The following is a 55,850-nucleotide window of genomic DNA, read 5'->3' as shown; positions in this document are numbered from 1 at the left end:
CAGGGGGGGCCGGCCGCACCGGGCGCAACATCTGGGGGTTAGGGTTAGGGGGCGCAAATCCACGGGTTAGGGGGCACAAATTACTTGCCTTGCCCCGGGTGCTGACAACCCACGCTAGGCCACTGGATGGAGGCAACAAGAGAGGCAAGGAGGCCACTTCTGGAGGAGGTGGGGACATAGGATGCTGCTGCCTGATGCACCGTCGGGCAATTGGGGCACCCAGCTCACTCCGGGGTTGCCACCTGTCCTCCATAATACAGGATTGTCCCGTATTTCAGTGTGAAATGCCACATCCTGCATTGATACAGTTTTGTCCTGGAAGGGGGCCACCCCTCTCCCCTCTCTGCCAAGTTAGGGATCCTCTCCGAATGCCTGTCTTTGAAAGGGTGTGTGAAAGGTCATGAATTTAAGATCTGGGTAGCAAAACAAGAGGCAGATTTGCAAATAGGTTGTGTGTGACAAATTCCAGAGGCGCCATCCTGCAATAGCTTGCAATGGATTGCTTTGAAGTCGCTTCAGCATCAGATTAAAAAACAGAGGCAGACTTGCAAATACAGAGGTACCTCGGGTTAAGAACTTAATTCGTTCTGGAGGTCTGTTCTTAACCTGAAACTGTTCTTAGCCTGAGGTACCACTTTAGCTAATGGGGCCTCCTGCTGCTGCCGCCCAATTTCTGTTCTTATCCTGAAGCAAAGTTCTTATCCCACGGTACTATTTCTAGGTTAGCAGAGTCTGTAACCTGCAGCTCCTGTAACCCGAGGTACCACTGTATGTGTGTGTGACAAATTCCAGAGGCGCCATCCTGCAATAGCATGTAATGGATTGCTTTGAAGTCACTTCAGCATCAGATTAAAAAATAAAAACACGTTTCCCCACCGCATCAACCTGTCCTGCATTTTGCCAGAACAAAGGTGGCAGCCCTACTGTACTCTACACAGACCCGGCAATGGTGTAGTGTGGTGCAGTCTGGTGGTTAAGAGCAGTGGACTCCTAATCTGGTGACCCGGGTTCATGTCTCCGCTCCTCCACATGGAGCTGCTGGGTGACCTTGGGCCAGTCATACTTCTCTAAAGTCTCTCAGCCCCACTCACCTCACAGAGTGTTTGTTGTGGGGGAGAAAGGGAAAGGAGAATGCTAGCCGCTTTGAGACTCCTGAAAGGGAGTGAAAGGCGGGATATCAAATCCAAACTCTTCTTCTTCTTCTTGTGCCCTCAATCTTTAGTTTAGTTGATTAGTCGTGTCCGACTCTTCGTGACCCCATGGACCAGAGCACGCCAGGCACTCCTGTCTTCCACTGGCTCCCGCAGTTTGGTCAAACTCATATTAGTAGCGTCAAGAACACTGTCCAACCATTTCGTCCTCTGTCGTCCCCTTCTCCTTGCGCCCTCCATCTTTCCCAACATCAGGGTCTTTTCCAGGGAGTCTTCTCTTCTCATGAGGTGGCCAAAGTATTGGAGCCTCAGCTTCAGGATCTGTCCTTCCAGTGAGCACTCAGGGCTGATTTCCTTCAGAATGGAGAGGTTGGATCTTCTTGCAGTCCATGGGACTCTCAAGAGTCTCCTCCAGCACCAGAATTCAAAAGCATCCATTCTTCGACGATCAGCCTTCTTTATGGTCCAGCTCTCACTTCCATACATCACTACTGGGAGAACCATAGCTTTAACTATACGGACCTTTGTTGGCAAGGTGATGTCTCTGCTTTTTAAGATGCTGTCTCGGTTTGCCATCGCCTTTCTCCCAAGGAGCAGGCGTCTTTTAATTTCGTGACTGCTGTCACCAAAGCGGGATATCAAATCCAATATCTTCTTCCTCTTCTCTTCTGCATGCAAAGCTTCTGTGCTGTGCCTTTCCAACAGGGCTCAGCATCAGGGCATCTGTCTTGCATACAGGAGGCGCCAGGCTAATACATATAACCATAGAATTGTAGCGTTGGAAGGGATCCGATGGTCATCTAGTCCAACCCCCTGCAATGCAAGAATCTCAGCTAAAGCACGCATGCCAGGTTGCCTTCCAAGCTCTGCTTAGAAACCTCCCACCACCTTGTAAGGGAAGTCCATTTTGCTATCCAGCAGCTGTTGCTGTCAGGTCTTCAGTTTTGCCAACGGGAGCGCGCATGCGTAAAACTCCCAAGGCTTGCAAAGTGGGGGCAGGTCCTGCCACTCAAGTCTTCTGATTGGGGCAAAGGAACCCAGCCCTGCTTCCTAGAGAGGCAGGAAGTATGATTCAAAAAGCGAGGGAGGCGGAGGAAGGAGAGAGAGAGGGAGATTGCTGAAGGGGCGGGACGCCATCCCTAACTCGGCCTGGATGGAGAGAAAGGAGCTTGGAGCAGGCAAAGGAGAAAGGGGTGCGCAAGGAGGAAGGCGCACGGGGGGGGGGGGAGGGAGGGTTTGCTTTTGGAGGAGGGTTCAAAGGAGCCCCACCCCCAGCTTCCCTACTTAGGAACCCCCTGATGGAGCAGCGTGGGAAGAGGCGCATCCGTGCAACCCACTTGCAATGCGCGCAGTGCTCCTCTGCGCAAGATCCACCGCGATCCAGTATCAGCGCCGTAGTCCTAGGCTATGGAGAAGGGAGTGGGGGGTTGGGGCGGGGAAGACGCCCTTTCTTGGGGGAGAGGGGGAAACGCGAGGGGAAAAACTCCCTTTCTCCGCCCAGTAGGTGCATGCAGGTAGTTTGCAGACTTCTTCTTAAATATCTCATGGGCTGTCACATGGAAGAGGGAACCAGCTTGTTTTCTCCTGCACCGGGAGGGTGGGACCAGAACCAATGGCTTCAGGTTGCGTGAAAGGAGAATCCGACTGAACATTTGGGAAAACTTTCCGACAGCAAGAGCCGTTTGACAGTACAGCGGACGCTCGGGTTGCGAACGTGATCCGTGCGGGAGTCACGTTCACAACCCGCAGCATTCGCAACCCGCAGACGCGGGTCGCTATTCGGCGGTTCTGCGCATGCACAAAGGGCGATTTGGTACAGTGGTGCCCCGCAAGACGAACGCCTCGCAAGACGGAAAACCCGCTAGACGAAAGGGTTTTCCGTTTTGGAGGCGCTTCGCAAAACGAATTTCCCTATGGGCTTCCTTCGCAAGACGGAAATGTCTTGCGAGTTCCTGCGGGGTTTTTTCCCTTTTCCCCTCCTTTTTCTAAGCCGCTTATCAGCTGATCCGCTAATCCACTAAAAGCCGCTAATAGCGCTAAGCCGCTAAACCGTCAACGGGCTTGCTTCGCAAGACGAAAAAACCGCTAGACAAAGAGACTCGCGGAACGGATTAATTTCGTCTTGCGAGGCACCACTGTATTTCTGCATGTGCACAAGCGCCAGAACCCAGAAGTAACCCATTCCGGTACTTCTGGGTTCGGCGCGGCGCGCAGTCCGAAAATGCATAGCCTGAAGCATCTGTAACCCCAAGGTATGACTGTAGAATAGACTCCTTCTGTAGGTGGTGGACTCTCCTTCCTTGGAGGTTTTTAACCAGAGGTTGGATGGCCGTACCTGTCATGCATGCTTTAGCTGAGATTCCTGCATTGCAGCGGGTTGGGCTAGATGACCTTTGGGTCCCTTCCAACTCTAAGATTCTATGATTCTCCAGCTGCAAAGTGGTCACCCAGCTGCCTTGTTTTCAGTGCAGGGTCTTCCAACCCACCCCGTTTCGCTCAGGGGACATAGCCTTGGAGGGGAGGTTATATGGCGAGAGGTGGGGCTGGGATTTGCTGAACTGTTCTTTACGAAGCCGACTCAGAATCCAAAACCCAGTCACATGGGTGATCTGGGTTCTTTGTTCGTTGAATTCATTTCTTACCTTTTTCTCCAAGGAACTGAAGGCAACCTATGTGGTTCTCTCCTTCCCAGTGCAGGTGCCAGGCTGTTTTGCGCCCTGGGCAATGCTAACTATCAAAGCAGTTTACCTACGGGACCACCTCTCCTGGTATGCCCCGCGGAGGACCTTAAGGTCCACAAATGAGAACATTTTGGAGGTCGCAAGATGGTTAGACTTGTCTCAACTAGGGCCAGGGCCTTTTCAGTACTGGCCCCAACTTGGTGGGACGCTCTGACACAAGAGACTAGGGCCCTGTGGGAATTGACATCTTTCCGCAGGGCCTGCAAGACAGAGCTGTTCCACCTGGCCTTCGGTTTGGACTCAGTCTGACCCTTATGTTTTCCCTCCCCTTATGGTTTTGATCTAGGGGCTATACTTTTAAAATGAGGCTGCATTTTAAATTGCATTTTAACCTGTATTTTAAATTGGTGGTTGTTGTTTTTCCTGTTATGTTTTTCCTGTAATTTTACTGATGTTAGTTGCCCTGAGCCCGGCTCTGGTCAGGGAGGGCGGGGTATAAATAAAATTTATTATTATTATTATTATTATTATTATTAGTTATAATACGATAAACAAACAAACAAATAAACAAATGAAAAGAGACCACCAGCTGAGTACTGAGGGAACTCAGTTCACAGTTCACTCAGTTCTCAGTTCACAGATCATATATACATAGATCAGTGTTTTCCAGACTTGGGTCTCCAGCTGGGACTACAATTCCCATTATCCCTAACCACTGGTCTTCCTAGCTAGGGATGATGGGAGTTGTAGTCAAAAAAAACAGCTGGAGACCCAAGTTTGGGAAACACTGACGTAGCGGGGGGGACAAAAGTATGAAGGATGGAATCCTCCTCACTCCCTGTCTCTTTTTTGCAGGCATTTGCAAGCTGCGCCCTATTTTAAAGGACATCTTCACAACAGCTCCAGGTGTCCCAGGAGGGGTCCAGTTTAGGCCTCTTCTTTCATCTCCTCCTGGCAGCACAATGGCCTCCGAGACACCGTCTGTAGAAGGAGCAGAAAGAGCTGCCAGGCAGCCTTCCCAGGTAAGGAAAGGATTTTTTGGGCAGCTTGGATTGAGTCTCTGTGGGCTTGAGTGGGGAGGGGCTCTGAAAGAATATGTCTTTTTAAACTAATAATAAAAAATCTTTATTGAAAGTTCATAAAGTACATAATTATATGTGCACTGAACATAGTGAGACGTAAACAAAAAGAGAAACAGAACCGGTGCAGAGGGATAAATAAAGGGGGGAGGGCGGAACCCAAAACTGCATACTTTGCAAGGTAGTTATTGTACTTCACCAGATCAATTGCAAGAATGGATTCCAAATACCATCAAATTTTGTCCATGGCAAGTCTGCATTTATATGCAAGTTGTTTGTATGTTGCGAGTCTGTATAAGTCTTCAATCCAATCGTAGATGGAAGCCGCATTTTTATTTTCCCAATTCATCAGTACAGTGATACCTCGGGTTAAGAACTTAATTCGTTCCAGAGGTCTGTTCTTAACCTGAAACTGTTCTTAAACTGAGGTACCACTTCAGCTAATGGGGCCTCCCGCTGCTGCCGTGTCGCCAGAGCACAATTTCTGTTCTCATCCTGAAGCAAAGTTCTTAACCCGAGGTACTATTTCTGGGTTAGTGGAGTCTGTAACCTGAAGCGTCTGTAACCTGAGGCACCAGTCTTTTTGCTGTGGTAAGGGCATTGAGAGTCCACTCGTATTGTCCTTTTGTAAGCTTCCATGTGCTGGGTATATAATTATATATACTATAATACACACACACACACACACACACACACACACACACACTATAATAATGCCTTGTTGTCTCCATGGGAGCCAGTGTGGTGTAGTGGTTAAGAGCGGTAGACTCGTAATCTGGTGAACCGGGTTCGCGTCCCCGCTCCTCCACCTGCAGCTGCTGGGTGACCTTGGGCCAGTCACACTTCTCTGAAGTCTCTCAGCCCCACTCACCTCACAGAGGGTTTGTTGTGGGGGAGGAAGGGAAAGGAGAATGTTAGCTGCTTTGAGACTCCTTAAAGGGAGTGAAAGGCGGGATATCACATCCAAACTCCTCCTCCTCCTCCTCTTCTTCTTCTTCTTCGTCTTCTTCTTCTTCTTCGTCTTCTTCTTCTTCTTCTTCTTCTCCACCACCACCACCACCTCCACGTTTGGCCTTATATCAGAACATCCTGACAGATGGGGGCCAAGGGCCCATCTAATCCTGCACTCTGTTCCCACAGAGGCCACCCAGATTCCTGTGGGAAGCCCTCCAAGTGAGACCTGAGTCCAATAGCCCTCTCCCCTCTTGTGATTCCCCGCAGGTATAACTGCTTCAAATTTTGGAAGCCGACGATAGCTGTCCTGGCTAATAGCCACTGATAGCTTTTTCCTCTCTGTGAATTTGTCAAGTCCTCTTTTCGAGCCACCCATCTTGGTGGCCATCACTGAAAGATCTCAAAGGGACAGCATCCAACCACTGTGTTACCCTTGCCTATCAGGAGGATGGTGCATGGTGAACCTGTTACCGTATTTTTTCTACTTCCAGGGCCTGATGACCTTCCGGGCTCTCTTGACCTTTGAGGAGGTGGCTGTGTTTTTCACGGAAGAGGAGTGGGCCCTTCTGGATCCCAGCCAAAGGGCTTTGCACAGGGAAGTCATGGAGGACAATTATGAGACGGTGGCCTCGCTTGGTAAGGACACTTTTCTTTCTTATAACAATAACAATAATTTATTGGCTGGTTTCCAATAATAGGGAACCAGGCGGAGGGCCTTCTCGGTAGTGGCACCCACCCTGTGGAACGCCCTCCCACCAGATGTCAAAGAGAAAAATAACTACCAAACTTTTAGAAGACATCTGAAGGCAGCCCTGTTTAGGGAAGTTTTTAATGTTTAATAGGTTATTGTATTTTGGTGTTCTGTTGGAAGCCGCCCAGAGTGGCTGGGGTATAAATAATAAATTATTATTATTATTATTATTCCACAGCATCATTCAAAAGTGATCTTGCTGGGACACAGGACACAGACATGTTCTATTCACTTCATGCAGGAGTCACAAAATCAAAATAATACCTTTTGTTAGCTTTTAAAAGGCTCGACTTTGAATTGCTGGGTATTATGTGACCAAACCTAAGCCACCTTCTCTGATTCCTTGACAGAGTCAGACCTCAATTCCTGTTGGAAAGGAGAAGATCTGTTGGGAAGAAAAAGAGAGACATCATCAGGTAGGAATTAACTTTGTTTGGAAGCCATCTTCATAATTTACTCACCTGTCTGCTACTTTGAAAGCAGTTTCCAAACCTTCATTTCAGGACCCTGGTGACATGTTTTGCATATAGATGATCTTAGATTTAATCCCTGGAATTTTGTGACTGCAGCTAAAGTCATTGGAATCATGGAGCAGCTAGTGATCTTCCCAGTTTGGCCTCTTTCCCAGCTTCCCTAGACTTCTGTCCTCCTCCTTATTCTTGTAGAAATGTATATACCACTGTTGTTACAAAGGAGAAGATACCATGCGCATCTAATTTTAATGACATCATGTGGTATATGGACCAGAAAGGAATAAGAGGTTGTGTGGGATTCTGGAATGCTCAAAAGGTGACCTTGATTTCAGCAGGTCAATCACAGGGGGCAATCACATAGATGCAAAAAATCTGAGAAACACCTAATTGGGCTCAGTCTGTGATTGTTTCTGCCTTGAAATTAAATGTGATTCTTCTTAAAAGCAAGGTACAATAAAATAAAGACATTGCTTTACAAATACTAATGGTATTAAAACAAATTTAAGGCAGCAAAGGACTATTATCAATAAACTTATTATTCCAGGGCATTGCAAAGAATACCCATGTTTTAGTGTCTTACCAGGTTGAATTATGTGTTGTTGGTGGTGTTTAGTCGTTTAGTTGTGTCCGACTCTTTGTGACCACATGGACCAGAGCACGCCAGGCACTCCTGTCTTCCACTGCCTCCCGCAGTTTGGTCAGACTCATGCTGGTAGCCTCAAGAACACTGTCCAACCATCTCGTTCTCTGTCATCCCCTTCTGCTTGTGCCCTCAATCTTTCCCAACTTCAGGGTCTTTTCCAGGGAGTCTTCTTTTCTCATGAGGGGGCCAAAGTCTTGGAGCCTCAGCTCAGGATCTGTCCTTCCAGTGAGCACTCCGGGCTGATTTCCTTAAGAATGGAGAGGTTTGAGCTTCTTGCAGTCCATGGGACTTTCAAGAGTCTCCTCCAGCACCATAATTCACAAGCATCAATTCTCGGGCGATCAGCCTTCTTTATGGTCCAGCTCTCACTTCCATACATCACTACTGGGAAAACCATAGCTTTAACTATATGGACCTTTGTTGGCAAGGTGATGTCTCTGCTTTTTAAGATGCTGTCTAGGTTTGTCATTGTGAATTATGTGTACCTGTCTATAATAAGCTAATATAATCATTGTTATTATTGACCAGATCTTATCAAACTATTAATACACAATAGGAGATGTACTTTCCCCCTGGTTCTTGGGAACAGTTTTTCTGTTTTGCTGATTTAAATAAAAGTATTAAATTTTTAAAGGATGAAAAAGAATAGAGATAAAACATGCTTTCCCCTTTCCTTCCGCACTCTGCAGATGATGTACAAAACAACGAGCTACATAGGAAACCACATATGGAGTCGTCGGCAGCAGCCAAGCCTGAAGTTGGAAAAGAGATGCTTGGAAATCACAAGGGACCCAGAATGCCTGAAAAAAGAACATACACTGTGATGAAATCATTTACCTGTATGGAGTGTGGAAAGAGCTTCAGTCTGAGCTGTAACCTTATTACACATCAGAAAACCCACGCAAGGGAGAAACCATTTAAATGCAGGGAGTGTGGAAAGTGCTTTAATAGGAGGAGCAGCCTTTGCAGACATTTGAGAACCCACACAGGAGAGAAACCATTTGAATGCATGGAGTGTGGAATGAAATTTAGAGCAAACAGTAACCTTACTGAACATCAAACGATCCACACAGGGGAGAAACGGTATCAGTGCATGGAATGTGGAATGAGATTTAGAGTGAGCAGTAATCTTACTACACATCAGAGGACTCACACCGGGGAGAAGCCGTTTAAATGCATGGAGTGCGGAAAAAGCTTTACACAGAGCAGTAAACTTACTGTACATCAAAGAAAACACTCAGGGGAGAAGCCATTTAAATGTGTGGAGTGCGGAAAGAGCTTTACACAGAGCGGTAGCCTTACTAAACATCAAAGAACCCACACACGGGAGAAAACGTTTGAATGCATAGAGTGCTGAGAGCACCTGAGTCTGAGTAGTCACCGTACTCATCATAAAAGAACTCGCAGAGGGGAGAAACCATTTCAATGCAGGGAGTGTGGAAAGAGCCTTAGAGTGAGTAGTAAGCTTACTTCACATCGAAGTACACCCACACGGGGGTGAAGCCATATAAATGCAAAGAGTGCAGAAAGACCTTTTGGCAGAGTAGTCGCCTCATTCATCATCAGAGAATCTACACCAGGGAGAAACTATTTAAATGCATGGAATGTGGAATCTGTTGGAGTAGTCAGCTTACTTATCAGAGAATCTACATGGAGGGGCCTCTGGGGAAAGCAGTAGCACTGGAGAAAATCTCTGATTAAGACCTTGAGGGATTCATTGCCTGTTGTGGTACACAGTCCTGAGATTCCTATGGAATTCTGTTATTCCAAGTAAAAGCAACAAGATGTTGGTTTGAAGAAATCCTGCTTACGGCTGCTTTGCATAGGCACACACCCAACACTCATTAAAGCCTCTTTAACAGCCTAGTCCCCTACACAATCCATAATCTAAACCATGGTTCTCAAGCTCCTGTCTTCAAGGGCTGTCCTGAGTGACTGAGAAACTGCTGAGCGTATTTCTGGACCATTTAATGATTGTTCTGAAGTTTAGCAATCATAAGGTACTGTTCTAGATGCTGTACAGTGGTACCTCGGGTTAAGAACTTAATTCGTTCTGGAGGTCTGTTCTTAACCTGAAACTGTTCTTAACCTGAGGTACCACTTTAGCTAATGGGGCCTCCCGCTGCTGCCGCCACGCCGCTGCTGCGCGATTTCTGTTCTCATCCTGAAGCAAAGTTCTTAACCCGAGGTACTATTTCTGGGTTAGCAGAGTCTGTAACCTGAAGTGTCTGTAACCTGAGGTACCACTGTACAAGGAATTCAAATTTCAAACCAACAAAATTCAGTGACAAAGCAATAAAGGTCCTATTAAAAAATCAATGTGGAGAATATTAAAAATACAATTAAAACACAATAGAAGTATTTGATATGATAGGTCCGCCACACATTCTGTGGTCCACAATCCTCAGTTTGGGAACCCCTGATCTATGCCTGGTTTTCACCTCAACTTACTATTGGACCTCATATTTCAGCACAGGAGCTTATAAGATTTGGAAGACTGGAAACAAGTTTCCAAGGATGAACTTTTTGAATGAACTTGGACTAGTTCATTCTTGATAAGGATGAACTGGAACTAGTGCTAGTTCCTTTTTTAAATGGGTTTTCCAAGCACTGGTCCCATAAATCCCATAGAAGCTGCTACCCTTAGCATAGTGGCTTGGAACAGGGAGGGGAAGTTCTGCTAGATTTCAAGGCCTGTCCCCCCCCCCTTTTTTTATTTATTTCTGGATTTCCTGCTCAAGATCTGTACATCCTCTTTTTCCTTGTTTATTGTGTGCTTTTTATGCTTTGTGCTTGCATACTACCTTAAGCTACCCAAAACATTGGGTCCTGATCCACAGGCTGCCTGCTTCATCAGATCCTTTCCGCAGTGATTTTGGTTTTCACATTCCATCTTGTTGGTTACCGTTTTGGCAGGCCTAGTTCCCCATTCTTACAGACGGCAGGGTGGCATTTTTATGTGTTAGTTGTAGCTCGCCTCTGTGGTTTTTTTTTGGGGGGTGGATAGGTGGGGGGCAGCTACATGTCATGTAAAAAAAAGGCCTACCATGTTACATAATAGCCATTGCTCATCAATGGAAAAGAAAGCAGTGGTTTTCTTTGGCTTGAACCTCTGTAGGGGAACGACCCAGCGGCTTTCCCAAGGTGAATTCTAGGGCTGGGCCAGGCTGGGCCACAGTGGGGCAAATTGTGAAGGGGGTACAAATATGGCTGCTTGGGATGTGACAATACATACTTCCTCAACTAGGGCCAGGGCCTTTTCAGTACTGGCCCCAACTTGGTGGAACACTCTGTCACAAGAGATGAGGGCCCTGCAGGACTTGGCATCTTTCCGCAGGGCTTGCAAGACAAAGCTGTTCCGTCTGGCCTTTGGTTTGGACTCAGTCTGACCCTTGTGTTTCCCTCCCCTTATGGTTTTGATCTGTGGGCTACTTTTAAAATGAGGCTACATTTTAAATTGCATTTTATCCTGTATTTTAAATTGGTTTTCCCCCCATTAATTTTACTGGTGTTAGCTGCCCTGAGCCCGGCTCTGACCAGGGAGGGCGGGGTATAACTAAATTATTATTATTATTATTATTATTATTATTATTATTATTATTATTATTATTTCCTGATTCAGAACTGAATTTTGGTAGCAAGCGAAATACAAGTGGATGCCTGGGGGAATAGAAGGAATGAGCCTGTAAGTTGGCAAAGCTTGCCACAAGTCAACAATATGATGCAGCAGCAGCAAAAAAAAGAAGCAGCAGCAGCAGCTAATATTCTTGTCTGTACTCTCAGAAGTATAGTGTCCAGATCAAGGGAAGCAATAGTACAGTTCTTCTCCTTGGTCATGAAGTTCTGTGTCCAGTTCTGGGCACCTGAGTTTAAGGAAATTGGCAAGCTGCGACATGTGCTGAGGTTTATCAAGATCATGAAGGTTCTGGAAATCTTTAAAGAGGAGAAGGGTGAGGAGAAATCTTGCAGCTCTTTTCGTTTAGTCCTCCAACTGGGCAAACGAAGCGAGCTCCGGCTCCTAGAGGGGCAGGAAGTCTGGTTCCTAGAGGGGCAGGAAGTTAAAATCAGCTTCCTAGAGAGGCCGGAAGTCTGGTTCCTAGAGAGGCAGGAAGTTTAAAATCTGCTTCCTAGAGAGGCAGGAAGTCTGGTTCCTAGAGAGGCAGGAAGTCTGGTTCCTAGAGAGGCAGGAAGTTTAAAATCTGCTTCCTAGAGAGGCAGGAAGTTTAAAATCTGCTTCCTAGAGAGGCAGGAAGTCTGGTTCCTAGAGAGGCAGGAAGTTTAAAATCTGCTTCCTAGAGAGGCAGGAAGTTAAAATCGGACACGACTAAAGAACAACAACAAAAACATGAGGAAAGCAAATTCTATTTACACAAATGCAAGCGCAAGTCGAGCTCTTCTTCAGGCCTGTGCTCACCTAACTCAGCTAAAATATGGTGGGCTGAGATAAAACCTTTGCTATGCAAGATAAAAGTAGAGTTGGAACGGACCCCAAGGGTCATCTAGCCCAACCCCCTTCAATGCGGGTCATATTATGACACTTTTCCTGTTTGGGAGACTGCTGGCTACCGCTTTTTGATTTATGTTATTTCCCCTTAGTGTTGTTTTAAAAAAACTCCCTAAGAGCGTGCTAAAAGCTCGCGTTTGTTTGTGCGTGAAGTCCTGCGAAGGGTTAATACACAGAGCTCTGCTTCCTAGAGGGGCAGGAAGTTGGGATCGGGAGGAAGGGGCGGGGCTTTACCCTTATTGCTTCCTCCGGGTTCCGGACGGCGGAAGGGAGCTGCTGGATCGGGCGCTACAGGTGAGAAGAGGTGTCAGGTAGGATGGAGGGAGGGAAGGGAAGGATTTGGAGCGGGGGGGTGGGAGCTGGAAGGAAGAGAAGGGACCCCACCCCACTTCCTTCCCATTCCTCCTCGGATCCTTCCTAAGGGGGCCTGGCCCAATTGGGAAGTCAGAAATCGCTCCCAATTGGGAGACTTGGGTCTCCAGCTGTTTCTTGGGTCTCCAGCTGTTTCTGGACTACAACTCGTATCACAAACTCCCATCATCCCTAGCTAGTAGGACTGGTGGCCAGGGATGATGGGAATTGTAGTCCAGAAACAGCTGGAGACCCAAGCTTGGGAATCACTGATCTACGTATATATGATGTGTGAATAATAGTAGTAGTAGTATATGATCTGTGAATGACAAATCCTACCAGTAGTAGTAGTAGAAATAATAATAATACAGTGGTACCTCGGGTTACAGATGCTTCAGTTTACAGATGCTTCAGGTTACAGACTCCGCTAACCAAGAAATAGCACCTCGGGTTAAGAACCTGGCTTCAGGATGAGAACAGAAATTGTGCTCTGGCGGCACGGCAGCAGCAGGAGGTCCCATTAGCTAAAGTGGTACCTCAGGTTAAGAACAGTTTCAGGTTAAGAACGGACCTCCAGAACGAATTAAGTTCTTAACCCGAGGTACCACTGTAATTTATTATTTATACCCTGCCCATCTGGCTGGGTTTCCTCAGCCACTCTGGGCAGTTCCCAACAGAATATTAAAAACCCAATAAAACATCAAACATTAAGCACTTCCTTAAACAAGGCTGCCTTCAGATGTCTTCTAAAAGTCAGGTGGTTTATTTCCTTGACATGTGATGGGAGGGCAGGTGGGCACCACCACCAAGAAGGCCCTCTGCCTGGTTCCCTGTAACTTCACTTTTCACAGTCAGGGAACCGCCAGAAGGCCCTCGGCGCTGGACCTCAGTGAGCTCAGTGGTCTCTTTTCATTTGCTTGCGTGTTTGTTTACTGTATTATAGCAGAGGCTGCAGATGCCCGACGTCCCTCTGATCTCCTGTTTCTCCCCTGCAGGCACTGGGTGACCCCGCTTGACGGCTGCAACATGCTTTAAAGTGCATTGGGGGAGCAGCTGTAACAGCCCTGGGGGTGGCCCCGTTCATCCTTCATGCCCTGAAGGCAGGGATATGGCCACAGGTTCACAGCCGGGATTGTCTCTTCCTCGGGGTGAAGTTGAAAGCGCTTCCTGGCAGCCACCTCAGGTATGGGGAAGAGAATCCAAGAGAGTGATGGGAGTTTCCTGGGTGCCTCTCTGTGTGTGGAGATGCAAGGGAGACTGAAAAAATATGCCTCTTTTTCCCTTCCCTTCCTTCCCCCTTCCCTCCCTTTCCCTTTCCTTTCCTTTTTTTTAACTTTTGGCCCAGCAAAAGTGGCTGTGATGGGGACGGATAGGTAAATGAAAGCATACATGCATCTATCACGTCTCCTTAGACGCTTGGAAAATGGTGGAATGAATTCTACCATACTCCTTTGTCCAGGGCCTGGTGACCTTTGAGGACGTAACTGTGTTTTTCGAGGCAGAGGAATGGGCTCTGCTGAATCCGCGCCAAAAAGCTTTGCATAGGGAAGTCATGGAAGAGAATTACGAGACTGTGGCCTCTCTAGGTAAGGCTGCTTATTTTTTCATTCAATAATAGATATCTGAGGAATGAATTTAGTAGCCCCCCCCTCCATACGTCCTTGTAATTGAGCCCTTTTCTGATGTTATTGAGCAGTTAAATGCAATTGCACTTTCTATTCCATTTGCTGCTTCAAAGGTTTGAGCTTGTATACTGCTCCGGATTTAGGGAATGCATGTCTCCTGGTAAAGGTAAAGTGACCCCTGACCATTAGGTCCAGTCGCGGCCAACTCTGGGGTTGCGGCGCCCATCTTGCTTTATTGGCCGAGGGAGCCGGCGTACAGCTTCCGGGTCATGTGGCCAGCATGACTAACGAACCAGCGCAGTGCACGGAAACACCATTTACCTTCCCGCCAGAGCGGTACCTGTTTATCTACTTGCACTTTGACATGCTTTCGAACTGCTAGGTTGGCAGGAGCAGGGACCGAGCAACGGGAGCTCACCCCGTCACAGGGATTCAAACCACTGACCTTCTGATCGGCAAGTCCTAGGCTCTGTGGTTTAACCCACAGCGCCACCTGCGTCCCACATGTCCCCTAGCTTCCTGTTAAAATCCTGCAGCTTTTCATTCTGCAACTGTTCTGGGCTTTTTGCTTACTCTCGCTTTTGTTGTGCTATAGGTGCAAAAGCATCTAAGCAAATGAACCCACTTCAATTAACTAGAAGGGAGTTTGAGCTTTTGGGCCACTCCAGCAGACGTCTGTGGATGCCTTATGACAAACATCTTCATTTTCCCCACCGGAATCCAACATCCCTGTGGTTTTTGTCCTGCGAATCAGCAAGCACAGCATGAGCACAAAAACCTAAACACTCAGCAATTGTTTTAGCAGTTTTTAATTTGTGTGGGTTTCGTTTGTTTTCACTGAGGAAGGGGAGATGTGGCTGGGATTATTATTATTATTATTATTATTATTATTATTATTATTATTATTTGTACCCTGACCCTGAGTTGCCCCAGCCACTCTGGGCTGCTTCCAGCATACACAGAAACATAATAAAACATTAAATATTAAAAACTTCCCAATACAGGACGGCCTTCAAATGTTTTCTAAAAGTTGTGTAGTTCTTTATCTCAACATCTGATGGGAGGGCGTTCCACACTGTGGGTGTGACTGCCAAAACGGCCCTCTGCCTGGTTCCCTAGAACCTCGCTTCTCGCAGGGAGGGAACTGCCAGAAGCCCTCAGTGCTCCATCTCAGTGTCTGGGCTGAATGATGGGGGTGGAGATGCTCCTTCAGGGATACATGGGCGCAAAGGAATAATAATAATAATAATAATAATAATAATAATAATAATAATAATTTATTTATACCCCGCCCATCTGGCTGGGCCTCCCCAACCACTCTGGGCGGCTTCCATAAAAACCAAAAATACAGTAAAATCACACGTTAAAAACTTCCCTGAACAGGGCTGCCTTAAGATGTCTTCTGAATGTCAGGTAGTTGTTTATTGCTTTGACATCTGCTGGAAGGGCATTCCACAGGGTGGGCGCCACTACCGAGAAGGCCCTCTGCCTGGTTCCCTGTAGCTTTGCTTCTCGCAATGAGGGAACCGCAAGAAGGCCCTCGGCGCTGGACCTCAGCGTCCGGGCAGAATGGTGGGGGTGGAGACGCTCCTTCAGGTATACTGGACCGAGGCCGTTTAGGGCTTTAAAGGTCAGCACCAACACTTTGAATTGTGCTCGGAAACATACTGGGAGCCAATGTAGGTCTTTCAAGACCGGTGTTATATGGTCTCGGCGGCCGCTCCCAGTCACCAGTCTAGCTGCCGCATTCTGGATTAGTTGTAGTTTCCGAGTCACCTTCAAAGGTAGCCCCACGTAGAGTGCATTGCAGTAGTCCAAGCGGGAGATAACCAGAGCATGCACCACTCTGGCGAGACAGTCCGCAGGCAGATAGGGTCTCAGCCTACATACCAGATGGAGCTGGTAAACAGCTGCCCTGGACACAGATTTGACCTGTGCCTCCATGGACAGCTGTGAGTCCAAAATGACTCCCAGGCTGCGCACCTGGTCCTTCAGGGGCACAGTTACGCCATTCAGGACCAGGGAATCCTCCACACCTGCCCGCCTCCTGTCCCCCAGAAACAGTACTTCTGTCTTGTCAGGATTCAGCCTCAATCTGTTAGCCGCCATCCATCCTCCAACCGCCTCCAGACACTCACACAGGACCTTCACTGCCCTCACTGGTTCTGATTTAAAAGAGAGGTAGAGCTGGGTATCATCTGCATACTGATGAACACCCAGCCCAAACCTCCTGATTATCTCTCCCAGTGGCTGCATGTAGATGTTGAAAAGCATGGGGGAGAGGACAGAACCCTGAGGCACCCCACAAGTGAGAGCCCAGGGATCTGAACACTCATCCCCCACCACCACTTTCTGAACACGGCCCAGGAGGAAGGAGCGGAACCACTGTAGGACAGTGCCCCCAGCTCCCAGCCCCTCAAGACGGTCCAATGCTGACCCTTAGAGCACACTCCTGTTCGTTCCTTTGCAAGCACAGCTTATGTTCACTGTATTTTTAAAATGTGAAAACAGCTAAAACAGCTGTGGAACTTCTCCAACTCTCCCTAGGAAATGGAATTGGAAGCATTCTGCACTTCAGTATGTTTCAGCAAAGACATACTTTTTTGAACATGGGAAGAGCAGTGGTTCAGGATAGGGGGAGGGATGATGTGGGAGGTAGAGCAAGCTGGGTAAGGGGCATATGGCACAGACAGTGACTGTATGGTGTGCCAGCAAAACAAGGGGTGTTTCGATTGTTTTGTCAGCCAGCCCTCAGGTCTGTGGCTGCTGTTGCTGAATACCAGGTTGGTTCTGAATATGACCTCCATCATCCTTGATCTGATTGTGGATGAGGAGGCCGATCTGGTCTACATCCCGGAGACCTGAGTGGGTGAGCTCGGTTTCCACTTGTTGCGGCACCTGGGCAAACATGAGGGTTGGGTCGGGGTAGTTGCTGCGGCCTATAGAAATTCCATCTCACTCTCCAGGCTCTCTGTCTGGTTGGCTGGCTTTGGAACAGCTGGATATTTTGTGGTGAGTAAGTAGAATCGGACGTAATTGGTCCTGTGTGTTTCCTTCAAAGTATCGGACCTCAATTCCTGTTGGGAAGAAGGAGAAGATCCACTTATCCGGCGTCCTAGAGAAGAGGAGATATCAATCGGTAAGTGCTTAGCTGTCTAGAGCCAGTGTGGTGTAGTGGTTAAGAGCGGTATGTTGCGTTCGCAAAGTAAAGGAAGGATTGAACTCTGATTAATAAGAATACACACAGAGGCTTGAACCATTAAGACTCTGGGAAGGGTGCATGTGATAGTCTCTCTCTGAGTCTCCAGCCCCCCTTAGCCCAGGTCGTTTTATTCACAAAAGAACTTTTTACAGAGTGTTCGTAAGAACCAATCAGATTTCCTTTGAGCATTTCCACAAACCCACGTGGGGACAAGTTAAACTACTAAAACTAATTAAGCACAAATATGTCTGGGGTAAACAAAGAACAGAACTACTAAGAAGAGCATTCGGCAACCCTGGAGGTAATAAACAAGCAATATATATGATAAGAAGGATAGCCAGGAGGACAGTGGCCATTATCCCCTTAATGTGAGATCTGTTTCCTGGCCCTAAGATTAACATCCTAAAATAAATATATAAGAAACTACTTCAAAGAAACTTGCCCACTATCTTTATGGCCCAGGATGCCTGCCTGGCAAAGCAAGAAGCAACTGGGCTGTGTACGTGACTTCTCAGGCAAGAGAGATGAACAGTAGAGAAATGGCCAGAGATGCAGAGGTGTAGATTGATCAAGAATCATATCAAAATAGTTTAAACCCAGTCAATGCACAGATGGCTTACTCTATACTTGTTATAATTCCTCATAGCAATCCCACCTGATCACTACATCTCTGGATATTTGCACTCCTACAGCGGTAGTCTCATAATCTGGTGAACTGGGTTCGCGTCTGTGCTCCTCCACCTGCAGCTGCTGGGTGACCTTGGGCCAGTCACACTTCTCTGAAGTCTCTCAGCCCCGCTCACCTCGCAGAGTGTTTGTTGTGGGGGAGGAAGGGAAAGGAGAATGTTAGCCGCTTTGAGACTCCTTCGGGTAGTGATAAAGCGGGATATCAAATCCAAACTCCCCTTCTTCTTCTTCTTCTTCTGGGGCTCCTCTTGGTCTCAGTATTGAAAGATTTTTGTTCAGTGACTTTCAAAGAGGGTCAAGTAAATTCAGGGAAAGTAAAGCTGTCCATGGCTTTTAGCCAAGACAGCTATACAGTGGTACCTCGGGTTACAGACACTTCAGGCTGCAGACGCTTCAGGTTACAGACTAACCTAGAAATAGTACCTTCGGTTAAGAACTTTGCTTCAGGATGAGAACAGAAATCGTGCTCCGGCGGCGCGGCAGCAGCAGGAGGCCCCATCAGCTAAAGTGGAGCTTCAGGTTAAGAACAGTTTCAGGTTAAGAACAGACCTCCAGAACAAATTAAGTTCTTAAGCCGAGGTACCACTGTATATCAAACATCTCTGAATTTGGGAAGAACAGCAGGAGAGGGCTCTTGCCTTTATGTCCTAGGGGGATCCCCATAAGGAGCAAGTTGGCCTATGTGGGGATACGGGACAAGACAAGCCTTTTGGCTTCATCCAGTAGAGTTCCAGTTATAAGATGGCCTCCTGGCTGAGGTTTCGCTTCCACCTTGCCTCGCATTAAAGTAGCTGCTTTGGCTTCTAGAACGCTGCTCAGCTGAGCTAAATGGGCAGTGAGTGGCAGATCCCAAGGACCAGATTCATTCCTCTGGGTCCGCACAACCATGTTCTGTCTGATCTTCTTGGTTTTGGGGAGGAGAACATAGTAGTTAGCAAACTTGGAATGGCTCCATCTTTTGTACTCGGAAGTAACTAGCCTGTTTCTGTTTCTATGGCAGACGTTCTGAAACCAGACCTCGTCTCTATGCCTGGAGAAAACCCAACAGGACAGGCTTCCGAGGAAGGGAAGAAATTGGCAGGTACTGATATTAACAATGTCAATGAAAGAAATTATAATGGGAACAAAATTATGTTGCAATATCTATGCTATTTAGGCTAAATCCAAAGCTTGCCAGTGAAATACACCCCATCTCTCTGTGTTAAGTAAAGCTGTGCACCAGATCCAGCCCAATGCTGATCCTGAACGAAATTGCATCAATTCGGGGAAATCTGGGCTTGAACCAGATTGGGTGGAGACAGCCAGAGATTGTCCAGAATCACTTTGGCCCACCTAGAGAGATCTGGTGCTGATAAATGGCAAGACAGTTAGGCGACAGGACGCAGTAGAGGTGACAGAAAATGAAAGACATGCAGTCTTAGTAGAAAATAAAACCTCTTAACTCACTCGGAATTCCTTTGCAGTAAACATATGTCGTCGTCTTCTTTGGCAGTCACTTGTAACCAAGTAAGATTGTCTTCCATAAACACAGTTTTAACAGTGAGTCCATAAGTGACTGTGGAGGCCAGTTCTGGATCTACATGTCCTTCCACATGTGGGGACATAGGTTTCTGGGCAGGAATTGATCATGGTGAGGCTTTGCCAAATGTGCCTTCCTCTTAGCACCTTTCTCCCTTTCGTCCTGAGTTTGTTGCTTCTTCAAAGTCCATGACACCTTTGGTAAAGGTTGTTCTCCAACTGGAGCGCTCGCAGGCCAGTGTTTCCCAGTTGTCAGTGTTTATCCTACTTTTTTTTAGCTTTACCTTGAGAGCCTTTAAACCTCTTTTGTTGACCACCAGCATTACGCTTTCCATTTTTAAGTTCGAAATAGAGTAGTTGCTTTGAAAGACGATGATCAGGCATCCACACAACATGACCAGTTCAACATAGTTGGTGTTGAAGAATCATTGCTTCAACACTGGGGATCTTTGCTTCTTCCAGTACACTGATATTAGTTCACCTGTCTTCCCAAGTGATGTGTAAAAATTTTTGCAGACACCGTTGATGGAATCTTTCGAAGAGTTGGAGATGGCATTTATAAGTGGTCCATGTTTCACAAGCATACTGGCGAACAACAGCAGATCTCTCCACATGTGCAAACAAATCCTTCTGCAGAAGCAGTTCCCATTGGATCACAAACAGCTTTAGAGAGCAGTGCTGGTTGGGAGAAGCCTCTTCTCTGCTCAAGGAAGGTGCGCTTCTTCTACCCATCAGTTGATAGGTAGCTGTGAGTGTAACTTGCTCTAGCAGAGGAAGAATCAGAAGTTTGCTTTAAGCTCACAGTTGTTCCTTTGAAGTATCACCCTTACCTGCCCCACACATGTTCTCAGGTATGATGCCAGGTGCAGGGTGACTGAGGAAGAGATCCTTAAACTGTTCTGCTGGACCAAAAGGGGCCAAGTTTGGTCCGTGGGCTGGAGGTTCCCCACCCCTGTCTTGCACTATAGGGTGTTCAGAAGTTAGGTAAAGGGACCCCTGACCATTAGGTCCAGTCATGGCCGACTCGGGTTGCGGCGCTCATCTCGCTTTATTGGCAGAGGGAGCCGGCGTACAGCTTCCGGTCATGTGGCCAGCAGGACTAAGCCACTTCTGCGAATCAGAGCAGCGCACAGAAACACCGTTTTCCTTCCCCCCGGAGCAGTACCTATTTATCTACTTGCACTTTGACGTGCTTTCGAACTGCTAGGTGGCAGGAGCAGGGACCGAGCAGTGTGACCTCACCCCGTTGCGGGGATTTGAACCGCCGACCTTCTGATCAGCAAGTCCTAGGCTCTGTGGTTTAACCCACAGCACCACCCGCGCCCCTTAGTTCCGAAGTTAACCACATTTAAATTTGGCATATACTGGGGAAATGGTCTGTGATTAGATCCTTTGTTTTTCTCTTGAGATTCAAACATGCTTCTCCTCTCTCCCCACCATCAGATGATGTGCAGAATAATGGGAATTCTAGGGAGCGATGGTCGCCAGAGATCATCAAGAGCGAAGTAACAGAAGAAATGACAGAAGAGACGCAGAACAATGGGAATTACAGGCAGCAATGGATTTTGCCATCGGGGATCGTCAAAACTGAAGGCGCAGAAGAGATGCAGAATAATGAGAATTATAAGCAGCAATGGATTTTGCCATCGGGGATTGTCAAAACTGAAGCAACGGAAGAGATGACAGAAGAAGTGCAGCACAAAGGGAATTATTGGGAGCAATGGACTTTGTCATCCGAGATCGTCAAGAGCGAAGCAATAGAAGAGATGACTGAGAATCTGATGGGAATAGAATGGCAAGAACAAAATAATTCCAAGTGTGGGAAGATGAAAGCGTTTGATGCTCAGAATCCTAACATCCAACCGACTCCAGTATGTGTGATAGTGTTTACATATAAATTAGAATTAAAAAGGAATTGCATAAACACACAGGGGAGGAACTATTTGAATACAGGGAGTGTGGAAAGAGCTTCAGACAGAATAACCACCTTAATTGAACTTTAAAGAACCCACACCAGAGAGAAGCCATTTAAATGCACTGAGTGTGGAATGAGCCTTTGCACACACTCTGCATATAAAGGGAGTAAAATTAAATGTAGGGACCGGAGTATTTTGGCATTGAATGAGTTTACGACTTCTATTGTTTGTGTAGAGAAAAATGTAAGCAGTGAGTTTTGATGGAAACATAGTTTCTGAAGTCAAAAGGATGCAAGATGACTGATGGCCATTCATAGCTGCCGTAATTGATGACAATTCAAACTTTAATAGCTGTATTGGAATGAAAAAGCCTTCCCACAATTCAAGCTAGGTAGCAAGTGACCGCCTCTGTGAGTTGTTATCAGGGACAGACCCAGGCATTCCGCACCTGGGCCAGCCGGTCGGAATAGGACTTCGGACAGGTAGTGTATCAAGATAGGGAAATGTCTAGAGAGCTCAGGTGGAACACGGGCAAACATGCAGTGCACACTTTCTAGTAATTGTCTGCAGCCTAATGTGGACGGGAGGCAAGCTTAGGGGAGACAAATATGAATGAGGTCTTATTGAGAAGTTATGGGCATTTCAGTTTGTGAATGAATGGGTTCCTGCAATGATTTGAGGAGAGCAGGTTTTAAGGTGTGAAGGTATGCAAGGGTATAGGAGATATCATAGAACCTAGCTGACCTTGCAGGTGGGAAAGCAAATACTGTATTGTCTTTTCGCTTTTGCAAGCTCCTTTTTGGGTGAAGACCAGGGTGGATTTTATTTAAATCAAATTGGTATAAATCACGATTTAAATCACTAGTCAATAAAATTTGATTTAAATCGTTTTTTTACAGAAAGACTCCTTGCTGGTATCATCCTAATACAGTGGTACCTCAGGTTAAGTACTCAATTTATTCTTGAGGTCTGTTCTTAACCTGAAACTGTTCTTAACCTGAAGCACCACTTTGGCTAATGGGGCCACCTGCTGCTGCCTCGCCGCCGGAGCACGATTTCTGTTCTCATCCTGAAGCAAAGTTCTTAACCTGAAACACTATTTCTGGGTTAGCGGAGTCTGTAACCTGAAGCGTATGTAACCCGAGGTACCACTGTATTGACAACCAGAGGAAGGTTTCATTTTTGGAATGATAAATTTTCAGAGTAGTTTTTTTACAGTTATATTGATTTGGTTATACTATTAGAAATACATAGACAGATAATTATGAAATCATGATGAGGTTTAATAAGTTAACTGTTTATATTTGGGCAATGCGAGTTTTTTTAGGAAAACCCAGCAATAAGGGAGAAGAGTCTAGCTGCTCTAATACTTGTATTATTAAATCTCAGAGGAAAAAAGTCAGGCCATCAACGTTTTCGAAGTGGAAGCTAGAAAATCCATGGCTGGAAATGTTTGCTGATGTTATGATATGCCTGGTCTGCAAAGAATTTGCACGGGCCGAGGATACGAGTTTCGTGAAAGGCTGCGCAACATTCAAGATTGAAACGGTGAGATTATATTTATATTCTGCACATACAATTTGCCAAATTTGTTAAATGTGACAGTTGTTTGGGTTTTTTAGTTAAATGGTCTGGGGAAACCAGCCATTAACAGCGGCAGATTTTAGTAGGGCATCATGAGAAGCAGCTGCTAATTTTTCCTTGTTATTATTAGGCTGCAAGTTACCGTATTTTTTGCTCTATAAGACTCACTTTTTCCCTCCTAAAAAGTAAGGGGAAATGTGTGTGCATCTTATGGAGCGAATGCAGGCTGCGCAGCTATCACAGAAGCCAGAACAGCAAGAGGGATCGCTGCTTTCGCTGCGCAGCGATCTCTCTTCTTGTTCTGGCTTCTGAGATTCAGAATATTTTTTTTCTTGTTTTCCTCCTCCAAAAATTAGGTGCGTCTGATGGTCTGGTGCATCTTATAGAGCGAAAAATACGGTACTTTTGCAGCTGAAACAAGACACGGACCTAAACATCTTTCATATGTCTTGTTTTGCTGCTTAGAGTTGCCACTGCTGCAACAAAAATGATGGAAACCTATAAAGAATTCTAGCCCGTGGTGGTTGCTACATCTGCACAGCTCCTCTGTTTTGTTGTTGTTGTTGTTGTTTGTTTTTTCCTGTGTGACATCATCTTTGCCAGACTCTGTGCCAATAGGCAAACAGCCTCCTGCTTATTCAGTGAAACAAAACGGATGAATGGCGTTGGGTGTTTTTGTTCTTTAGCTTTTTGTCCTTATAATCATGTCTGTTCTGGTTTTTAAAACAGCAAAACGTTCCAATCTGCAATTAAATAATGCCCTAAATTATTCCTTGAGCTCAGAGCTGGCAGAGGAGGAACTCACTGAGTCGGAGGCAGCTGTGGACCCCAAGACTGGTTGCCTGAATCCTGCAGAACCACAAATGCTGTAGATCAAGCCTTGCTTGCTATTGGAATCAAGTGCTTGTTACTAACATTCCTCCCACTACCATGAGCAGAGATAGGCTGCAGAAAGGCAATATTTCCCCCCAGATATATTTTATTAAATTTCCAGAAATGTCACATATGCATTCCAATGCATAATAGATTTTTCTTTTGTTTTGTCGACTTCCCATCCCGTTTTCCGTGGTGTTTTTTCTCTCTCCCCTTGCTGCACTTTGTCTTCTTTCTCTTATACTAAGGACACAAGTTGCGCTGTGGTCTAAACCACTGAGCCCCTTGGGCTTGCCAATTGGAAGGTCGGCGGTTTGAATCCCCGCGACAGGGTGAGCTCCCATTGCTCTGTCCCAGCTTCTGTCAACCCAGCAGTTTGAAAACATGCCAGTGCAAGCAGATAAATAGATACCGCTGTGTCGGAAGGTCAACAGCATTTCCATGCACTCTGGTTTCCGTCACGGTGTTCCTCTGTGCCAGAAGCAGTTTAGTCATGCTGCTTGCTTTCTCCTGCTCTGGAGGGTAGGACTCGAACCAATGTCTTCAAGTTGCAAGAAATGAGATTCCAACTAAACATCTGGAGAACCTTTCTTACAGTAAGAGCTGTTCAGTTGTGGAAGTTGTGGACTCTCCTTCCTTGGAGGTTTTAAAGTAGAGGTTGGATGGCCATCTGTCATGGATGCTTTAGTTGAGATTCCTGCATTGCAGGGGGTTGGACTAGATGACCACTGGGTCCCTTCCAATTCTATGATTCTATAATAACACATTTCATTTTTGTTACCTTTTCAGATAAAAAAACACGGTGCATCTGCTACTCACCAAAAAGCTTGCCGTGCTCAACTAGCCAGGTTGAATCCAATGTCCGCACCCCTGTCAGTCCCGACGGTGCAGGAATTAAGAACGATGGACAGCAATTTGCACAGTAACTTGGAGAAGCTGTTCAATACGGCATACTTCATCGTCAAGGAGAACTATTCGTTTGACGACTTCCCGGCGTTATGCGCACTGCAGAAGAAAAACGGCTTGATAGTGGGCGAGACGTACAGGAACGACAAAGCGGCCAAGCAGTTTGCTCATTACATCGCGGAAAGCCTTCGGCTGGAGCTCAAGTACAAACTGAGTAAAGCAAATTTCTTTGGGATTTTGGCCGACGGCTCAACAGATAGATCGAACACGGCTTCCGAGATTGTTTACTTTTATTATATAAATGAAGCTGAAGTGAAATGTAGTTACGGAGCCCTTAAGGAATGTCCTAGTGAGGATGCAGGGGACGTGAAGTCGACCATCGAGTCGGTTCTCGACGAATACATACCCGATTGGAAAAGCAAGCTGACGGCAATAAGTTTCAACGGGGCTAGCGTTGATACGGGCAACGCCTCTGGGGTTGCGAAATTGTTCCAGGACAGCTGTCCAGGTCTGGTGGCTGTGCACTGCGTCGCTCACCAGCTGGAGCTTGCGATAGGGGATGCCTTAAAGTCCGTCAAATTCGCTGGGCTTGCCGAGGACGTCGTGAAAGGTATATACACGTTTTACCACAGTAGTCCTAAAAGGGCAAAGGAGCTGAAAGAGATCGGCGAAGTCCTGAACGAGAAAGTGCTTCGCCACATGGGTATCAGCGGAATCAGGTGGCTGCAGTCGAAGAACTCTGCCGTGAAAGCCCTGGCCAACAATCTGCCCGTAGTTGTGGTGCACTTGCAGCAGATTGTGAGCGGATCCAGCACAAAGCCAGACAGGAAGGTGGAGGCCAAGCTGAAGGGGTACTTGAAGCGTTTGAAGTCGGAGCGGTTTGTCAGGTTTTTGTTTTTCATGGACGACGTTACGCACACGCTTACGAGGCTATCCGAGGTGTTTCGGAGGAAGTGTGTGTCCGTCAGCGACGTGAAAACCAGCTTGACGGCGACGAAAGAGAGGTTGCAGAGGATGGTGAAAGACAGCGGGCCTCAGCTGCAAAAGTTTGAAAGTGCCGCGCAGCTGGAAGGCAGCGTCTTAGTGTACAAAGACGTGGAAATCGTTAGTAGCGCAAGCGAAGTAGGCTGCTTCGAGGAAGATCGGCGGGTCTTGCTGAGTTCCATCGTGGAAGCGATCGACAAATGGTTTGACCGCATCGGAAACGACAGAGTTCTGCGAAACGTGGAGATATTTGACCCGTGCAACATACCCAAACCGGTCGGTGGAAGGGACACGTCTGCAAGTAGCCACGGAGAGAAAGAATTGAGTGAGCTCTTGCAAGCCTTGCCCAGCAACGTGAGAGTCGACAAGGAAGCCATCTTGGAGGAGTATCAGGAGTTCAAAGTGTGGGCTGGCAACAAGACAAGCATCACGTGTGAAGAAGCTTGGCAACGCCTTCAGGCAGAGTCAACGGCTTGTGCTTCGTATATGAATATATGCAAAGTTTTGAACTTTTTGCGGGTCCTCCCGCTTAGCACTGCCGAATGCGAGAGGGGGGTTAGCCAACTAAACCTAGTTAAAACGGACAGTCGGAAACGTCTGCTTGCGACGACCATTGATGACTTACTGATGATCAAGATGAATGGTCCAGACCTAGAGGTTTTCAATGCTGCAAATGCAGTTAATTTGTGGTGGAACGATGTTGCCAGGGGCCGCATCAGAAGACCCCACTTTAAAAACAAAGACTAGGGTGTTTTAAAAACCGAAGTATAGTCCCAATATTTTTATTGTATAAACAAACTGAAACAGGTAAGTGTGATTTATTCATTCGCCTTTTGTAGCAAGCTTTGCAGGTTTTTTTTAGTCCTTGTCACAGAACTCATAACAAATTTATAGTAATCTTGGCAAATAGTGTTACAGATTACTGTGATGATAGTGCCGCCTTCTTATAATTGGTTTATGGCTTTAGCATAAGTCAGGGCCGAATCTAGGCTTTTTGTCACCCGGGTCAAAGACCCAGTTTGGCCACTCGCCTCCCGGATGTGTGTTTGCGTACATACACATACAAACAAACAAACAAACACACAAACACATCAACACATTTATTCTTAAAGGGCATAAAAAGTAGGCAGTATATCATTTGAATACAAAGGAATCCTGAGAAGCATTATGACTGTATTGCCAAAGGGTCCATGAGCATCCCTTTCAGTAAAAGCAAATTGTTTGTCAAAAGTAGAACTTCCATGTGCAGCAATTGTCTATCTGAAGTCAGGTTTTGAATTGGATTTATTTGGTCACGGGATCATTAAAAGACTGCATTTCCATAAGATCAGCCAAGACCCTCTGGTTTCCTTTTAAAATACCCCCCCCCCCCCGCTTTGAGGCTTTTTGCCACCCACCCTTCTTATTGGTTCTGTGCAAACCCTTTCAATGAGTTTTGACGTGTGAATTTACTCCTGAGTAAGCTTCAACAAGATTCCTTCCCATTATTATTTTTTTGATTACTCGTTTTAGGAAATGATGGTTTTGTGGTCATTTTAGGTTCCATGTAAGGTGGGGGAAAATGCTTTTTGCGAGTCTAAAGTAGAAAGTGCCCTTCCGTGACAATCCTAATGCAACCAGACTGACCAGAGCTTGCCAGGGAACTGCCTCTGGCAGGAAAAATGCTCACACACCCCTTACTTTCCTGTGCGTAGATCATGCGTAGTCTGTAAAATGACTCAACCTTCACTATTTAAACACATTCAAAGTTCTGAAGGGGTCATAGAATTGTAGAATTGGAAGGGACCCCAAGGATAATCTAGTCCAAATGATTCACTTCCTCAGATTCTCGACCCTCCATTTCTTTTTCACACAGTAGCAAAAACCCACAGGGGATCCGATCTTCTGCTTCCCTAGGGAGAGCCACGCTGCTCCTTCAGATTTTCCAACTCTTCCTCTCCCTGTAATTGAGCCTGCTTCAGCTTCATGGGGAAAGGGGAAGGATGGAGCTCATGGCTGCTATTCACTTTTCCATCTTTCTCTCCGGCTGAAGCCCAGACATGCTAGGAGCCTCAGTGATGATAATAATAATAATAATTTATTATTTATACCCCGCCCATCTGGCTGGGTTCCCCCAGCCACTCTGGGCATCTCCCAACAGAATATTAAAAGCATGATAAAACATCAAACATTAAAAACGTCCCTAAACAGGGAATGCCAACCAAGTACAGTGGTACCTCAGGTTACATACGCTTCAGGTTACAGACTCCGCTAACCCAGAAATAGTGCTTCAGGTTAAGAACTTTGCTTCAGGATGAGAACAGAAATTGTGGTCCGGCGGCTCGGCAGCAGCGGGAGGCCCCATTAGCTAAAGTGGTGCTTCAGGTTAAGAACAGTTTCAAGTTAAGTACAGACCTCCGGAACGAATTAAGTACTTAACCCGAGGTACCACTGTACTGGAATAAAACTTCACTGTCATAACAGAATAATTTACACACTGTCAGAATGGAAGAATGCATTTGCCCATAAGAAAATCAAAATCTAACAGTGATGCTATGGCTCTGCACAAGGAATAAATAAAACACTGTTGTCAAATAAAGCAGTGCCACGTGCAAATCTAGCACAACATTTTATTTTATATCTGTACATATATACATACATGCTGGTATTTATAAATATTACTTATGCAAATTGCTTACGGTTGGCTACTATTGCCGAGGCTGAGCCCCATTTCTGTTTGTGGTGTCCAATTTGCAATTGCTATTAAAAATGTGGTATTAAAAATGTGTCCCTGGTGTGAATTGTGTTTCATTCAGAAAGAAAGAAAGAAAGAAAGAAAGAAAGAAAGATGACTGTAATTGATAAAATGTGCAACTGAATTGTTAAATGCATTTTAACATTGATGATATACACAATTCATTTTTTGATTTGTAATCTTGTAAAAGAAATGGCAGCTAGGCATTCGTTGTGGCAAACATCGTCTATGTTTAAGATGCCATTTGGCAACCAGCTTATATACTTAGAAGGTGTTTCTGTCTAACACTAATGACTTCCAAGTTCAATATACGTAAATCCTGAAACATTTTATAAAGCTTTGAACAGCTCAGGATCCGTGAGAGCTTTTCCCTGCTTCTCCTTGACACAAGTTGCTAGACATGTGTCATGCCAGTTCCGATTTCAAAAGGAGCTTTGAGAAAACTTCTTGCTACCTCTGGAATCCATGGGACGCGGGTGGCGCTGTGGGTTAAACCACAGAGCCTAGGGCTTACAGTGGTGCCTCGCAAGACGAAAAGAATCCGTTCCGCGAGTCTCTTCATCTTGCGGTTTTTTCGTCTTGAAAAGCAAGCCCATTAACGGATTAGCGCTATTAGAGGCTTAGCGGATCAGCTGATAAGCGGCTTAGCGGATCAGCTGATAAGCGGCTTAGCGGCTTGGGAAAAGGGGGGGGGGGAGGAAAAAAACCCCGCAGGAACTTGCAAGACATTTTCGTCTTGCGAAGCAAGCCCATAGGAAATTCGTTTTGCGAAGCACCTCCAAAACGGAAACCCCTTTCGTCTAGCGGGTTTTCCGTCTTGCTACTGTACTGATTGCTATTGTACTGATCAGAAGGTTGGTGGTTCGAATCCCCACGATGGGGAGAGCTCCCATTGCTCGGTCCCTGCTCCTGCCAAGTAGATAAACAGGTACTGCTCCAGTGGGAAGGTAAACAGCATTTCCGTGCGCTGCTCTGGTTCGCCAGAAGCGGCTTAGTCATGCTGGCCACATGACCTGGAAGCTGTACGCCTGTTCCCTCGGCCAGTTAAGCGAGATGAGCGCTGCAACCCCAGAGTCAGTCACGACTGGACCTAACGGTCATGGGTTCCTTTACCTTTACCTCTGGAATATTACAGAGACACTCTCTGCCTCCTCTCCCAATTGTTGGGGCATTTGATACCCTTGGTCCTTCGGTCAGGTGGTGCATGCATTTTAATCCACAGACATAACATCCTTTTCTCTCTCTCTCTCTCTTCCATAAGGCTAAAATCTCCATTTGGCAGCAGCTGTGGGGAGCGGGGTCCCCTAGCAGCTGACTCGGGATAGCATGGAAGGCTGGGGGACCCCAACCACACGGATTCCTCCTCTCCCAGCCACCATTACTTCCCATCAGATAAAAAATGGAAAAAGCAGGGGAGGGAGAAGGAAAGTCTCTTGCCTGGCACTTTTCAGTTCTGGACAAAGAGCAAAAGTGGGTCCCAGAAGGGAGAGAGCTTGGGAGGCCATCTGCCATGGATGCTTTAGCCGAGATTCCTGCAATGCAGGGGTTGGATTAGATAACCTTTGGAGGCCCTTCCAATTCTAAGAAAACCAAGCCTTGTGAGGAACGGTTGAAGGAGCTGGGTATGTTTAACCTGGAAAAGAGACAAAGGAGATATGTTGTTGTCGTTTAGTCATGTCCGACTCTTCGTGACCCCCTGGACCAGAGCACGCCAGGCACTCCTGTCTTCCACTGCCTCCCGCAGTTTGGTCAGACTCATGTTTGTAGCTTTGAGAACACCGTCCAACCATTTTGTCCTCTGTCGTCCCCTTCTCCTTGTGCCCTCCATCTTTCCCAACATCAAGGTCTTTTCCAGGGAGTCTTCTCTTCTCATGAGGTGGCCAAAGTATTGGAGCCTCAGCTTCAGGATCTGTCCTTCCAGTGAGCACTCAGGGCTGATTTCCTTCAGAATGGATAGGTTTGATCTCATAGGAGATAAGATATCCATCTTCAGATGTCTAAAGGGCTGTCACATCGAAGAGGGAACAAACTTGCTTTCTCCTCTGGAAGGTAGGACTCGAACCAATGGCTTCAGTTTACAAGGAAGGAGATTCCAACTAAACTTTCTGACGGTAAGAGCTTTTCAACAGTGAAACGGACTCCGTTGGAAGGTTGTGGACTCGCAGTTGAAGCACTTGCGGTTTGGTGGGAGGCTGCCCATCTCCCTCAGCAGTTTCAGGTGCTTCTCCTTCATGCTTCCGCTTGGCACTCGCCGCCTGTGCGTGCGCGGAGGAAGAGGCCGCTTCCCATGCTCGCTCACACTGGCCGGGGAATGAGGAGAGAGGCCGGGACCCGTCTTGCTCAGACACCATGAGGGAAGAGCAAGGGGAACAAGGCTTGGGCCTGTGCCACTGGGACATGCACGCAACCCCAACTGATGGATCAACGGAAGGAAGGGAGTGGGGAAAGGGGAGGGGAGCCTCATTGGCCCTTGGCGAGGATGAAGGGGCAGATGAACGCGGAACCCGTGTGGCACCTTTTCTCTGTAGAGAGGAGAAGAAGGAGGAGAGCAGCTCGGCACCTGACGACAAGCACGGGATTCTTTCCACGAGCGCTTCCTTCCCCGTTCTATCTCATTCTTCCTCGCTTGGCAGAGTGTGATGGCCTGGGAATCCGATTCAGAGGCTGAACTGGAGGAATCCCAGCCTGCACAGGAGTCCCCACCTCCAGGGCCGGCTGAACTGGGGCAGGGCCTTGGATCTGAAGCGCCTGCACCTGTGCCGGATCCTCAGGAGCAGGCACCAGGTGAATACACTCTAGCTCCAGAGGTGATTAAGGACACAGTGCCTACAGGTGCGCCTCTCCCGGCCCTGCCAGAGGAAGGAGAGTCTCCCCCTGGGCCCAGTAACTCCCCAGCCTCTCTTGAACTGCAGAGGCTTAGGGCAGAGAGGCGGAAGGAACTGGTTTCTCCCAGGAGGAGCGCTTACCTTAAGGCCAAGAGAGGCGGGTCTCCTGGGGGCCAGGACCGCCCCTGGCCTCAGAGAAGATAAAGGCCAGTCAGCCCGGGTCCCAGGTTGTGGGAGCAACGTCCTGCCGGACCCAGACCTGACCTTCCAGTGTTCCTGTCCCCGCCCGGCTTCCTGCTTCGGACCTCGCCCCACTCCTTGTGGACTGTTTCCAGGCTAGTGACCCAGGACCGGACTTTGACTACGCCAACGGTAACCTTCCCCCCGGGACCAGCACACAGAGCCTGCAGCAGAAGACCTGTCCAAGCACCACGGACTCTCCCAGCTGGACTCCAACTCTCCTCCCCAGACACTCAGGCTGGCACCCTTGAAACCGTGGCGCCCTGACGCGGCGCGCCACTTGCACCACTGGGTAGAGACGGGCCTGCATGGACTTCATTTCCTTGGAGGTTTTTAAGCAGAGGCTGGGTGGCCATCTGTCGGGGATGCTTTAGCTGGGATTCCTGCATTGCAGGGGGGTTGGACTAGATGACCCTCAGGGGTCCCGCCCAACTCTTAAGATTCCATGATTCTATGAAATCTCTGGCCAGGTGCGACCCCCACCACCCACCCCATTCCGCCAAAGCAGCCATAGCGGAGCAGCAGGGCCAAAGATGGGGGAGGTCATGGGCGTAGCCAGGATTTTTGGGGGGAGGGGGGTGTTGGAGGCAGCTTTGAGCTTTTTTTAAAGGAAACCCAAGCTTTTGATCCTTTTTTTTAAGGAAATCAACAGATAATTGAGGATTTTCTATCCTTTTCGTTTCATGGGTGGCAGTAGGCACAGTCTAGGCCTGAAAAGGCGGGGGGCGGAGGGGGGGGGGCGTCCTGCCGCACACTCCTCCGGAGGTTAAGGAACCGAGTTCTGGTTCCTAGAGAGGCCGGGAAGAAGTTAGGTATAAATATGGTTTAAATTTTGAAACTCTTTGGGAAGAAATTTAAGGACTATTTGCAGAAACAGTGTAAAATCAATGGATGTTAAAATGAAGTAGGAAGGAAACGAAGTGATTTTTAACAATAAGGTTAAAAAGGAATATGCAAAAAAAAATGATTTGATAATTAGATGAAAAATAGAATGATAGAATATGTTTAAGATAAAGAACTAAGATAAAACAAAGAGGGAAAAATTTGCTGAATTAATTATTTGAATTGGAATACAAAGGAGGGAGGTGTGAGGAAGTCATGAAAATAAGTAAATGAACTATAAGATAGAGAAAGAGGGATTTGTTTTTAACCTGTTTTTATTTTTCCTTTTTTTCCTGTATTTTGTACTTTTTTTGGTTTTTGGATTATGTAATTTTTTTTCTTTTTTTTTTTTATTTTTTTCTTGGAAATTTCAATAAATATTATTGAAGTGGTTCCTAGAGAGGCCGGAAGCTGCAATGCAACAGACGGGGGTGGGGGCTAGAGGGGCTCCTTCCTTCTTCCGGCAGGAGAAATGGTCCAGCGGAGAAGGAGGTTGCGGAAGAGGTGCGGCGAATGGGGTGAAATCTAAGGGCTGCCCTATTTTGGGGGGTGTATGAGGTTGGAGAGGGGGCGCAGGAGGAGGGTTTGCCTGGGGAGGCGAAGGGGGGGGGTAAATAGCAGACAAAGTTAATAGAATATGTGGAAATGGCAAGACTGACAAACAGAACAAGAGATCAGGATAAAAAAGAAGGGGGAAAATGTGGAATATTTAGAGGCACATTGTAAACCAGGCATGTCCAAAGTCCGCTTTGAGCGCCTAATCCGGCCCGCCGGTCGATTTAATCCGGCCCCCATGGCAGCATATGTCCTGCGCTAAAACCCTATTTTAAACTGTATTCTAACTTATATTTGCATCAACTTTTTTAAAAAAATGCTTTTACGGTATTTATATTTAGTGTTAGCCGCCCTGAGCCCGGACTTGGCTGGGGAGGGCGGGGTATAAATAAAATTATTATTATTATTATTATTATTATTATTATTATTATTATTGAAAAAGCTCAGCAACTTCAACTTTGGTCGGCCCTCATGTATGTTTACTTTATCAAATCAGGCCCTCTTTGAAAAATGTATGGGCGCCCCTGTTGTAAACCGATTTAGAAGTGAGCAGTGACAGAATAAATGAAACAATTGAGATATGAAGATGAGGAATATAGAGAGAAATGTAGTGGGAGAGGCAGTAATCAAATGCACCACCAGGGAAGAGGAGCCAAAGCCGGTTGCGTGTTTCTTTTATTTGAAATGTTATTATTGTTTCAAGTGTAAAATGGGAATTAAAAGGGGGGGGGCTGGGGAAGCAAGAACCTCTGGGAAGCTGTCCTCTCTCCTCCGAAGGGATCAAGCTACTTTCCCCCTTGCAGCGGGGGATTTGCAGGGAGAGGGTGGGGGAAGCCGCTTTGGCGCAGACAAAACAGACTTATAGGTCTGAGTGGGGTGGGAGGTGGGGTGTTGTGCTGCTATAATGCCCTAGAACCAGAGGCAGACCCTCCAAGGGTCCCTATTTTCCAGGGACGTCCCCTGATTTAGAGAAGCCCATCCCGGTTTCTGATTTGATCCCGCTTTTCCTTAGGACATTCCTGTTTCCATCGGAGAAATCTTGGAGGGGATGGAGTTATCCAACCTTTGAGCCACCTGAAGGCAATCCTATATAGGGAAGGGTTTTTTTTAATGTTTAATGTTTTATTATCATTTTATATATGTCGGAAGCTGCCCAGGGTGGCTGGGGCAACCCAGTAAGATGTGTAGGGTGTAAATAGTAAAATTATCATTTTGGAATGGGACATCCCTATTTTCATGGGAGAAATGTTGAAGGGTATGTGGAAGGGAGACACCTTTGGGAGAAAAATTGAGACATTCCAAACTCCCTCCCTCCCTGTCCCTTTCATGTTTACCAAATTCCTCCGACGTTCTTACCCATCCATTTACTTTAGTGACTCTTTGGGTATACGGCTTGTGTTTCCTTCTTATTCTAGGCTTTCTTGACCTTTACAGAAGCGGCTGTGGATTTTACGGAGGACAGGTGGCACTTGCAGGATCCCAGCTGAAGAGCTTTGCGCAGGGAAGTCATGGAGGAGAATTATAAGACAGTGGCCTCTCTAGGTAAGGATGCTTTTTCTCCTCGATTGTTTGTTCAGCATATTTTTGTTCTTTCTGCTATTCCCCCACCAACCCACATAGATCAAATCTATTCTTCCAAGTGCCATAGGAAAGCTGCAGAGAAAGCGCAGGATAGTGCTCACTCTGGAAATGATTTCTTTCAGCTTCTGCCTTCTGGAAGAAGCTACAGGGTTATAAAGACTAGGACTAGCCGCCTGAGAAACAGCTTCTACCCAAATACGATTTTGGTTTTAATCGCATTGTAAGGAGTCTGTATGGGAGTATATTATATTTAAAAATGGGGTATCAGAGTTTTTAGGGGGGCTAACCAAGTTGGGATAGCTGGGATAGCAGTCTTGTTGGGTTTTGAACGTCTTATGTAGATTTTTCCATTTCGTTGTTCTGTGACAATAAAGATTATCATATCGTATTGTATCGTAACCCACTGAATTTGCCCCTTTTGTTCTGCACCTCCCTCGATACTTTTCTGTGTGCTAGAAGACATCTGAAGGCAGCCCTGTTTGGGGAAGTTTTTAATGTTTGATGTTTTATCGTGTTTTTAATATTCTGTTGGGAATCCTCTTCCATTAGGATTCTCTGAATCCCTTGACTTTCTTCCACCCTTCCATGGTTACTATTGTGAGTCTTTTTTTTCTTCTGCTGCTTATCTTATTTTCTCTAATCTATTAAAAAAAGTAGTCATTCATTTTTGCATAGTTTTTTGTACATTACAAGCATTACTCAAATCCTGCCAAAGTTTTTAGTTGTTTACAGTGTTCTCTTAAGTACAGACAGAAAGAGGGAGAATCGGGGAGATGCCAAAATGCGGGGGGGGGGGGAGGTTAATGGGTTCAATCTGTGATGAGAACCTTTGATTTCCCCTTGAAATTCACCCATGATTTTCTTTCTCGTCTCTCCCTCAGATGATGGCCCAAGCAACGGGAACTATAGAGAAGCACCAGAAGCACCTGCAGCTGAAGCAGGAAAAGGGATGTTTGACAATCAAAGGGACCCCCCAAACCATGAACAAAACCAGTCAGAGAATGGGAGGAAGAAATCATTGACTATGCAGGGTTTTGATGGCCAAGAACCACTGATGCTACAGGAAGATCAAAGCAGGAAGGCATGTCCAGTATGTGGAAAAATACTTAGAGATAAATCAGATTTCAGTAGACATTACAGAATCCACACAGGGGGAAAACCATATAAATGCACAGAGTGTGGAAAAAGCTTCCGTTTGCTCAGCAACCTTCGTAAACATCAGAGAACTCACACGGGAGAGAAGCCATATAAATGCAAGGAGTGTGGAAAGTGCTTCCGTGACAGCAGCAGTCTTATTCCGCATGAAAGATCCCACACAGGGGAGAAGCCATTTAAATGCACAGTGTGTGGAAAGAGCTTTAGTGTGAGTAGTCACCTTACCGTACATCAGAGAACCCACACAGGAGAGAAACCATTCAAGTGCAAGGAGTGCGGAAAGAGTTTCAGTGACAGCAGCAGCCTTACTCCACATCAACGCACCCACACAGGGGAGAAGCCATTTCAGTGTGTGGAGTGTGGAAAGAGCTTCAGAGTGAATAGTCACCTTACTGTACATCAGAGAACCCATACAGGGGAGAAGCCATTTAAATGCAAGAAGTGTGGAAAGTGCTTCAGCGACAGCAGCAGCCTTGCTCCACATGAAAGAACACACACAGGGGAGAAGCCATTTCAGTGCATGGTGTGCGGAAAGAGCTTTACCGTGAGTAGTCGTCTTACCGCACATCAAAGAATACATACGGAATAAGCCATTTACGTGCAAGGAGTGTGGAAGGAGCTTCAGGCGCAATAGTAGCCTTAATGTACATCAAAGAATCCACACACCAGAGAAACAATTTAAGTGCGCGGAGTGTGGAAAGAGCTTTAATGAGCAATACGTTTCAAAGAACACAGCAGCAGAGAAATTAAATGTGGAAAGGTTTTTAATGTGAGTCGCAACTGGGAGGAAGACGTCCGATAAATACAGGAGGAAATGCATGTGAAAAAAATGTGATAATTAAAGGAAACATGCATCATACGATATCTTGTAAGGATTTGCAGTCTAACGTGGAAGCTTTGGGCATAGGAAAGCAAGTGAGATCTTACTAGGATGTTTTGGCATGAGGGGTTTGTAGATGGCAAAGAAGCACAGAGATAAGGTAAAGGTAAAGGAACCCCTAACCATTAGGTCCAGTCACGGACGACTCTGGGGTTGCGGCGCTCATCTCGCTTTATTGGCCGAGGGAGCCGGCGTACAGCTTCCGGGTCATGTGGCCAGCATGACTAAGCTGCTTCTGGCAAACCAGAGCAGCGCACGGAAACACCGTTTACTTTCCCGCTGGAACGTAAACGCTGTTTACTTTCCCTGTTTATCTACTTGCACTTTGATGTGCTTTCGAACTGCTAGTTTGGCAGGAGCAGGGACTGAGCAACAGGAGCTCACCCCTTCGCAGGGATTCGAACTGCCGACCTTCTGATCAGCAGATAGCAAAGTTGGGGGGCCATCTGTCGCGGATGCTTTAGTTGAGATTCTTGCATTGCTGGGAGGTTTGGATTAGATGACCCTTGGGTTCCCTTTCAAATACACAATTCTATGAAAGTTTCCTTCAATACCCTCCAGCTAGGCCTTTGGCCTGATCCAGTTTCATGGCTTTTATATTCTTTAAGCAGTTCCTGGTCTAAGCTTACTAAGGAGCTTTTGAAACGCTTTTGAAATGTCCCAAGTACACAACATCTAGTAGATCCTCTCATCTACATGACCCTAAGATATTTATTGGTCACTGTCTCTTCGAGCTCCTGCCGTCGGGACGGAGATACAGGACGATGAAGACATGAACGAGCCGTCTCAAGAACAGCTTCTTCTCCAGAGCGATCTCGGCCCTGAATGGGAAGCCTGGACTTTGAAAGTCATCTAATCTTCCTTGCTGTATTATACTGTATTGTTTTAATTAGTGTTCTTTATAGTTGTTCTGATTTTGTGTATGGAGTGCCCTACCTGGGTGGATGGAGCAGCCAAGTAATTTCGTTGTCCCCGAGGGGGGGCAATGACAATAAAGATATATTATTATTATTTATTATTTAATGGGGACTCCATGAAAAGCTAACCTTTCATCTGTATAGAGATTTTGTTCATAAATAAATAAATGAATTGCTTCACTTTATTTCGCTGTGTAATCATTGCATCCCGAGAGTTTTTATCTTAGAGTGTGTTTTCTGTATTTTTGTTTGTGGGTTTTCCTAATCCAAAAGCGCAATGCGGTCACTGGACTTCTGACGATTTATTTTAAATAACATATTCCAAACTGATTTCACTCTCTGGTTTTTATATTAGATACGGCCTTCACTTTCATTGGGTACCAGGAGCAGGGCAAGAGAAGAGTGAGAGTTGTGTTTTAGCAACAATCACAGAGCTGAACTGGCTTCCCCAGGCAGTTTGAGAAGCTTTTGGAAAGGCAGCAGTTCTGGGGGAAACCTACTGAAGAGCTTGAAGGAGTAAACTGCCTGTTCAAATACAGTCATACCTTGGTTTTCAAACAGCTTAGTTCTCGAAAGTTTTGGCTCCCGAACATCAAAAACCTGGAAGTGACTGTTCCGGTTTGTGCACTATTTTTGGAAGCCGAACGTCCGACAGGGCTTCCATGGCTTCCAGTTGTCTCGGAAGGAGTTGCAGGAGCTGTGTTTTGGTTTCTGAACGTTTTGGAAGTTGAACAGACTTTTGGAACGGATTCCTTTCAACTTCCAAGGTATAACTGTATATAGTTCTGGATCACAGTTCTCAAGGGCCTAATCCACTAGAATTATTCTCTGCTATTGACATCAGGCAAGCACATTCCCTGTACAGTGGTACCTCGGGTTACAGACGCTTCAGGTTACAGACTCTGCTAACCCAGAAATAGTACCGTGAGTTAAGAACTTTGCTTCAGGATGAGAACAGAAATTGTGCAGCAGTGGCGGCACGACAGCAGTGGGAGGCCCCATTAGCTAAAGTGGCACCTCAGGTTAAGAACAGTTTCAGGTTAAGAACGGACCTCCAGAACAAATTAAGTTCTTAACCCGAGGTACCACTGTACTCTTTTGTCAGTGCCTTCTTAAAACATACTTGTTTCAGCATGCCTATCCAAACACGTAGATACTGAAGTGTTTTAATCATTCTTATTACTCACATTGATTATTTTTAATCCTCCAAACCTTTTGCATTTCAGAAAGGATTTTTTTATTTTGATGCAGGGTGTCACCCACTCTCATATCAGGATCACTTGCAAATTACTTACCCCAACCCTCCCCCCGCTCCTCCAAACTGGGTTTGTGGGGCGAGCCCCTTTGCAATCCTCCCCCCCCCCCCCCAATAGCCTTTACATCTTGCCTTTCCTGTTCTGTTCTTTAAAAAACCCCTAGGAAGTTCTACAATATATAAGCTTCTGCCACTTTGCACATTGGGATACACTTTTGTTGGAAGTAGCAATGAAAGTCTATGGACAGAGAGGGGAAAAGCAGGGTAGATGCATAAGCTTTGGCGAAAGAGTTTTGGGCATCCCCCCACAAGAGGAAGAAGCTGGCATAGGTTTTATGCTGCAAGTCGCCCAGGGTGGGTGGGGAAACCAAGCCAGATGGGCAGGGTACTATTATTATTAATAATAATAATAATATATTATTTATTCCCCAGCCACTCTGGGTGGCTTTCAACAAAATATTAAAATACAGTAATGCATCAAACATTAAAAGCTTCCCTAAACAGGGCTGCCTTCAGATGTCTTCTAAAAGTCTGGTAGTTGTTGTTCTTGACATCTGGTGGGAGGGAGTTCCACAGGGCCGGCGCCACTACTGAGAAGGCCCTCTGCCTGGTTCCCTGTAACATTATTATTATTAATGCAACACTTTCCCTCAGTCCCTAGTGCTACAGAAGCCCAACAAGAAAAAGATTTTAGAGAGCCAGCAGCCCTCTGCAAGGCTCCGAATGTTTCTAGTCTTGAGAGGTCCATGTCACAAGGCTGGCATCTGCAAGCATCAGAATCTACACGGAGGAGATGGTCACTGTCAGGGTTTCAGGGACAGAGAGCGAGGGGGAGGGGTCCCAGGGCGACAAGGAAGAGGACGACGACGACCCGAGGTTGTCAGTGAGTCCGTCAAGTGAATCCGAGGATTCCCAAAAGGGAGCCCCCCTGGTCAGGCCAAGGGGCAGTAGAGAGGGAGGCAGTCAGAAGCAGGGGAACGAAGGGGGAATCCCCAGTGGGGGCTGGAGATCGGGACCGGCCTCTCCATCGGAACGGAGTGAAGGGGGTGGAGTTACCAGTGTGTCAGAAAGAGCAGAACAGGGAGCAGAGAGGGGAAGGAGTTCGGAGCAGAACGTCCTGCCGGAAGGGGAGGAGTGTAGTACCGAGAGTAGCGTAACGGTCGAAAGGAAGGTCAGAGGCAACGTACGCGCGCCAAGTTCAAATGTGGAGGCGCGCGGAAATGAGGAGAGCCCTGAGGAGGAGCCTGGTCCCAAAGCACGAAGGAGGGGGGAGCAGGCGTCAGAAGACTCAGCCTCGGGGGAGTCCCGGAGGGAGGGAGCACAGGGGGGCAGGAAGACCCTGCGGAAAAGGAAGGAGAGGAAAAGGTGGAGCAGTACAAGCCTCTTAAGCTGGTGCAGGGGCGGGACTGACTCAGAGGGGACTTCAAACATCTAAGGGTAACAGATCCGGAGCCACGGAGCTTGGATGTAACGACAACAATGTTCTTCAATAAAACCTTTTGTATATAACTTGGACTGGACTTTGGTCTCTTGTGAGCTGGGACCTCGGGTGGCTCTGACAGTCACCCTCTCAGCTGTTGAGAATGGAGGAATCCTCTAGATTTCCCTTCCGAAACTTCTCAGACCACAGAAGACTGGCGTTAGGGTTTCTGCTTCCTGGTTGGTGTTCCATAATAATCATTATTATTTATTATTTATACCCCGCCCATCTGGCTGGTTTTCCTCAGCCACTCTGGGGCAGCTTCCAACAGAATATTAAAATACAAGAACCCATTAAACATTAAAAGCTTCCCTAAAGAGGGCTGCCTACAGATGTCCTCTAAAAGTCTGGTAGTTGTTTTTCTCTTTGACATCTGATGGGAGGGCGTTCCACAGGGCGGGTGCCACTACCGAGAAGGCCCCCTTCCTGGTTCCCTGTAACTTGGCCTCTCGCAGTGAGGGAACCGCCAGAAGGCCCTCGGCGCTGGACCTCAGTGTCCAGGCAGAACGATGGAGGTGGAGATGCTCCTTCAGGTATACTGGACCGAGGCCGTTTAGGGCTTTAAAGGTCAGCACCAACGCTTTGAATTGTGCTTGGAAACGTATACTGGGAGCCAATGTAGGTCTTTCAAGGCATATTATTGCCTCCCTCCAGTGCCTGTCTTATGAGACCAGCTTTACCTGCCTTTCCACCCCCAAGAACCTGGTCACTGGGTGGGTTGTTTGAGTTCTTCAAGACTAACCCAAAAATGAGTTTGGAAAGTGGGTAGGGGCAGCAGGGTAGCCTTCAGTTTTGGTGGGGCGAGGGCAACACTTGACTTTGAATGTGGGGGATTCATTGTGATTTTGGACGATGTCCAGAATGAGCTTGCATCTCCCAATAAATGAATATTGTCTGCTGTCTAACAACTTAATCCAATCCAGACCAGTCCATTTCAGGGGGAACGAGACATCTGGTATGGCCCGCAGAGGACCTTAAGGTCCATGAATCATCCTAGTTTAGAGGTCTCGGGCCCTAAGGAAGTCAGATTATCCCCCACCAGGACCAGGGCCTTCTCAGTGATGGCTCCGACCTGGTGGAATGCTCTGTCCCACAAGGCCAGGGCCCTGCAGGATTTAACCTCCTTCCACAGGGCCTGCAAGACAGAGCTGTTCCGCCTGGCTTTCAACTTGTACTTAGCCCGATATTTTATTCACCTTCCTTCCCTCCCCCTCCCCTTTTTATGAAGATTACCCGCTAATTCTCCCCTGGTCTCCTCACTGGCACAAATGGGACTAATTTAGCCAGCTAGCCTTGGTGATCATCTAATGTTTATTGGATGGATTTCCCCCCTAAATCAATCTTTGAATTCTGAACTTATTCACGTTTTACACTGTATTTTATGCTGTTTTTTTGTTTGCATCAATTAAGTGTTTTAAATTTGTTGTTAGCCGCCCTGAGCCCGGTTTTCTGAACCGGGAAAGGTGGGTATAAATAAAAATTTATTATTAGTCATTATTATTCCCAGCCCGCAGCCCCCCACCTTTGCATCGAAAACATCTCATACCCCCAAGGAAGACTATTTGCCATGTGCAAATAGTGTAAGTCTTTTCAGACACAGCAGATGTGTCCCCTTTCACCTGACCCAGCAGGCTTTTCTGCTGAATTCACACAAAAAAAGGCACTTCTTTTGTCTTCCTCTGCCTCCCTTGCAACCCTTAGCCAAGAGATCTCCCTCCCTCCCCAATAATCAGAGCGCCTTTCTCAGTGCCACCCACGGGCATCGCTGAGACACTTCGGGTTCCCATTCGCAGGCGGCCAGCGCGAAGGAAACAGCTGCTGCTGCTCCTCGTTTGAATGGGAGCCGGAAGTGAAGGCGGCGCGGCGTCCTTCCCTTGTCCCTATGGTCCATTGTGAAGGTCCGCAGGGAGGTGGCCTCCTCGCGAGTTTACCTCCAGAAGAGGAGCTGGGCCAGCAGAGAGGGAAGAGCTCAGGGTGCAATGCAAGAAAGGTCGGGGAGAGCATGCTGGATCTTGCCTTCTTTGCATTGCACGACGCTCCTGCAAGGCAGGCCAGCGGGGATGTTCTGGGGAGGCGCGGCTCCGGGTGCAAAGCGGTTGAGGGGGGTGAAGGAGTGCAGATTTACACGCACCAGAGTTTTTTTGGGGGGGGGCGTGGGGCGCGTGGGAAGAGAGAAATCGGGGAATCTCCTTTTCCTGTCTCCTAGGCATGGTGGGAAATCCCAGGGATTGCTTTAATTAATTCAAAGATTTGTTGCATTTGTTGTTGTTGTTTAGTCGTTTAGTCATGTCCGACTCTTCGTGACCCCATGGACCAGAGCACGCCAGGCACTTCTGTCTTCCACTGCCTCCCGCAGTTTGGCCAGACTCATGCTGGTAGCTTTGAGAACACTGTCCAACCATCTCGTCCTCTGTCGTCCCCATCTCCTTGTGCCCTCCATCTTTCCCAACATCAGGGTCTTTTCTCTTCTCATGAGGTGGCCAAAGTATTGGAGCCTCAGGATCTGTCCTTCCAGTGAGCACTCAGGGCTGATTTCCTTCAGAATGGATGCCTTTGATCTTCTTGCAGTCCATGGGACTCTCAAGAGTCTCCTCCAGCACCAGAATTCAAAAGCATCCATTCTTCGGCGATCAGCCTTCTTTATGGTCCAGCTCTCACTTCCATACATCATTACTGGGAAAACCATAGCTTTAACTATACGGACCTTTGTTGACAAGGTGATGTCTCTGCTTTTTAAGATGCTGTCTAGGTTTGCCACCGCTTTTCTCCCAAGAAGCAGGCGTCTTAATTTCGTGACTGCTGTCACCATCTGCAGTGATCATGGAGCCCAAGAAAGTAAAACCTCTCACTGCCTCCATTTCTTCCCCTTCTATTTGCCAGGAGGTGATGGGACCAGTGGCCATGATCTTCGTTTTTTTGATGTTGCGCTTCAGACCATATTTTGCGCTCTCCTCTTTCACCCTCATTAAAAGGTTCTTTAATTCCTCCTCACTTTCTGCCATCAAGGTTGTGTCATCTGCATATCTGAGGTTGTTGCATTTATACCCCATCTTTTCCTCCAGGGAGTCTGCGTGGTTCTCGTTTAATTCCCCTGCACAACATCCCTGAGAGGTAGGCTAAGGCTGAGCCCTGGTTCACCCACTGAGCTTCATCATAGCTGGACGGGGATTCGAACCCGGGTCTCTCTGGTCCTAGTCTGATACTTTAACCACGGCACCACATTGAAATACATTTTAATGTATTTTTAATCTTTGTTGGAAGCCGCCCAGAGTGGCTGGGGAAACCCAGCCAGATGGGTGGGGTACAAATAATAAATTATTATTATTATTATTATTATTATTATTATTATTATTATTATTATTAGTGGAGTCGTAGAGTTGGAAGGGACCCCCAAGGATCATCTAGTCTGACCCTCCTCAACACAGGAATATATGTGATTGTTCCCAAACGAGGGTCCAACCTGCAGCCTTGGCGTTATTCGCTCTCTTCCAGGACCTGGTGACGTTTGAGGAGGTGGCTGTGTTTTTCACGGAGGAGGAATGGGCTCTGCTGGATCCGGGCCAAAGAGCTCTGCACAGGGAGGTCATGGAGGAGAATTATGAGACAGTGACTTCTCTGGGTAAGGATGCTCCCACCCCTCCCCCACCTCCACAGAGGCAGAGGACTTGCCGATCAGAAGGTCGGCGGTTCGAATCCCCGCGACGGGGTGAGCTCCCGTTGCTTGGTCCCTGCTCCTGCCAACCTGTCAGTTCGAAAGCACCTCAAAGTGCAAGTAGATAAATAGGAACTGCTCCGGCGGGAAGGTAAACGGCGTTTCCGTGCGCTGCTCTGGTTCGCCAGAGTGGCTGGGGAAACCCTCCCAGATGGGTGGGGTACAAATAATAACTTACAATTACTATTACTATTTTGTGATCAGAAGCATCTGTTTTTGTTTCCTCGAAAGAATCAGATGTTAGCTCCTGCTGGGAAGAAGGAGAGGACCCGTTTCCGCAGGATCCAAAAGAAGAAGAGACATCAGCAGGTAGGTGCCCAGCTTTTGGGAATAGAATAAATTGCCATTATCATTTCTGACAGATTAACCCAGGGGTTCCCAAATGTTTGGTGGGCTCTTGCTCCCTTGGGTTACATCAAACTCGTCCCCAGTGACCCCTACCCTAAGAAAAGCATTATTCAGAAAAGCGGCTTGCAATGCATTGTTTTGAATTTTATTGTGTTATTGGCTTCCTTCACATTTATTCAAAATCCAATTAAAACTACAGTCATAACTCATGTTACATCCCGTGGCGACCCAGAAGTACCCGAAAGGGTTATTTCCAGGTTTCGCCACTCGCGCATGCGCAGACGCGCAAAAATGATGTCATGCGCAGAAGCAGCGAATCGCAACCTGCACAGACATGCCCGCTGCAGGTTGTGTTCTTTTCATGTTGCGAACGGGCCTCTGGAACGGATCCCGTTTGCAACCAGAGGTACCACTGTACAGTATTCAGCTTAACTAATTCAACAAAGATTGATGGGTACCGACTTTTCGAAGCCTGATAGGCATTTAAACTTCCATTGTCCACCCCACCCCATTCCTCTGCCTGCCTCTTTGCGCCTCCCCAGGTAACCCTACCGCTGCACCACCACCAGGGGGCAGTAGTATCCCCGCTTTGGGAACCGCTGGGTTAACCTCTCAGGCTACGCCTTCTTCCGGTGGGCAGAAGAATAGGGTTAAGCAAACTGATGGAAGGTAAAGCTCTCACTACTAATCATGAGCACCAGCAGCTGAAATGGGCCATTGCCTTTACTTCCTCCTTGTGGGATTCCCATATGGATCCAGTTGGCCTTTGTAGGGATGTTGCAAAAGCAGAACAGATGGATTCATGAAAGAGAAAGCTCTCAGTGACTGCAAGAGGACAGCGCTTGAGGGCTGTTGCCTTATGTCTTTTGGGCTTCCTGGGGGATGCTGAATGAGACAGGCTTTTGGTGTGATCCAAAGGACTCTCCTCACAAAGAAAATCTCTTCTGATGGGAGACCACACGGTCAAATGTACCAAACACCAGCTTTCCTGTAACTTTAGGCTGCGGGTTCCCAAACTGCTCTTCCCACCTGCCAATTTTTTTTTTTAAAGATATTTATTAAAATTTTATATAATAGAACAAACATACAACATACAACAAAAGAAACAACAAAGGAAAAATACATCACAAAGAAACAGAAAAAGACTATAAAAACATTAAAAAATCCAATTTTTAACTTAATATCTTTATAACCCTCTTTCTTGACTTCCTCGCATCTCCCTTTTTTGTGTTCCCCTTTACACAATCGAGTTCAGCAAATTCTAACCCTCTTTCAGACCTCCTTTGTGGTTATATATTTCAAGCTATTATGTCTCCAATTTTTCTTCTCTTTTCAAAATCAATTTTTACCTATTCTTTATAACTTAATCCCTTGTGCCGTTTTGTTTAAGTTTGACATAATATTACTCTGGTCTTTTCCCCCTTTTCTTTTTAAAGATTTTTACATACTCCTTTTAACTATATCACTGATGCCATATTCTCTTTAAAGCCAACATCATTTTAACATTCAAACATTTTACAATGTTTCTGCAAATAGTCCTTAAACTTCTTCCAATCCTCTTCCACCGACTCTTCTCCCAGGTCTCAGATTCTGCCAGTCATTTCTGCCATCTCCATGTAGTCTATCCACCTGCCAAATTTTATCTCCTCTCCCCCCACACCACTGCCTCTGTCGCTGAGAGGCAATGAGCCCTATAAACGTTCCCCTTTAACAAGGCATTTGGCTGCTTAACATCCTGTATCCTTTTAAATTTGTTTGTGTGGGGGGGGGGGTATTGTTTTGTTTTGTTCTTGTTTTTATTTTTTATTTTTTCACCTTGTATTTTTATGCTGTGAACCGCCCTGAGATCTTCAGATGAAGGGTGGTATACAAATTAATAATAATAATAATAATAATAATAAGCCAGGTGACTCCTGCTGGATCCTATCATTCAGGTGGAGACCAATGCACTTTCCTTTGGGCTTCCTTTGGGAGGAGGCTATAGCAATGGGTAAACATGGAATATATTTTGTCCTCGGGAGCAACTAGCCTGTTTGTTTCTTTGAAAGAAATCCCCAAACCGGACTTGATGTCTTGGCTGAAAGAAGAAGACCCGATTAGGTGGGGCTCGGAGGAAGTGACGAGATGGGCAGGTACCGATTTTGTTTTATTTTTAGAAAATCTTTATTAATTTTCACATAGACAAATATACACGAGTTACATAACGTATAAAACAGAAAATGATGCAAATGAATAGAAATGATGAAATAAGAAAAGATAGAAAAACAAACATAAACAAATACAATATATTACACTTACATGCCAGATTAAAATATATAATTTCCAATAATTCTCATTATACTACTTATATTATCTGTATTCATTTCACAGATTCATATTATTTCATTTGTGTGTGTGTGTGTGTGTATAATCCACTATTATATTTTATGTAATTCTTGGTTACCAGTATCACTCTAAATCTGTAAGTATCTTATTGTTCGTACAGTATGTTTTAAAGTATTCTTTAAATATTTTCCATTCCCTATATACCTTCTGTTTTGACACTCCTCTAATTTTTCCAGTCAATTTTGCTAGTTGCAGGTATTCTATCATGAGAATTTGCCACTATGTAATCGGTAAGATTTCATTCTTCCCATTTCTTGCCACTATTATTCTGGCTGCCGTAATTGCGTACATAAACAATGGTCTTTTTTATTATTATTTCCATTGATAATATACCTAATAGAAAAAATTCTGGTCTTTTTAGAAATGTGAGTTTGAATAGTTTTTTTAAATTCACTATAAATGTTATTCCAAAATTCGTGGATAACTTCGCAGTTCCACCACATATGGTGGCAGGTACCAATTTTAAGAGATGTCTTGGGAAAGGTTATGATGTTAACAAAAACTGTGGGACAATATCTGGGCTTGTTAGAGTAAATCCGAATATTGGCAGTGGCAAAGGCTGCATACACCCCATAACTTGATTGAAGCACCTCCCAGCAAGAGTCCCTGTCTGTCTTGTGTTTACTGAGGTCCGGGTGGTGTTCCGATGGCTTCAGTGGGGTGAAGTTGCTCAGCCAATACTGGGACACAAATATCAACAGTCATTGATGCCGGGAATCCCAACAGAATCCCCTGATCACTTTCTCCGGTCAGGGAAACGTAGAGGGAGAAGAAGGTTTGTCTCAGTAGAGATTATTCTTGCTCCATCTTACAGAGACCCAGAAAGGCCAGAATATCGACTGCAAGGTTGTCGGGGAGGCGGGCACTGCCCAAGATGCCCTGCTGGCGAGACCGTCGACCTCCGCCAAACCGCTGCCGTGGCTTGGCTTTGAGTGCGCCTTTTGTTTCGTGTCGCAGAAGGGCAAAAACGTGACGGTGCAGTGCAAGTTCTGCTTGCCGAAAGTGAAAACGGTGAGCGCCGCCACAACCTCCACGTCCAACTTGAAACGGCATCTGCAGGTAGGTGCCCAATGGAGACACCTGAGGCTGAGGCTTAATGTCTGGTTGGCCACTGCCAGAAGAGGAGAGAGAGAGAGAGAGAGAGAATTAAATTTCTGTTTTACATTTAAAAATATTCACTTAAACAACCTTAAAAAATATCAATGACTTCCCTTCCTCTCTTTCCATGGTTCATTTTGCGCAGCATAGATCCCTGCATATTTTATATAAACTAAACCATTCCATGTTCCATTATTACATCCATCAAAACTTATTTACATTTTTGAATTTATCTTAATTCGGCCCACATTTTCAAATAAACACAATTTTCCTCCGTATATTCAACAAACATTTTCCAATCTTCTCTAAATGTATGTTCTTCTTGTTCTCTTATTCTGTATGTTAGGCCCGCAAGCTGTGCATATTCCATCAGTTTAAGTTGCCATTCTTCTTTAGTTGGGACTTTGCTCATTTTCCTTTTGGGGCTATAATAATAATAATTATAGTAGGTAACAGTAAATATTATCATTAGGACCCATGGAAGGGATGGGGGGAAGTCAGGAGATTCAGAACAATCTCCATATTCGGATTTTGAATTGCTGTTTGATGTACATTCATATTTTTTTTTAATCAAATTTAAAAAATTATAAAAATAATGTAATGCTCTTTTCTCTTCCAGAAGCAGCACCCAGAGCAGCTCAGAGTCCTCGAGGCTGCGAAACGGAAGAATACAAAGAAGCACGACTTCTCCGAGGCGGAAGACGCGAGCGGCTTGAGACCTCCCAAGATGCCGGCAACCCTGGAGAGATGGGGGTCCAGTAGGGAGCCTGTCAGCCAGAAACTGCTGGATAAGAAACTGCTGGATTTCATTGTGGAGGAGACGGTGCCCCTCCAGCTGGTGGACAAGCCGTCGTTCATCGAGTTTGCTCGCCTGGGCCTCGGCAAGGAGCTGTCCATCATGTCCTCCAAGACTCTGAAAGAGAGGCTGGAAAAGAAGGCCTACCACATGCGGGAGGAGGCGGCCATGAAAATGACACGGGTGCAGCATGTGGCGACCACTGCGGACTGCTGGACGCATGGAAGGAAGACCTACCTCGGGGTTACGGCCCACTGGATCAACCCGGAGACCCTAACTCGGGAGTGTTGCGCCCTGGCCTGCCGACGCCTGAAAGGACACCACGCCTACGACCTCGCCACGACTCTGCACAACATCCACGTGGAGTACAAAATCCACCACAAAGTGGTATGCACCACCACGGACAACGGCTGTAACCTGGTCAAAGCCTTCAGAGCTTTCTACACAGACAAGGAGGCGGTGGATGTCATGGACCAAGCAGACGAAGGAGACAACGACTGGCAGGAAGTGGATTTTGTGGATGTCTGTAACATTCTGGACACGGGTGAATACAGGGCCGCTGAAGAAGAAATGTGCTTGCCCCCACACCAAAGGTGCGCAAGCTACACGCTGAACTTGGTGGCCACCCAAGACATCGAGAGAGTCCTCAACGCTAAGAATTCTCCTCTGGGCGGTTTCAAGAAACACTTTTGCTCCTTGCTGGGGAAGTGTTCTAAGCTGTGGTCCAAACAAAAGCAGTCGGCAATTACCGCAGAGTACATCAAAGACCACTGCGGGGTCTTGCTCAGGGTCCCCAGTAAGACCAGGTGGAGTACCACCTACGATGCTCTGAAGCAGATAAGGGATCTATTGTCCACTGCACCGCAGAAGATGGATTCCATCCTGGACTTCTGCTCCTTGCAGAGGATCACAGCTCCCGAGGCCCAGGTGGTCCAAGAATATTGCGAGATCCTCGCTCCTGTGGCCCAGGCCCTTGATATCCTTCAAAAGGAAAATGGCATGTTTATGGGTTACCTGCTCCCCACTCTCTATGCTCTGGACCATAAGTTGGAGGTGCTGGAGAAGAAGCCTGCAAATTGCACCTACTGCCGTCCTCTGGTGAAGATTGTGCGGGAAGGGATAAGGAAAAGGTTTGAGCCGATTTGGAAGGACAGGAAGCTGTTGGTGGCTGCCTGCTTGCACCCGCGGTTCAAGGTGGACTGGTTGGATCTGTGCAACACTGAGATCGGCAAAAGCACCATGGAAGCTTTGCTGAGAGCCGAGATTCAGAGGGTGGTCACCGAGCAGGTCAAGAGCTCTTCGGAGAGGGAGTGCGCCGTCGACTGCGATGACGAGTTTTTCGGCATACAGTCCCGAAGCAAGAAGTCGGCATCGGACTCAGCCGAAGAGGAGGTCTCGCGGTACTTGAAGTTCCCCAACAGCGAGCTGTCTTCGCTGCATGCCTTCCCGCAGATTTTGAAAAGTTTCCTTGCCTACAACACGGGCCTGCCTTCCAGCGCCGCTGCTGAGCGCCTCTTTGGCGCAGGGGGGAACGTAATGACCGTGAAAAGACATTCTCTGGCGGATGACATGTTTGAGCACCTGGTGCTTCTAAAGCAGAACAAAGGCGTGGTTTGAGGATCTCGCTCGTGCCTAGGAAGATGGCACCGGATACCAGTTGAATTTTCATATGCTGCCAAGGGGGTCTCGCCGTTGTGCTGCAGGGGGGTGTGGTGAAAGAGGATTGGTGTTTCATTTGGGGTGGGGTTGCCCCAGGGCTTTTTTTCACCAGAACTCAATTCCAGCACCTCTCAGGTGGGCACCATTGTCATTACAGCTGTACCTTGGAAGTCGAACTTCCAAAATGTTTGAAAACTAAAGTGCGGTTTCCGATTGGCTGCAGGAAGCTCCTGCAGCCAATTGGAAGCCGCAGAAACCCCATCATTCAGCTTCCAAAAATAGTTTGCAAACTGGAACACTCACTTCCGGGTTTGCAGAATTCGGGAGCCAAAACGTTCAGGAACTAAGCTGTTCTAGAATTGCATTATACAGTCATGCCTTGGTTTTCAAACAGCTTAGTCAGAACAGGTAGTGATCCCAGAGTCCAGGGCAAAGACCTGCTAGCAATGTTACCAGCTGCCAGCGATGGCACCAGAAACGGGTCTCTTTGCCCACAAAGGGTGGGTGGTGCAGTAAAATTTGGGGCACAGCTTTATGTGAACATTTGACCCAGCACAGAAGAGTTGTTGAAGGTAAAGCGAAACGAGATAAATTGCTTCTGTTCATTAGTTTTGTTAATAACAATACCGGCTGTCCCCGATCTCCAGTATTCTGGCAATGTGGAGCAGCTAGCTCCACCGAATGGAAGGACACCAGTCGAACTCAACTTTTTTTAAAATTCTGTCATCTTCTACTCCTCAGCAGACATGTTTCCCCTCTCTCTGTTCTTTGTTGCTGTTGTAGTTATGTCAGTAATTGTTCTCTAGTGCTCAGCTGCCGTTTTCTACATGTAATTGTGAATATCAACTTTTCTTAAAAAAAAATACAGATGTGTCATTTACAATGAATATTTGAATACTTTTTCTTAGTATTTTCTTAGTTTCATAGATCAATTGACTGTACAATTTACTTTTCAAGCCCGTACGTCGTAAGCCTGGCACACAGCTAGTATGTAGAACTCAGAGTCTGGGGCTTGTGAGTTTGGTGGGTGGAAATGAACAATCATATCCCGCTAGAATGTAGATTTTGAGGTTTTCTTTATTCTCTTAACTGTGTTTTTTACACTTGAGAATGTTGGGATAGGGATGAAAGGGTGAGGATGAGCTTTTTCTTTTGTTCACTAGCATGGAATTTGGCTTTTCCACAGCTGCCACACACTGGGTCATCATCTTCATCACATTCTTCTTCCTGGTCAGTTATCATCAGTTCAGACCCCATGAGCTTATATGTGAAATTAATATCCCCACCCCGCCACTATACCCAAAACTTTTATTTTTTATTTTTTTCACATTGAATTGCATTTGCCATTTTACTGCCCTCACTCCTGTTGAAGAGGTCCTGAACGATTTAGTATTGTCGGCAAACTTGGCCACTGCGTTCATTGGTCTGATGATGATGTATTTCATATACAGTGGTACCTTGGTTTTCAAACTTGATCCGTTCCAGAAGTCCATTCCAAAACCAAAGCGTTCCAAAAGCAAGGCGTGCTTTCCCATAGAAAGTAATGCAAAATGGATTACTCCGTTTCAGACCTTTTAAAAACAACCCCTAAAACAGCAATTTAACATGAACTTTACTATCTAACGAGATCCTTGATCCATAAAATGAAAGCAGTAAACAATGTACAGTGGTACCTCGGGTTACATGCGCTTCAGGTTACAGACGCTTCAAGTTACAGACTCAGCTAACCCAGAAATAGTACCTTGGGTTCAGAACTTTGCTTCAGGATGAGAACAGAAATTGCACAGCGGTGGCACAGCAGCAGCGGGAGGTCCCATTAGCTAAAGTGGTACCTCAGGTTAAGAACAGTTTCAGGTTAAGAACAGACCTCCAGAACGAATTAAGTTCTTAACCCGAGGTACCAGTGTACTGCAGTCACACAATCAGTAGCTGAACTGGGTTCCACACAGTCACAAAAACAAAACAAAAAAGAGCCGCAAAAACGCAAAATAAATAGCAAAGATAGACAGACCTCAGCGTAACACTCAAAACGGAAGTGTGGCACTCAAAACGGAGCACATTTGGCTTCCACAAAAAGTTCGCAAACCGGAACACTTCCTTCTGGTTTTGCAGTGTTTGGGTTCCAAGTTCTTTGAGTACCAAGGCGTTTGAGAACCAAGGTACCACTGTAGATCTTCCCATACAGATTTGGGCATCTTGGGCCCTGTTTGCTCTCGACAATTTTGTGGGTACGTTCCTAGGGCATTCATTCCATCAGCTTAGCCCAGCCAGAGGCTAAGTCAGGAGCCAGCCAGGCCACCAGCCAAACATTACCCGTTTCATTTAAACTATACTTGTAACCATTGACGATGTAGATTTATTTCAGTTCCATCTGAGGAACCGGGGAGTGCGTTGGAAGCACAGCAAGCGAAACGCTATAGATAAAGGCAACGCCAATGGTAAAGATAGGCAGCGTAAGACATAAACATTTGTACTTTTTAGCTGCAAATACTTGTCGCGCTTCTGATCCATCTCAGGGATTCATAACATCAGCTGCAGAACACAATCGGGCCAAGCCTGTTCCTCAACAAGAGACTGTTCTTCAGTATCTCAGCCATGCTGCCAATTGGGAGGCTGGATGCTGATGCACCAGTGGGGTTGCAGGATGAGATTCCCGCGGTGTGTTCTAGCGTATTGTTCTGCTTTCCTTTGGACCACATCAGCGAAGCCAAGAGGAAGATCTTGTTGTTTGGCCAGCCCAGGACCCCCCCACACATTGCCCAGGCTTGTGCTCCAGGAGGTGCTAACTTGACTTCACACACCCCCTAGGCACACTTCATTGTTTTTTTGAGACAGACGGATGCCAACAATGGTTCTCGCATATTCATTTTCTTCAGCCTTTCCACTGAAGTGCTAACTTTTATTAAGAAGAACCTTAATAAAGTCCCATACGACCAGAGAATTTGCACCTGTCCATTGGGGGATATAGGAAGCCCTGAAGGCATATTTTTTTGATGTCCCTTTTACGAAGTAGAGAAACCATTGAGGCTTGCTGACCTCCAAATTCGATCTTCTCCTGTTAGGCAAGACCACAAGACGACCCGGATTGTCGCCAGATTCTGCGCACAGATCTGTAGGCGCAGACCACCCCCCGATTCAATCTAGTTTGTTAAGAACTCGAATCCATGGGCAACTCTGGGTCATTTCTCTTAAGGTTGCCTATCAAAGTTTTTATGTGTTTATATGCCTATTGCACTTTTAAACTTAAAATCCATTGTTGTATATTGTTTAAAATGTTTGTTTTGCTATTGGGGTTGTAGGTCCATTTGTGTTTCTCAAGCTGGTCTCTGTCCGTAATAAATTTCATGTTTCATAAGAAGAACTGCAACTAACTTGGGCTCTACATAAAAGCACAGCCATCTGCTCTTTGAGTCATATGGCATTTCATTGGAGCTGCCTCTGATCTTTCACATATAAAACACACACAAACCTCAAGCAGGACATTATATCTGAAGGGCACCCAAATGTAGAAATGTCTGCAATGTCCTTGACAAGAGGCTTTAACTGCAATGTTCCACTTTCCTCATTTTGTTCTTAAATGCACAGGATCTGAAGTATAGCAACAGATGAGAATTGGTAGTTTAATAAGTTAGACTGAATGTATATAACGGGTGAAATATAAGTAATATAACAGCTTTATGCGGTAAGAAAAGAACAGCATGGAAGGTTGGATGGGAAGTCAGTGGATAGAGATTTATTCTGAGTGTTGTCTAAAGGAATTTGTAAAATCTGAAAATTTAATGAAAAGGTTATGCCTCTTCATAGCTCAGCTGGTTAGCTGCTGTAATAAATGAAAATCTGCCCTTATAATAATAATAATAATAATAATAATAATATTTTTTTATTTATACCCCGCCCTCCCCAGTCAAGGCCGGGCTCAGAGCGGCTTACAAGCAATAATAAAAACAAGATGAATGGCTACAACTTAAAAACAAAAATAAAATACATTAAAATAATGGAACATTAAAATATTAAAATGTAGCCTCATCGCAGGAGGAGAAGGAAAAGAAAGGGGGGGGGAAGAGAGAGAGAGGGAGGGAATCAAACTGGCTCCAAGCCAAAGGCCAGGCGGAACAACTCTGTCTTACAGGCCCTGCGGAAAGAAATCAGATCCTGCAGGGCCCTGGTCTCATGAGGCAGAGCGTTCCACCAGGCCGGAGCCAGAGCTGAAAAGGCCCTGGCTCTGGTTGAAGCCAATCTAACTTCCTTAGGGCCCGGGACCACTAGGGCGTTGTTATTTATGGACCTTGAGGCTCTCCGTGGGGCATACCAGGAGAGGCGGTCCCATAGGTACGAGGGTCCTAGGCTGTGAAGGGCTTTAAAGGTCAAAAGCAGCACCTTGAATCTGACCCTGTACTCCACCGGGAGCCAGTGCAGCTTGAAAAGCACTGGGTGAATATGCTCCCATGGCAGAGACCCCGTAAGGAGCCTCGCTGCAGCATTCTGTACCCGCTGGAGTTTCTGGGACAGCTTCAAGGGCAGCCCCGCATAGAGCGAATTACAGTAGTCAAGCCTGGAGATGACCGTCGCATGGATCACTGTGGCCAGGTCGGGGCGGGAAAGGTAAGGGACCAACTGCTTGATGCGGCAAAGGTGGAAAAATGTTGCCTTGGCTGTTGCTGTAACTTGCGCCTCCATGGAAAGGGAGGCATCAAGGATTACACCCAAACTCTTAACGGAAGGCAATGGCACTAATTGGGCCCCCGCAAGAGAAGGAGTTGGTCCCTCATCCCCATGCCATCCCTTATGGGGATGCCCTTATGGGGGACACAAGAGCCCTTATAGAGTCCTTTGCAGGTTCTCCATCGGTCGGAGAAAATAACAGAGGCCAACCAGAGAAGCAAAGCAGCTAGTAAGCCTGATATTTATTGAACTGTTGCAACAGGGTGCCCCCTTCACACACAGGAAAGGAGGAGGACCCCGAGCCAAGGTGTGCCTGCTCTTATATAGGCATTTTAAATTGCCCGCCCTGGAGTCAAGACCACCCCCAGAAACATCATACATACATCACAGAAAGGGTGGTCTACAACAGAAATCTGAGTGCGCTGTTTATCTCCTGTCTGGCAGGTTACCTCTTAAGGCTTACTTGATTGGATACCCTGGGGAGCCTGGCCAGTCTTTTGTAATGATAAATACTTAGCTCCTGAACCAGGTCACAGGCTCAACCTATTCATACACAGACATACCTTTAAGACAGGATTTGTGAAGGAAAAGACAATGGGGAGGCGTTTCCATTTTCCTTGACCTTGCAGAGAAAGCATTTGGTCAGTTCGGGAGTGAAAATGGTTTCAGGGCTGTTTTCCTGTGCTGCTTCGGACATGTGGTTTATATATTTATGTACGTGTTTGCTTGGTACATTTATGAACATTTATTATATATATATATATAAGACCTTAAATTTTTTTATTTCACTGCTGATAACGCCCA

At 46.4% G+C, this 55,850-nt stretch overlaps 4 protein-coding genes across 9 annotated transcripts; all 4 read left to right on the top strand.

The window, feature by feature from the left end:
- The first annotated feature begins 2,216 nt into the window (after positions 1–2,216).
- Positions 2,217–10,402, top strand: LOC310837838 (uncharacterized protein). Its single transcript, XM_083725004.1, has 5 exons — positions 2,217–2,344; positions 4,688–4,854; positions 6,357–6,501; positions 6,967–7,032; positions 8,422–10,402. The coding sequence occupies exons 1-5, from the start codon at positions 2,305–2,307 to the stop codon at positions 9,087–9,089; spliced, it is 1,086 nt and encodes a 361-aa protein (XP_083581130.1). The 5' UTR covers positions 2,217–2,304; the 3' UTR covers positions 9,090–10,402.
- A 2,070-nt stretch (positions 10,403–12,472) lies between these two features.
- Positions 12,473–28,649, top strand: LOC310837245 (zinc finger protein 862-like). 5 transcript variants are annotated; one of them, XR_014560482.1, is made up of 9 exons: positions 12,473–12,530; positions 13,531–13,770; positions 14,047–14,173; positions 17,274–17,351; positions 19,102–19,182; positions 21,063–21,490; positions 22,925–23,083; positions 24,782–27,055; positions 27,214–28,649. XR_014560482.1 is itself a non-coding variant. In XM_083723461.1 (8 exons), exons 2-8 carry the CDS (start codon positions 13,696–13,698, stop codon positions 26,627–26,629), a joined length of 2,796 nt encoding a protein of 931 aa, XP_083579587.1. In that variant the 5' UTR covers positions 12,473–12,530; positions 13,531–13,695; the 3' UTR covers positions 26,630–28,649. The 5 variants fall into 5 exon arrangements, 3 of the variants coding, with proteins under 3 accessions (XP_083579587.1, XP_083579588.1, XP_083579589.1); XR_014560483.1 differs by having other exon boundaries at positions 12,483–12,530; positions 13,583–13,770; XM_083723461.1 differs by having other exon boundaries at positions 24,782–28,649.
- Positions 28,650–32,992: 4,343 nt separating this feature from the next.
- Positions 32,993–37,451, top strand: LOC310837917 (uncharacterized protein). The gene is made up of 3 exons (XM_083725153.1): positions 32,993–33,067; positions 34,534–34,660; positions 35,581–37,451. The coding sequence occupies exons 2-3, from the start codon at positions 34,627–34,629 to the stop codon at positions 36,441–36,443; spliced, it is 897 nt and encodes a 298-aa protein (XP_083581279.1). The 5' UTR covers positions 32,993–33,067; positions 34,534–34,626; the 3' UTR covers positions 36,444–37,451.
- A 4,788-nt stretch (positions 37,452–42,239) lies between these two features.
- LOC310837293 (E3 SUMO-protein ligase ZBED1-like) lies at positions 42,240–53,751 on the top strand. Of its 2 annotated transcripts, none has more exons than XM_083723614.1 (6): positions 42,240–42,376; positions 43,879–44,005; positions 44,330–44,407; positions 46,495–46,578; positions 47,646–47,890; positions 48,549–53,751. In XM_083723614.1, the coding sequence occupies exons 1-6, from the start codon at positions 42,269–42,271 to the stop codon at positions 50,340–50,342; spliced, it is 2,436 nt and encodes an 811-aa protein (XP_083579740.1). In that variant the 5' UTR covers positions 42,240–42,268; the 3' UTR covers positions 50,343–53,751. The 2 variants fall into 2 exon arrangements, with proteins under 2 accessions (XP_083579740.1, XP_083579741.1); XM_083723615.1 differs by having other exon boundaries at positions 42,263–42,432.
- Positions 53,752–55,850: the final 2,099 nt, after the last annotated feature.

The sequence above is a fragment of the Podarcis gaigeae genome, assembly GCF_964106915.1.
Source record: "Podarcis gaigeae genome assembly, chromosome: 2".
In the NCBI taxonomy this organism is placed as follows: domain Eukaryota; kingdom Metazoa; phylum Chordata; class Lepidosauria; order Squamata; family Lacertidae; genus Podarcis; species Podarcis gaigeae.
The sequence above is the reverse complement of the archived record's forward strand: the minus strand, read 5'-3'. Positions and strand labels throughout refer to the sequence as shown.

Bases quoted from the DNA above. Each gene is read 5' to 3' on its own strand.
- LOC310837838 (XM_083725004.1), top strand. From the start codon at position 2,305: ATGGAGAGAAAGGAGCTTGGAGCAGGCAAAGGAGAAAGGG. The intron at 2,345-4,687 runs GTGCGCAAGGAG...TCTTTTTTGCAG, and splicing joins AGCAGGCAAAGGAGAAAGGG to GCATTTGCAAGCTGCGCCCT. The intron at 6,502-6,966 runs GTAAGGACACTT...ATTCCTTGACAG, and splicing joins TGAGACGGTGGCCTCGCTTG to AGTCAGACCTCAATTCCTGT.
- LOC310837245 (XM_083723461.1), top strand. From the start codon at position 13,696: ATGGCCACAGGTTCACAGCCGGGATTGTCTCTTCCTCGGGGTGAAGTT. The intron at 14,174-17,273 runs GTAAGGCTGCTT...TTTCCTTCAAAG, and splicing joins CGAGACTGTGGCCTCTCTAG to TATCGGACCTCAATTCCTGT. The intron at 17,352-19,101 runs GTAAGTGCTTAG...TTTCTATGGCAG, and splicing joins AGAAGAGGAGATATCAATCG to ACGTTCTGAAACCAGACCTC.
- LOC310837917 (XM_083725153.1), top strand. From the start codon at position 34,627: ATGGAGGAGAATTATAAGACAGTGGCCTCTCTAG. The intron at 34,661-35,580 runs GTAAGGATGCTT...TCTCTCCCTCAG, and splicing joins TAAGACAGTGGCCTCTCTAG to ATGATGGCCCAAGCAACGGG.
- LOC310837293 (XM_083723614.1), top strand. From the start codon at position 42,269: ATGGTCCATTGTGAAGGTCCGCAGGGAGGTGGCCTCCTCGCGAGTTTA. The intron at 42,377-43,878 runs GTCGGGGAGAGC...GCTCTCTTCCAG, and splicing joins CAGGGTGCAATGCAAGAAAG to GACCTGGTGACGTTTGAGGA. The intron at 46,579-47,645 runs GTACCGATTTTG...TCCATCTTACAG, and splicing joins GGAAGTGACGAGATGGGCAG to AGACCCAGAAAGGCCAGAAT.